Source organism: Trichosurus vulpecula, chromosome 1 (genome assembly GCF_011100635.1).
Source record: "Trichosurus vulpecula isolate mTriVul1 chromosome 1, mTriVul1.pri, whole genome shotgun sequence".
In the NCBI taxonomy this organism is placed as follows: Eukaryota; Metazoa; Chordata; class Mammalia; order Diprotodontia; family Phalangeridae; genus Trichosurus; species Trichosurus vulpecula.
This window is the reverse complement of record NC_050573.1, coordinates 115,891,926-115,964,014: the sequence shown is the minus strand read 5'-3', so window position 1 is coordinate 115,964,014 and position 72,089 is coordinate 115,891,926. Positions and strand designations below refer to the sequence as shown.

General features: G+C 44.1%; 1 protein-coding gene and 1 non-coding gene across 2 annotated transcripts; one reads left to right on the top strand and one right to left on the bottom strand.

The window, feature by feature from the left end:
* Nucleotides 1–15,882: 15,882 nt before the first annotated feature.
* TRNAM-CAU lies at nucleotides 15,883–15,955 on the bottom strand. Its single transcript has one exon. It is a non-coding gene; the product is annotated as a tRNA-Met (tRNA).
* Nucleotides 15,956–44,473: 28,518 nt separating this feature from the next.
* On the top strand, nucleotides 44,474–67,542 carry FAM83A (family with sequence similarity 83 member A). The gene is made up of 4 exons (XM_036742408.1): nucleotides 44,474–44,953; nucleotides 55,206–55,373; nucleotides 57,471–57,595; nucleotides 66,984–67,542. The coding sequence occupies exons 1-4, from the start codon at nucleotides 44,474–44,476 to the stop codon at nucleotides 67,540–67,542; spliced, it is 1,332 nt and encodes a 443-aa protein (XP_036598303.1).
* The last annotated feature ends 4,547 nt before the right edge of the window (nucleotides 67,543–72,089 follow it).

Genomic DNA, 72,089 nt, shown 5'->3' with positions numbered 1-72,089 from the left:
CTCAAGACTATCAGAGAAAAAGGAAAAAAATATATATGTTTTAAAATATTTATAACAGCTCTCTTTATGATGCCAAAGAACTGGAAATTGAGAGAATGCCTGTCAATTGGGGAATGGCTGAACGAGTTGTGGTACATGATTGTGATGGAATACTGTGCTGTAAGAAATGATGAGCAGGCTGATATTAGAAAAACATGGAAAGTTGCATGAAATAACTAAGAGTGAAATGAGCAGAACCAAGGGAACATGGTATACAGTAACAGCAATATTGTTTAAAGAATAAAGGTGAACAACTAAGTTATTCTAAGTATTATAAATACTCAAATCAATGACAAAGGACCTATGAAGGAAGATGCTATCCACTTCCAGAGAAAGAACTGATAAATAGAGGTATGCATAGTATGGTTTTATGTATGTATGTGTGTGTGTGTGTGTGTGTGTGTGTGTGAAATATTGGCCTTCTCTAATATGGGGTGGGGAGGGAGGGAGACAGTTCAGAACTTACAATGTAACCCCAAAAAATAAAATTTTTAAAAAATAATCATCAGACTACCTGAATATCATGACCACAAAAGAGCCTAGACATTGTTTTTCAAGAAATCTTAAAAGAAAACTGCCTAGATCTCTTAGACCCAAAGAGCAAAGTGGAAATAGAATCTACTGGGTACCTCCTGAAAGAAACCCCAAAATGAAAACTCCCAGGAACATCATAGCCAAAATTCAGAGCTTCATTTTTTTCAAAGAAGGGATACTGCAAGCAGTCAGAAAGAAAGAATTCAAGTATCGAGGAGCCACAGTCTGGATCACACACAATTCAGCAGCCACCACTATAAAGGAGCAGAGAGCTCGGAGTACAATATTCTAGAAGACAAAGGATATGGGCTTATAATCAAGAATAATTTACCCAGCAAAACTGAGTATAATGTTACAGGGGGGAAATGGATCTTTAATGAAATAGAAGACTTCTAAGCATTTCTGATTAAAAAAAAAGACCGGATCTGTGGAGAAACTCTGAAGTTCCAACACAGCAGTGAGGACAAAGGTAAATATGAATGAACAATGATAAAGGACTAAGTAAGAATAAACTACTTACATTCAGATACAGGGAGATGATATATGTGTCCCTTCTGCACCCCATCATCAGGGTTCATAGTGGGAACCCAACTAGAAAAGATCTAGGAGTGGTTCTGTTATGTTTTGATCTTAAGTAAAGAATGGAAAAAGAAAGGAAGAGGAATACACTGAGAGAGGGAAGGAGAAGGGAAAGGAAGTTTAGGGAAAATTATCTGACATAATAGGAGTTTAGAAGTAGATATCTGTACAAACAAGGAGGAGGTGGGACTGAATGGCTGACACTTGAACCTCCCTTTCATCCAAACTGGTCAAAAGAAGGAAGAATACACACAGACACACACACACACACAGACACACACACACACACACACACACACACGGAGTTGGGTACAAAAATCCATTTCACTCAACAGGACTTTATGGCACTAATTGGTATCTTAAAAAAATTAACCGACTTCTGTGAGACCCCCTTGAGCCCTTCATCACCTGAAGAAGACAGAAAACCTGGACTAGCCAATCTAGAGGACAATTTGAGCTCTTCTAGACTGACATCAGTAATATTTTGTGACGCTCTCTGAGTGACCCAAAATCATCCTGCTGTATCAACAACCACAAGAGCAGATTAAGCTTGCATAGGCATCCTGAGTCGGGGAGCTTTCTTGCTTATTGGAAACTGTAATCTTGGCTGATAAAAGGTCAGATATCCTGAGTCAGGTCGATTCCTTACTTCATGTCTTTATAATCTGTGCAGTCTAACCCGAAAGCGAGCTCAGGTCTGACTGCAGCTGCACTTTGAGAGAAATAAACACTCAAACAGCCTAATTCTGTTTGTCTTTCTGAGACCAAACTTTGGAGGTTGATACAAGGGAGAGCATCTTACTTTCAAAATGAATTTGACCTCCCTGACTCATCATCAGAGTAAAGTGAAAGAAATCCATTTCACTCAAAAGGAAAATAGGAAAGGGGAGAAAGGAGAGGTTGGAATTGAGAGAGTGAGTAGATTAAGGGAGGGATTGGTCCTAAGAAACAAACCCAAGGCTGCATAACAACATTTATAGCTCTTTTTGAGGTGACAAAGAATAGGATTCTGAAGGAATGCTCATAAATTGAGGGATGGATGAACAAGTTATGGTATATAAAGGTGATGGGATATTATAGTATTGAGATCTTTATCAGCATAATGACCAATGAGGATTCCACAGGACTAAAAATGAACCATGCTATCTACTTCTGAAAATGCAAAAGGAGACAAATAATTTTTTGACGCATAATGCAAAAAGGGACAAATACTTTTTTGGACATGGCCAATGTGGAAATTAATTTTGATTGACTATATACATATATATATATATAGATATATTTGTAATAGGTTTTGTTTTTTTCGTGTTCTGAATTGGGGAGAGGGGGATGGTAAGATTGGAGTAGGAGGGTAAGAAGGTGGGTCTTGGTTGATTAAAATGTGTGTGTGTGTGTGTGTGTGTGTGTGTGTGTGTGTGTGTGTGTGTGTGTGTGTATTTTAAATCGATTCTCTGCCCCTGCAGTTTCAGTTCATCTTTTCAGTTCTGTCTTTGAAATGGTCAATACGTTCCTTTTCCTAACTTACTATACTTGACTACAGTTGTGTTGCTCATCAGTTAGCCTTTCTCCTCGAACAAGGAAGGATTCTTAACCTGTGGTCCTCGATTGGATTTTGGGGAGGTGGGGTCTGTGAACTTAGGTAGAAAAAAAATAACCTCTTTATTTTCACTAACCTTTAACTAAAATGTAACATCTCCTTCAATAATGAATCTAGGCAATAAAGTATTGTTCTGTGAAGGGGTCCACAGACCACCAGACTGCCAAAGATCTTTTCAGCACACAAAAAAGTTAAGAGTAATCGCCATCCTAGACTAATTTCTTTTAATATCCTTAACTTGGTTTTATTCCTCATCTCCCATCCTTTGGGGATCTTGTTGCTATTCTCTAGACTTTGTCTTGTTTCAGAATCACAGGCTCTGAGTCCATTAAATGAGTCCATTTAAAGCCAACCCCACCTGAACAATCATCTTCCCCTCTACAGTCATGCTTGACAAGTTATTAGCATCAAGTCACTGCTAGAAGCCCTCCAGTGAGGAGGAAGCAGCTGTCTTCTAAGGCAGCCCTTTGGGACAGCTCTCCTTGTTAGGACGGACTTTTTTCTTCTATTGAGGTCAAATGTCTACAAATTCCACCCACTGTTCCTAGTTCCATCCTCTAGGGCCCAGCAGAATGAGTTTAATCCCTCTTTCATTTGACAGCCCTTCAAATACTTGAAGACATCTAGTTACACTTTTTTTTTTTTGCTTCTCTTTGCTCTGCCAAGAAGAATGGCCTTTTGAATTGGAATGGATAGGACAAAAATGACTTATAGGGAATTGATACCCAAATATGTAAGGAGAAAGAGAGGATTAGTTACTCTCACCACTTTCCATCAGTGTTTCCACTCCAGGGAACATCCTGCCTTCTCCAGGATGAGCTGGTCACCTGAAAGCCCATCACTATGGTGACTAAGTCAGTTTTCAATACTCGGCACCTCAACTGACCCTTAGCTGTCTCTCCCCTCTGGAGGGAGGCCTGGGAGCATTAAACTCCTCCCAAAGATTTCCATGTAACTTAACTCTCCGTTTACTCTCAGCATCTTGGCTTGTTCTCCACTCCACTGAACATCATACCCCTTCCCCCTCCCAAGGACCCTCTCTCTGGTGATTCCAACTTTGTGAATTGCCTTCCTCCATTAGATTATAAGCTCCTTGAGGGCAGAGACTGCCTTTCTTCTTATTTGTGGCACAGCACCTGGCACACAGTGGCCACTTTATAAATGTTTATTGAATTGAATCTTGATTAGTTCAGGTCACGAGACCCAGATGAACTATATTGTTGGGAGCTCAAAGAACTGGGAGATACAATTAGTCATTGTCATTTGGTGGAGAGAAGAGCAGACACCATTCATTGGGTTCTGTTTGTCTTGTTTTGTTTTTGGTTTTTTGCTGGAGAATTCAGTCTGACAGTCTTTAGTGAAGAGAACAAAAATGAATACCGGTCTCCGCTGAGACAGTCTATCTTGACTTCAGGGAAACAATTTCTTTTATATCTCAAGCTTCTGTGGCTATAACTCTGCTTCATGTGCTTTTTGAACAACTGCATGACATCCCTGGCTTATCTTAAGTGTGATTTCCTCAGACTTCCAGGAGCATCAGCTGGTGGTTTTGCTTGCCTAGTTTAGAGCTAGAAGGGAACCTAGAAGCTTTTGCTCATCTCAGTAATGGGGTATTTCTGAATGTCCTTACTGAGCTGTTTTTTTTTAAATTATGAAAGGTCTCTTTAACAGAGACAAGATTTTGATGCTTAATAATAACCAGGAATTACATAGTTTGAGCCTCCGGACAACCCTATGAGGCAGATACAGCAGGTCTTATTATTCTCATTTGGTAGATGCAGAAATGGGAAGGAAATCTTTAGAGGAAATCTCTAAAGAGATTAAGTGCTTTGCCCAAGGTCACAGATAGCAACTGAGTTTTGATCAATCATAGTGACAATTGAAGGGAGTAGTTGAGGGCACCACCATCCTTCCAAGTCACCAGTAACTCAAAGATTACTTATAATCTCTAGGAGTCACTCTCGACTCTCCTCTTCCTCATTCCCTTCAAATCCAAAAGCTAGCAAGGTTTGTTGATTCTACCTCTACCACACAGCCAGGCCCTCCTTTCCCCTCCCCTGGGTGATTTCAGCATCTTCCTCATTGGTCTCCCTGTCGCCTCTAGGATAAAACAGAAAGGCCTGTTTGGCCGATCAAGCCCTTCACAATCTGGCTCCAGCCAGCCTACCTTTGCAGGCTTATTATATGTTACTCTCTCCCATTCTGTATTCCAGAGAAACTGGTCAACTTGCTGTTCCTTGTACTTGATATTGCATCTTCCAGGATGTTGTGGCTGTTGTTGGTCCTTCGTTCTCCCATCTTGATCTATATCTGGCCGCTGGACCCAGATGGCTCTGGAGGAGAAAGTGAGGCTGGTGACTTTGCACAACCCTCCCCCATTTAATCCATTTCCAGGATGTATGAGGTGTTCAGGGAGGACTAGAACCTCTGGTGTGAGGGTTTACTAAGCCCTTTTTGGGGCTGCTCATCCAGCTTTGGCATCTACCTTCACCTAATTCTCACCTGTAGCTCCAAGAAGCTTTAGTATGTGCAGCAGCCACACCCTGGTAAAAACCATCTCAGCAGATGGGTCAACCTCAAACCCATTGGCGAGGTAGAGGGGTGTCTACCCCAAGTATGTGAAGGCTTCCCCTGGTGGAATGAGGGGATGAGAACAATTTGTTCCAATGGCCATGAAGCAGGCACTGTGGAGTGCTTAGATCTTGGTCAGACATCAGAGACGCCAAGGTCATCCACTGCATCCTGGACCATCACCAGTCATCCTGACCTTTGTCATGCCACTGGATTTCAATGACTCTGGAAGGAGAGAGTGAGGCCGATGACTTTGTGCAACTCTGCCTCACTAAAATCCAGTTCACACAGCAGTCAGGACAACACTCACGATGTCATCGGTCCTTTTCGAAAATGAAAGATGTATAACAACAATTCTATTTTCCATCTCCATGCCTTCTTTCCCACCCCCACCCTTTCTCAGCTCCTTGCCCAGCCCATTGCATGGCACATAGCAAGCACTTAGTAAATGTTTATTGACTATTGACTACACCCATGAAGAAATTCCTAACAGAACTATCCCAATACGGAACAGGATAATAAAAATATCGTTTATATAGCACTTTAAGATTTGCAAAAATGCTTTACAAATGTGATCTCAATTGATCCTGACAATAACCTTGGGAGGGAGGTGCTATTATTATCTATATTTTATAGCTGAGGAAAAGGAGGCGAGAGACATTAAATGACTGGCGCTGAGTCACACAGCGATTCAATGTGTGCAGCAGAATTTAAACTCAAGTTCAATCCTCTATCCAGTCTCTATCCACCTAGGATGCCTCATGAGGTAACAACAGTTCACATTTGTATAGCACTTTCTCTTGTAAAAACCACTTTCCTCATAACTCCTGAAAGGTAGGCAGTATAAGTATTATTATTCGTGTTATTAAAGCTACTAGGTGGCCCAGAGGATAGAAGTGCTCAATGTAGAGTCAGAAAGACCTGAGTTCCAATCCAATGACATAAATGCTAGCTATTCTTATTGTTATCAATGAAGAGGGCTGCTGTCTTCTTGTTGTATTGACTACACGGGATGTACAATGGAGACAAACTTCCCAGAGCCTATGGAAGCTGATAAGTCCTCCAACTTCTGATGATTCATGTGGGCACAAATGCTATGAGAAGAAATCTAGAAAACTTTACTAAGGATAATGAAGTCTTCTAATAAAGTCAGTTAATGAAGAAACTAAAAAATTAGTGGCACAGGTGGGACATTGTCATTACTATTCCCAGTCAAAGTAAGGAACTTTTAAGAAAAGAAAGGCAATTTGGGGAAATACCTAATATGTAGCACAGTTGTTGGTCAGTGGCGTCTGACTCCTCGTGACCTCCATTTGGGGTTTTCTTGGCAAAGATACTGGAGTGGTTTGCCATTTCCTTCTCCAGCTCATTTTACAGATGAAGAAACTGAGGCAGACAGGATTAAGTGACTTGCCCAAGGTCACACAGCTAGTAAGCATCTGAGACCAGATTTTAACTAAGTCTTCCTGTCTCTAAGCCCAGTGCTCTATCCACTTGTTCAGTTAAGCTCAGTTAGGTTCGGATTCAGATTCTTGCTGGCAATAAAGCACACTCCCGACAGAACATAGTTTTATTGAAAGACAAGGGAAATACTCTAACAAACACAGTTAACACAACAATGACAAAGACACAAACAACATAGATTCATCACCTCTCAGGAAACTCCAGCACTTGATCCTCTCAAAGCTGAGGGGAGTCTCGGTTTACACAGCCCAGCTCGATCAAGGCCTGAGAGGGAAACTGATCCCCAGGTGAAGCATCCTTCCCATGGGTGAGATCCCATGTGCTTGTTCCACATGGAGACTTTTATAACGTCCTGAACAAGGAAGGCTTACTGCTAACTGTCCCGGATGTTCCCGGGCAGTGAGGGTAGCCACTGCCCTTGGGAAGGGAAGATGTTGTCAATCATTTTGTTTTCAAGAACTGGCTAGGTCCTCAAGAAGCAGTTTCAGAATTTCCTGTCCTTTGTTCAAGACCTATCTCCTAGTGGAAGTGTATTCAACTCTTTGTTTGGGCCTATCAGCCAAAAAGGAATGTCTGAGAGGTTCATTCTTGTTGAAGGTTTATCAGTTGGAGAGGAATGTCTGATTCTTTATTCCAAACAGGAAAGTCTAAAGATCTTGCAGGAGCTAGGAGATGTGGGGAAAGAAGAAAAGCCAGGCTTACACTATAATATGGAAGATCTTCTATAATGATTTATCATTCACCACTGCATCACAGTACTTGGCACACAGACAGCATTTGATAAATGCTAGTTGACTGGTCAATAAAGCGGTGGGTGAGAATGGCTTAAATGTAGGGACAATGGGATCTTGGCCAGGGAGGGACTGCACCTAAGAAGAGATGATTTTTTAAAAAATGTATCATCCTGGAGTTTTGCAAATTAATTAAAAGGTTTTTAAATTGAAAAGGAAGACAAACAGAGAAAACTGCAGAGGTATGTATATTTACTGCATTAGATGCCATTAATAATAATTAGAATGTAGGAAGAATAGCTGTAGAGGCCCCCAGAAAATCATAGGCAAAAATCCAAGGCCCCAGCGGTGAAACCTGTGGCTTCAGATCTCTGTATCCAAAGGTACCACATAGGGGTAGCAAGCATGGTGAATCAGATATCCTAATGAAATGAACTGAATTTATCTTCCTAGGTATCAACTTAGATTAGGCGGTCTAAGATCCAATATGGCTCTGGAAGAGTGTGCGTCAATCGGAAAGGTTGGTATCCACTGTTAGGTCTGTATCCCAAAGAAATCAAAGAAAAAGGAAGAAGACCCACATTTACAGCAGCTCTTTTTGTGGTGGCAAAGAATTGGAAATTGAAAGGATGCTCATCAATTGGGGAAAGGCTGAATAAGATGTGGTGTATAAACATAACAGAATACTATTGTGCTGTAAGAAATGATGAGCAGGCAGATTTCGGAAAAACCTAGAAAGACTTACATGAAATGATGCAAAGTGAAATAAGCAGAACCAGTAGAACATTGTACACAGTAACAGCAATATTGTTTGATGATCAAGTGTGAATGACTTAGCTCTTTGCAATGATACATTGACCCAAAACAATTCCAGAGAACTCATGATGGAAAATTCTATCCACATTCAGAGAAAGAACTATGGAATCTGAATGCAGATTGAAGCATACTATTTTTTCATTTTTTGGGTATTTTTTTCCTTTTGATCTGTTTCTTCTTTCACAACATGACTAATATGGAGATGTGTTTTACATGATTGTATATATATAATCTATATGTGAGGAGGAAGGGAGAAAAATTAGAGTGCAAAATTAAAAAAATGAATCTTAAAAATTGTCTTTGCATATAATTGGAAAAAATAAAATATTATTTTAAAGAAGAAAAGTATAGGTAAAAGGTAGGGGAAGGCAGCATTGTATATGAAGAGGGCCCTCTCTTTTTCACCATGTATTATATTTTATTTTTCCTAATTATATGTGAAAATAATTTTTAACATTTGTTTTTTTTAAATTTTGAATTCCAAATTCTCTCCCTCTTTCCCTCCCCTCTTCCCCTCCTCGAGAAGGCAAGAAATTTGATAAAGATTACAGATGTGCAGTCATGCAAAACATATTTCCATATCAGTCCTGTTGTAAAAGGAAGCACAAAAAAAAGACAAGAAAAATAAAGCACAAAAAAGTATGTTCAATCTGCATTCAGGGTATATCATTTTTCTCTAGAGGTAGATAGCATTTTTCATCATGAGTCCTTCAGAACTGTCTAGAATCATTGTATTGCTGAGAAGAGCTAAATCTTTCACAATTGATCATAGTACCATATTGCTGTACAATCTTTTCCTGGTTCTGCTCATGTCACTTTGCATCGGTTCATGTAAGTCTTTCAAGGTTTTTCTGAGAGCACCCAGCTTGTCATTTCTTTTTTTTTTTCCTTATTGAATTAATTTATACACTAGTCAAGTTGCGGAAAAGAATTATGACCAATGGAATGAATTATGAGGAAGAAGAAACAGAACCAAAAAAAAACAAAACAAAAACCCAAAAACAAAAACAAAAGAGAAGAGAAAAAGGCGAGCATGAAGTGTGCCTCAATCTGCATCCAAACTTCATAGTTCTTTCTCTGGATGTAGATAGCATTCTCCATCATGAGTCCTTTGGAGTTGTCCTTGCACCTTGTGTTGCTGAGAAGAGCGAAGTCTGTCAGGGTTGGTCCTCACGGAATCCACATATCTGTGGTTGTGTACAATGTTCTCCTGGCTCTGCTCCGCTCACTCAGCATTATGTCGTGTAGGTTTTTCCAGGTTGTTATGAAATCTGCATCATCCCCATTTCTTATGGCACAATAGTATTCCATTACTTTCATATACCACAGCTTGTTCAGCCATTCCCCAATTGATGGGCATTCCTTTGATTTCCAATTCTTGGCTACCACAAAAAGAGCCGCTATAAATATTTTTGAACATATGAGCCCTTTTCCTGCCTGTGTGATTTCTTTGGGTTACATCCCTAGAAGTGGTATTGCTGGGTCAAAGGGTATGAACATTCCTGTGGCCCTTTGGGCGTAGTCTCAAATTACTCTCCACAATGGCTGGATCATCTCACAACTCCACCAGCAATGTAACAGTGTTCCAATTTTCCCACATCCTCTCCAGCATTTATCATTTTCCTGTTTTGTTATTTTAGCCAATCTGACAGGAGAGATGTGGTATTTAAGAGTTGTTTTGATTTGCATTTCTCTAATCAGTAGTGATTTAGAGCATTTTTTCATATGCCTATAGATAGCTTTAATTTCTTCCTCTGAAAACTGCCTGTTCGTATCCTTTGACCATTTCTCAATTGGGGAATGGCTTGTATTCCTATATATTTGGCTCAGTTCCCTGTATATTTTAGAAATGAGGCCTTTATCAGAGATACTAGTTGTAAAGATTTTCTCCCAATTTTCTGCTTCCCTCCTAATTTTTGTTGCATTGGCTTTTTTTGTACAACAATCTTTCAATTTAACATAATCAAAATTATCCATTTTGCATTTTGTAATGCTCTCTATCTCTTGTTGGGTCATGAATTCTTTTCTTTTCCATAAATCTGATAAGTAAAGTATTCCTTGCTCTCCCAAATGACTTATAGTCATTTATAGTCACTTATAGTATCAGCCTTTACTCCTAAATCATGAACCTATTTTGACTTTATTTTGGTATATGGTGTAAGATATTGGTCTATGCCCAGTTTCTGCCCTACCATTTTCCAATTTTCCCAACAGTTTTTGTGAAATAGTGAATTATTAGCCCAGAAGCTGGCCTCTTTCGGTTTATCAAAGAGTAGATTGCTATATTTGTTGACTTCTCCGTCTTATATTCCTGTCCTATTCCACTGATCCACACCTCTGTTTCTTAGCCAGTACCAGGTAGTTTTGATGACTGCTGCTCTGTAGTACAGTTTAATATCTGGTATGGCTAGGTCACCTTCTCTAGCATTTCTTTTCATTAATACCCTAGATATTCTAGACCTCTTGTTTTTCCAGATGAATTTTGTTATAATTTTGTCCAGTTCAGTAAAATAATTTTTTGGTAGTTGATTGGTATGGCACTGAATAGATAGATTAATTTAGGTAAAATTGTCATTTTTATTATATTAGCTCGGTCTAACCATGAGCAACTGATATTTTTCCATTTATTTAGATCTGACTTTATTCACATGAAAAGTGTTTCATAGTTATGTTCATATAGGCCCTGGGTTTGTCTTGGCAAATAGACTCCCAAATATTTTATAGTGTCTACAGTAACTTTGAATGGAATTTCTCTTTCTATCTCTTGCTTTTGGGCTTTGTCAGTAATGTATAGGAATGCTGAGGATTTATGTGGGTTTATTTTATATCCTGCAACTTTGCTCAGCTTGTCATTTCTTATAGCACAATAATATTCTATCACAATCATATACCACATATACTACAATCATATACCACAACTTGTTCAACCATTCCCCAACTGATGGGCATTCCCTCATTTTCCAGTTCTTTGTCAAAAAGAGCTGCTATCAATGTTTTTGTGAAAATGGATCCTTTTCCCTTTTCTATAATCTCTTTGGGCTACAGACCTAGTAATGGTATTGCTGGGTCAAAGGGTATGTACAGTTTTATAGCCCTCTGGGCACAGTTCCAAATTGCTCTGCAGAATGGCTGGATCAGTTCTCAATAAGAAGGTCCACTCTTATATATTATAGAAAATATAAACACTTGAGGAGAGAAGGATGGTGGAGAACACTTGAGTGAAGCTCATAGTTCTTGAGGGATTTCAGTAATCATCCAGTCTGGCCTCCCATTTTACAGAGGAAGAAACTGAGGTTAAGCCACTTGCTCAAGGTTGCAGCAATAGTAAGTTTCAGAGGCATAACTGAAACTGTACTTCCTCTGATACCACAGCCAGCTGTACTCTGCTGCTGCTACTGGCTCTTTGCCTTACCAACCCCAGTCTGATAGTAGCATACCACAGACCAGCTGACAGAAAAATATAATAGGATAGTTATGAGGAATTTGAATTGTCAGGACTTTTACTAAGAGATCTCACTGCCAAAAGCAGAGGCACTAATAATTCAACTAAATTTTTGAAAATATTTATGAAGCACCTACTATGTGCAAGGCGCTCTGTCATGCGCTAGATATACAGACACCCCCCCCACCCTCCCCCACCCCGCTCCAAAAAAAATGTCCCTCCCCTTCAGGAGCTTACATTCTATTGGGAGGGGGATAAAACATAGATTTTTTAAAAATTATTGATGTGTTTTGTTTTTACATAACAGAGCTTGCAGATTGCTCCCACTTTGTGAGAGGGCTCTAGTAACAAAACAAGTAAGTAAAATTAATAATAAAAGGATCTCATCTGAAACTGCAGGCACCTTTGCACATCTGCAGGCAATTTTCCACATCTGTAGCTCCCCCCTCTATTTTTCTTAATGAACAGAAATCTTTTTTTTTCTCCCCCCCCCCCCGCCACTATAGGGAAAAAAGGAAAAAAATTCTTCGTAACACCTATGCAGTCAAGCATAACAAATTCCCTCAACAACTCTATACATACATATGTCTCATCCTGCCCCCTGTGTGCATCACCTCTTGCTTTATCACCAGTACTTCAGAATCGTGGATGGTCATTGTATTAATAATAGTTCTCACAGCTTTCAGAGAGGTAGGGTTTTTTTTCTTTTTACAGTGTTCTATAAATTCTTCTCCTTGTTTGCTTATTTTATTTTTTATTTACAAAAGTCCACAGATTTTTTTTTCATTTTTAATATTGATGTTAGAGCATAAATTGTTCTTATACTGCTCGCTTCACTCTGCAGCAGTTCATCCAAGTCTTTACATGGGATGATAGTGTTAGAGACATACTTAGTCTAGGAATAAACAATACTTGGAAGGCCAAGAAGGTTTTAATTATATCTTACATTTATTATACATTCATTATATTTATTACATTTAATTATATCATTATCCTCCTGAATAAATGGATACACCCCCTGGACAGAGTACAGGAGAAAGTACAAGGCCTCAGACCAATAGCAGTCCTTTTATTGGCTCCTAATTCGAATCTCCCTCCTGGCTCTTCATTGGCCAGATGCAACCCCCTGAACTGCCCAGTCATGTCTCCCTCAAACAGCTCCTTAAACATGCATACAAGCCTCTAGCCTTTCACCCGATCAGAAGCCTCCTCTCTGCTAGATTACAGCTCCGATTAGAACTGGTTCTAATCAATCACCTGACTTACATTCTGCTAAACGCTAGGTGGGGGGTGGGGTGTGGAATAGGGGATACTTTCGACTGGGTGGAAACAAAACTGCTCCCACCATTTCTCACAATAGTTAGTGGACATAGGTGGAACAAATGAGGATTTTTGGATGAAGGAGACAGGCATATTTGTAGAAGTAGGAAATGAGCCAGTAGAGAGGGAGAGACTGAAGATAAATGGGAGAATGGAGATGATTGGGGTGGGGTGGGGAGTAATCTCTTAGGGGAGAAGGGATGGAATGCGATCATTTGTGAGGTCAGAGGTAGGAAAAGGGCCACCTCTTCAAGCAAAACAGGGATGAAGGAGGAGAGAAGGGCAGAAGACATCATTGGTATGAGATAAGAAAGGAAGAGGGAAGTCACAGCGAATGTCCTCAATTTTTTTTTTGTAAAATGTAAGGCAAGCTTCTTGGTTGAAAGAATGGGGAGGGTTGAAGAGAGACCAAAAGTTTTGGAAGAAACCCTGTGGAGAGTGGGACAGTGAGTTGATAAAGGAGGAATGCCTGGCAGCAGTGAGGACCCAGTTAAAAAAATTATAGAGGACCATATAAGAATTTCTCCACCTTGGTTTTAACAGCAAGTGTGGTGGGAACAATCCAAGGCTGAGGCATGACCAGGCACAATTAGTGATATGATAAAGGGGCAAGGGACCCAAGAGAGGAGACGATGTAGAGATGAACAAAACTTGGAAACTGATTGGCTTGTAGGGGCTGAGGGAAAAGGATGAGCGATGGAGGACTCCTAGGTTGGGAACCTGGATGACTGGAGGGATGATGGCGGCGAGCTCAACAGAGATGAGGATGGAGTAAGGGTGGAAGGGAGGGGTAAAAAAATTACCATCATTTGAGGAGTGGCTGTATGTATGTAATGGAATACTGTTCCATAACAAATGATGAGCAGGCTGACCAGAAAAACCTGCAAAGACTTATATGAACCGATGCTGAGTGAAAGGAGCAGAACCAGGAGAGCATTGTACACAGTAACATTTACGTAACATAGTTGTTGTGATGATCCACTTTGTTAGACGTAGCTCTTCTCAGAGATACAATGATCCAAGACAATGCCGAAAGACTAGTGATGGAAAATGCCATCCCGCATCCAGAGGAAGAACTAAGGAGTCAGAATGCACAGTGAGGAAGACTATTTTCTCTTTTTTTTTCTTTCTCGTGGTTTTTCCCTTTTGTTCTGACTCTTCTTTCACAACATGACAAATGTGGAAATGTTTTTTAAAAAATTGGAATGACTTCTTTCGGGAGCATACTGAGTTCTGTTTGCTCCTCAGTTCGAAAATTGAGCAAGAGGCTTCCTTCCTTCCTTCCTTTCCTCGCAAACCATTACCACGGATTTAACCCGATTTAAGGCCTCCTCCTTGCCTAGAGAGCTCGCTGCTCGGATGGTGCCCCGCACTCTCCACCTCCCCTCTTCTAATCCCCTCCACCCAATCTGTTTCAGCCCCAGATTTATCTCCCTGCTAATGAGCTGTGAGCTAGTTCCTAGCTGTGGGACTGTTGACAAGTCGCTTAACTTGTCAGAGCCTGCGGCACTAACCTTACCAAAGGGTTGTAAGGGTCAAATGAGATGGGAAGGGAGGGAAGAGGGGGAGGGAGGGGGAAAGGGGAGGGAGGAGGGAAGGGGTCTCTGCTGACCCTTTGACTCTGACCTCGATCCTTTCGGCATATTAGCCACCCCCGCGGGCTGGTCCTGCCCCGGCGTGTTTGTGAACTTCGCCCATCTGCGCATTCAGCCCCAGCCTCTACCTGCTGCTCTCCCCCTTGGCACCCGATTTTATTTTGGGTTTAATTTGCATCTATACGGTTCTTTACTTCCCTGCAAACGTCTTTATCCCTGCACCCCTCCCTTCTCGGGGAATGGAAGCTCCCGGAGGCTAGGGACTGTTTTACTTAGTATACCCAGCGACTAACACGGTGCGCAGCACACAATGAATTTTCCCTCCCTTCCTTCTTTTCTTCCTCCCTTCCTTTCTTCTTCCCTCCTTCCATTCCTTTCCGCCCGCCTTCCTTTCTCTCTCCCTTTTCCTTCCCTTCTTTCCTCCCTCCCGTCTTTCCTCCCCCCATTCCTTCCTTTTTAACACTGTTTTTTATTCCAAATCTCCCCTTTCCCCCAGTCCCGTTAGGCGAGAGATACGACGATACACATTATGCATGCGAAGTCATGCAAAACATGTTTCTGTCTTAGCCATTTATGCAATCAACTCAATGAATCTCCTGCCTCCGTGCCTTTGGCTGGAATGCCTTCCCTCCTCACTTCCACCTGCTTGGACCCCTAGGAGGCCCTTCAGGAGATCGCTCCTGTTTCTTCCAGCTGCTCCTCGCCTTCTTCACATTTTATTTATTTTGCATATATTTCGTGTATATTCTTATGTGAAGTCCTGTTGTGATCCCCCTCCCCTCCGAATGTAAGCCTCTTGAAAGCAGCTCTGCTTCTTTTCTGGGTTACCGGCGCCTACTGCACAACCTTGCTCACGCTGGAGGAGCTTTAACGAATGCTTGCTGAAGGACTGAAACGTTTGATTGACTGGCTTCTTTAGGGCCAGTCTCCTCTGTAAAATGAGTGGGTGGTCTCGACAGCCTCATATCCAGCATTTTCTGGAGGGTGGAAGGCGATCAAGGAGATGCCCCGGTGGAGCGGAGGGGGCGAGACTGGATTCTCTTGGGCCAGTCCAGTGCCGTTGGCTCCTCGTCCACAGCAAAGCCAGGCCGGAATGTTCCCCTTTGGTTTGCAGGATCTACAAAGGAGGTAGAAGCGTAAAAACTACCCTCTTATTAAGCAGTCGGGACAGTTAACGTCCGGACAAAAGTATTGTGCCCCGTGTGAGGATCGAACTCACGACCTTCAGATTATGAGACTGACGCGCTACCTACTGCGCTAACGAGGCACCTGATGGCTCCTTCCGGCTTCAGGGTATTGAATGGAAACGACGGAACTTTGGCGCATGCTCAGTCAAGAAAAGACGCTTTGGTTTCTTTATTCTATCCGCTTTTCTCCCCGCCTCCGGGATTAGAAACTAACAGACTCAGCCCTGATTCGGGCCGGGCGCATGCGCGCACGCGGCCCGTGCGCGTGCCACCCTTGACTTCTCGAGGCTTATAGTCCAGGACCGGGATTGAAGAGTCCGACCCGGCGGAGAGACCCAGACAGAGCCTGGATCCGATAAGGGCGAGAGAGGCACGCAAATCGAGGGCCAGGGGGAAGGCCAATCCCGGAAGGCTTCCTGGAGGAGGAGATGTTTGAGTTGGGCTTTGAAGGATGGGGAAGCGGCTTAGAGAGTCCTGGTTGGCCGGAGCGCGCTTTGTAGCGGAGAAAACGATTTGTTAGGCAATAGGAAGGATTTTTTAAGGCTGGCAATGCCTTGGCCAGAGATGAAGATGATGATGATGGTGGTGGTGTAGCTCTTTAAGGTTTGCCAAGAGCTTTATAAATATTATTTCATTAGATCTTCACAACAGCCCTGGGGGGGGGGGGAGGCGGTACCACTGTTACCCCCATTTTCCAGATGAGCCACCCCAGGCAGAACCGGGTTAAGTAGTAATTCTGATAATAATAATAAACAATAACAACTGACATTTACGCCACTTTACAATGATTATCTCATTATATCCTCACAACAACCCTGGGCAGTGAAGGCTGCTATTACCTGAGGCAGACCTGTAGTGGTAGTAGTAGTAGTGGTGCTGGTAGTAGTGGTAGTAGTTGTGGCAGTGGGAGTAGTGGTAGTGGTTGGTGTTGGTGGTAGTAGTAGTAGTAGTAATAGGCAGCTAGGTAGATAGAGCCCTGGGCCTGGAGACAGGAAGACCTGCGTTCACACCTGACCTCAGACAATCAACTAGCTGTGTGACCCTGGGCAAGTCACTTAACCCTGTTTGCCTCAGTTTCCTCCTCTGTTGAATGAGCTGGAGAAGGAAATGATAAACCCCTCCAGTATCTCTGCTAAGAAAACCCCAGATGGGGTCATGAAGAGTCATACAGGACTGAATGACAACAAAAACACATGGTGCTTACTATGTGTCAGACACGTTACAATGATTATCTCATTTGATCCTGACAAGGACCCTGGCAGGCGAGTGCTGCGTCCACTGCCGCCCAGCTGCCCAAACGCCCTAAATGTTTCCTCCTCCGGCTGGTTCTTGCCCCACCGGTCACAGCCCTGGAGCATCTCGAATGCCGCTGAAATATACATAATGGACCAGTATGTACAAAAATATTCATAGCGGCTCTTTTTGTGGTGGCAAAGAACTGGAAATCAAGGGGATGCCCATCAATTGCGGAATGGCTGAACAAGCTGTGGTATATGAAGGTAATGGAATACTATTGTATACTATTGTGCCCAAAAGAAATGGGGAGCAGACGGACTTCGGAAAAACCTGGAAAGACTTATATGAACTGATGCTGAGTGAGGGGAGCAGAACCAGGAGAGCATCATACACGATTACAGACCCACGGTATCTGCGAGGACTAACTTTGATAGACTCAGCTCCTCTCATGAAAGCAACGTTCAAAGACAGCTCCGAAAGACTCATGATGGAAAAAGCTATGCACATCCGGAGAAAGACTTACGGAGTCTGAATGTAGAGTGAGGCAAACTATTTGCTTCCTTTTTTTTCCCTTTTTTTTTTTTGGTTTCATATCTTCTTTCTCATGATTCATTCCATTGGTTATAATTCTTCTTTACAACTTGACTATTATGTAAATGAGTTTAATGCGAAGGTACATGGAGAACCTATATCGGAGTCTTGGGAGGGAGAGGGAAGGAAAGGGAGGGGGAGAAAATTTGGAACTCAAAAACTTGTGGAACTGAGTGCTGTAAACTAAAAATGAAAAAGAAATAAAAAAAAATACACAGACACACACTGTCTAATCACTTAAACATTTTAATAGTTTTCAATAGAAAACAAAGAAGGGATAACAATATAATATAGTAGGAAAAGCCCTAGATTTAGAGTCAAGGGTCCTGGGTTGTTGGAGTACCATGGACAAGTCACTTTGACTCAGCCTCAGGTCTTTCTCCCTAAAATGAAAATAATTCGATTCAATTCGACAAAGACTTATTAAACCCCTACTGTATTCAAGGCACCAGGTATTGGGGAAAAGAAGGGGAGGAGGGGGGAGGGGAAGAGGAGAACTATTAAGTGAGTACTAGGTGCCAGGCACTGTGCTAAGTGTTTTTATAAATATTATCTCATTTGATCTTGGCAATTTACAGACAAAATTAAAACAGCCTATATCCTTGGGGAGCTTCCATTCTCCTGGGGTGGGGTACAGCATGTACACAGAGAAGAATAATAGAGGGGCCTTGAATGTCAAGGGATTTATATGTCGCTTTAAGGTTTATAAACATCCCCAGTTCTCTTTTCACTTTGCCAGCCGTGTCTTCTCCTTTTTCACCTCTGACCTCTGCCTGTTGTCCCATCCCACCCATGGCTCACTTCTCTGTACATATTTGCACATATTAAAACCAGATTTTTGATGTTCAAAAGTAGGACAGTGTGAGCAGGCCCCATCTGATCTGGCCACGATGTGCAACCCTGGCTGTTTCTAACAACAGTGCTCTCCAATCACCTCTCCAAATGGAAAAGAGACAGGGAGGGACTGGGCCTGTTAACATTCCTTTCCAGGACAGTTTGGGAATTTGCTTCAATATGGAAGGAAATTATTTTCCCCTTTCTTCTAAGGAAATTGAAAATTAAGATAACCACAGATCAAGAGCAAGAAGGGACCTCAGAGGCCTTTTCAAATGAGGAAACTGAGGCTCAGACAGGCTAAAATATTTCTCCAAGGCCATGAAACTAATAAGCCTCAGAGGTAGGATTTGAACCCAGATCCTCTAGTTCCAGTCATTGCTTTTTTCTAGGTTACTACCCATGAGTTTGGGGGTGGGGAGAACACAAACTCCAATTAGGTGACTTTAACCTTTTTTTTTTTGCATCATGGGCCCCTTTGCAGCCTGGCAAAGTTTATGAACTCCCCATAATAATCTTTTAAAATTCATAATCAAAGGAAATATTGTGGGGAAAAAACCTAGGGATTCAGGTATCCCAAAACTAAAGTTCCCAGGACTGGAGTTCCCAGTTGAGGGGGAGTGCCCCTCAAGGACCCGAGTACTGCAGAGGATCGGGCCCATCCAGAATGAATTCACAATCTCAAGCATTCTTTAAGTCAAGGTGGCAAAGATTTAATACGCTTTACAGCTGGCAAGAGTTCTTAGGGAACCTGCAACCTTAGAGGGGTGCAGGGAGAGCTTTTATAAGAGATGGAGGGGTAAAACATGTCAATTAAGTGTTTTGGGGTGGGATTAGGGAGTGGTTAAGGGGTGGTCAGTTCTTAAAGGAACATGCACTTTTTGTATCTACTGCCCAGGAGTATTACCCAGAGTTCACTGGGAAATAGCCCAAGGAGAGGTAACATGGAGGTGTGGTTTTTGGTCTGAAACATCACTAAATCAACTAAGTGTCAGGGCTGACTGGAAATATCTAGGCTGCTTCTATCAAATGTCTTGTTAGACAAGATGAATATAAAGGATTATACATATGTCTGGGTCTAGCATGCACATGATAGGCCAGTGAGTAGTAAATATCTTTATGATTCAGTACATGGCCTGGGGGTCTGGTTTTGACTCATCATTAAGTTAACTATCAGTCAGGGCTGACTGGGAATATCTAAGTGGCTTTCATCAAATGTCTTGTTAGACAAAATAAATGTAAGAGAGTATACATTTGACTGTATCTAAGATACATATCAGTAAGGTTGGTAAGTAGTAAATATGGTCACAACCCAGTGCATAGCCAACTATCAGTACAGAGAGAGTCAGCACAGCTGCCTACTGTGAAAGGAGTAGAGATAAGTGTGTTGCTGAGGCATGCTGCCCTTGAGTTAGAGAGACAGTATTTTGAGGCTAGGGAGAGATGTGATTTTAGAACTGGATGTGGTTTTGGAATTGGGCTTCAGGCACAGGCACCCAAGCAGAGGCTATTAGAATTAGGGTTCAAGCACAAGCACCCAAGCACCCCATCAGAAATGCTAAGTTTCATTAAGAAGTTAATGAAAATAAGTAATTTTTCCCATGAAAGTTCATGTACCCCTTAAAATCTATCCATGGGTCCCAGGTTAAGAACCTCTAGAATAGGGAAGAAAATTGGAGGCTGTGCAAAGCGTACTGGGATAGGAGTCGGAAGACCAGGTCTCCTATCCCAGATCTGCCATTAAAGTGCTGTATGGCCCTGGGAAGTCACTTTGCTAGCTTCTGGGTGTCCATGTCCCCTGTAAAATAAGGAGTGAGGCTAGGACTCAATGACCTGTTTCTTTGTCTGTCAAATGAGGGGCATTAAAGTAGCCTGACTTTAGGGTCTCTTGGAAAATGAGAAAGATAACTCAGAAAACTCAGACTTCCAAATATCCCCTCCAAGCCTGAACTGCTTCATTTTGCCTAGTGAGGGAGGAGAGGACTTTTGTCACAAGATTTAGAGCTCGAGGAAGTCTTTGAGATGTGCCAATCAGACCTCCTGGTTTTTTAGGGGAGGAATCCAAGGTCTTGAGAACGCATGACTTGATCAAGGTCACGTAGCAGTAAATGGGTAGCACAGCTGGAAACTGAACCCGGATCGGCTAATTCCCAATTCCAGCATTCTTTCTGCTTCATCACACTATCTGTCAAACAGATTTTCCCATTTCATGAATAAACATGTAAAAACTGGAGCATTTTTACCAGCCCTTGGTCTCAGAGGGGTTGGGAGGGGCCAAGGTGTCTAATGTCATTATTTCTGCCGTGAGGAGTCAGGGAAGGGAGCCCCTGGACGTTAGCAAAGAGGCCATGTTTATAGCATTAGCAACTCGAATTTGGCATCACGCTTCAGGGATACACTTCCTGTCCAAATCCCAGATCCCTGGGGGGCGTGGGGTGCCAGTCTCAGCCCAGTCCTGCAGGCCAGGACACTTGTTTGCCGCGATGTCTTATTTCTTCCTGGGCCCTGACCCCTGCAAAACACCTGTGGTGAGTGAGGGAGACCTACAGGACTCCAAGAGACACCCTCCCCTGGCTAATTTCTGACTCAGCAGGGCCTGCATGGCCATGAGTCAAATTGCTGTTCTTGGACTTAGCAAAGAATCCTTTGTGAGCAGTTGGCAAAGAGAGGGAAGACAGAGACAAAGAGCATTTTAACTCTTCAGTGACCCGCCCCTTCTTCTGCACTCAGATAGGAAGGAATTGAATCTTTAGCCTTTCTAGCTCAGAGGTCATGAAGTCTGACCCCCTCAATTTAGAAAGGAGGACCCTGGGCCTTAGAGACAGGAAGGTTCTTGTCCAAAGTCATACAGTGAATTAGCAACAGAATCAAAGCCCAGACAGATGCTGCTAAGTTTTAGTAGAAAGAGTCAGAGCCAGGGTTCAAATCCTGGCTTTTCTTTCTACCCATGTCTCCTTGGGCACATCACTTGGTTCCCTCCTTGGACCTTCATTCCTTTCTTTGCAAAAAGGGACTGGGTTGGGTTGATTCTGGGGTCTTTCCATCTCTGATGTTCTGTGATCTTGAGTCAGTCCTGAGTAGTTGTGAGAAAAGTATATTAATGGCTTTAGAAATGAGAGCCAAACTTATTAATGGTGAACCTCAGGTCTCCTGACCCCCACCCAGTGCTTGACAGGGGTGGGCTTGATTTCTTTCTATATCTTCTGGGGATATGGGACTCTGCTCCTATTTCACATACCCTAAACCGTTCTTTTTGGTCCCCTTTTTCTCCTCTCTCTTTTCCCAACACACACTCACACCCATACACACACACACACACACACACACACACACACACACACACGCACACGCACACCCACACCAACACACACACACAGGTCTCCACTAGCTCAAAAGAAATTGCATATCAAAAGGTTTTTAGCTGATTCATCAATCCCTCTGCACAGCTGGGTCACTGTAACCAAAGTAGGGTGTTAGCCTCAACTCTTCAGAGCCCTCTGGTACATGCTGGGTGGGAGGGAGGCATCCTACATCTCACAGTCAGACTGTGCATGTCAGTGCCTGTGCCCTCTGCCTCCCCCCTCCCCACCTGTGCAGCTGCTCTGTCCACCCCCCTTCTCCTGTCAGCACATGGGCATCAGCCAAATGCTGAGACAGTCAGCTGCTGCTCCTCCAAGTGGGGGCTGCTGGAATGTAAACGAACCAGCCCCACCCACCTACCCACCCCAGGCTTGGATGGAGACCAGGAAGGGACTTCAGAAACCATGCAGTCCAACTCCCTCGTTTTTCATACAAGAAAATGGCCAATTTCGCCTCCACTCCCAGTTCAGTCTTAGAGAAAATTTTTCTGGAATTCATAGTTAGAAACTTTCTCTAGGTTTCACAAGTTAGAATGGAGTCTCAGCATCAGAAAATTTTATAGGAGGAAGGCAGCCTCGCTTAACCTCCTATCCTATGAAGCAATCCCCTCTACCACATTTTCTTTAAAAAAATTACTTATTTATTTTTAGTTTACAACATTCAGTTCCACCAGCTTTTGAGTTTTAAATTTTCTCCCCCTTCCTCCCCTCCCCCCAAAACAGCATAAAATCTGATATAGGCTCTACATATACATTCATATTAAACATATTTTCACATTAGTCATGTTGTAAAGAAGAATTAGAACCAATGGAATGAACCATGAGAAAGAAGAAGCAAAACAAAACAAAAGAGAGAGAGTAAATAGTGTGCTTCGATCTGCATTCAGACTCCATAGTTCTTTCTCTGGATGTGGACAGCATTTTCCATCATGAGCCTCTTGAAGCTGTCTTAGAACCTTTCATTGCGGAGAAGAGCCAAGTCTATCAAAGTTAGTCACCACCCAAGGTGGCCGTAACTGTTCTACCACATTTTTGACAGATGGTCATCCAGTGTTATCTTGGATACTTCCGATGACAGGGAGCACATTATCCCCATAAGGTAGCACTTCCTATTTCTAGATACCTCTGTTAGGAAGTTCTTTCTCCCCTTAAATTCCACCCTTTGGTCCTAGTTTTGCCATTTGGAATCACATATAAACTAGTCTAATCTCTCTTCTCTGGCTCTCCATTCCCACTGGATTTTAGTACCTTCATTCTGTTATTTCCTATTTATCCTGATTATAGCTTGTTTGTACATCTTTGTTTGCCTCTTGTCTCCTGCATTAGATTGTGAGCTCCTTGAGGGCAGGAACTGTCTTTTGCTTCTTTTTTTTTTTTTGTATCCACAGCACTTAGCACATTGCCTGCCACATAGTAGGCACTTACTAAATGTTTATTAAGTGACTCCTACTGGCCACCGACTTAGCTCAATGTCTGGTCACCTCATCCTTGGACTATTGTAATAGCCTCTTACTTGGCTTCCCTGACTCCGTTCTCTTCCTTTTCCAATACTTCTGTACATCTCAGTGATGGGGGTACTTCTTCCAACTGGACAGCTTTCCATCGGTGTCTGTCCTATCCATCTTCTCCTGTAACTTCTCCAAAGGGGTTGTACCCAAGGTGCTGGGGAGAGCCTCCCTCTGGCTCTCTTGATGTTGTACAGATACCAACAGAGCACACAAACTGTTAACGGATTAGTTCTCACTAGTTCTACAGGATTGACTGCTCTCCTTTTCATGGGAAAAATCTTTCTGATATATCTTAGGCCTTTTCTATGGCTCAGTCTTACACTCACCATACCGCTGCCATTTGGGTTACCTCTGAATTGCCGCTTCAGAGACTGATATTTCATAATCATACAGCATCCCTTAAGAATATTGATGCTGAAAAGATGGACTTTTGTTTCAGGGGAATATCTGAGGTCATTAAAAGCTTTGTTCAACTTCCCTGATACATTCCAACCCACTCTCCTCTGTATAGCCAATAATAATAATAATAATCTTCCTAAGAAACAGATCTAACCATATGACTCCTCTACTCAAAAATCTTCAGTGTCTTTCTTTTGTCACTTGGATAAATTCTGACCTCCTGAATTTGGCTTTTAAGAAACTCTCAAATCTTATCTTGTCTAATTTTCCATTCTCATTTCTTTTCACTTATTCAATATTCCACTCAAACTGGCTGATTGGTCATTCACTGAGCTTAACAGGCCTCTACACAATTCACAGACCACCCTGGAATGCACTCCCTCCTGGAGCTGTGTACTTGGGGTTAGAAAAAAGGAAGGGGGCAAGAAAATGAAAGGGTGCCTCTCACCCCAAATTAATTCATTTCTCCCTAATCAATCTCTCTAGTCCCTGTAACTAGGAAACCTTGCAGCAATGGGGAGCTCATTTCAGACATTCTCTAAAGCTTTTAAAAGGTGTTTCAGTGAGATTTCTACCACCTTCTTCTTCTCCCTAACCCATTGAAGCAGTCTCTACCTGTCGGAGCTGAGTTGATTTTATGTAAAATGGATTTATTGAGGTTGACAGGGAGCTATTTACCTGTCTAATTAATTTGGTCAATGAATTCTCAACTTAATTGCTCTTAGCAGGTTGCTGGATGTTTAATTTGTGCTTCTTTTGATTCCTTTACTAGAGGGAAAACTCATTTATAAAGGTCAAAAAGGTTCCTAGTTCAAATCATTGAACTCAGAGCTCAGGGAGGTCCTTGGAGGTCACGGAGAGCAGGGGTTCTGAACTTTTTTTTGTATCATGGACCCCTTTGGCACCCTCACGAAGCCTATGAACCTCTCTGTGAAGAAAGTTTCTAAATGCATAAAATAAAATACTCAGGATTAGAAAGGAAATTAATTATATTGAAATACAGTTTGTTGTTGAATCATTTCCAACTCTTAGTGAACTCAATTTTGGGGTTTTCTTGGCAAAGATACTGGAATGGTTTAGCCATTTTGTACTCCAGCTTATTTTTACAGATGAGGAAACTGAGGCAAACAGCGCTAGGTGACTTGCCCAGGGTTGCACAGCTAGTAAATGTCTGAGGCTGGGTTTGAACTCAGGCTCAGCGCTCTCTCCTCTCCACCACCGAGCTACGCTGCTATCAAAAACGTTAAAAGAACAAGTTGATGGATCCAGGTTAAGCTCTAAGCCAACTCCTCATTTTACAGAGAGGGAAACTAAGGCCCTTGGAGAGAAAATGACTTGCTCAAAGTCACCCAGGTAGGTATTGGAAGACAAGACAGCCTCAGGCATGAGGCCGCCTGAGCTTGGATTTCCCATTTTCTTGGATTTACTTATGGAACTGACCCAAATAGGGTGCCATTAGAACCATAGACTGAGGGCATCTCAGAGCAAAAAGAGACCTCTGAACTCATTGATTTCAATTTGTCCCTGAACAGGAATCCCCTCACCAACACCCCAGATAATGGCAACATCATTTTTCATATTTTATTTTTTCCAATTATACACAAAAAGAATTTTTAACATTTAAAAAAAATTTTAATTCCAAGTTCTCTCCTTCCCTCCATCCCCTCCTTCCCTGAGAAGACAAGCAATTTGATATAGGTTATACATGTGCAGTCATGCAAAACATTTCTATTTCATTTTATCTGGGAGGGAGGTGAAGAATTACCCCCACTCCGCAGGTGAGGAAACTGAAGCAAACAGGTTTAGTCGCTTGCCTAGGATCATGGAGCTAGGAAATGTCTGAGGCCTTATTTGAACTCACGCCTTTCTGACTCTGGGCGCCTGTTCTTTTTTGCAAAAAGTGTAAGAGTAAATCAATCAAATTACCTCACCTAAAGTAAGTGACAAAATGCCTCGCCTTGGTACTTTAACCAGCATTTCACTGAATAAAATCAACGCCCAGGCATTCTAACTAAGTGTGAAAAGGCCCGATCAATTCAGATGTCTCTGATGAGCCACTGGATGAACAGGAATGATGTTAACAAGAACAGTGTTTGGGCTGGCTGAAGCAATTTCGTCATGCTCTGTGGGTTATCTGTAAAATAGGAGAACACTGTGAAACAGAGATTTGGAGAGAGCATTCTGGCCAAGCCCTGTGAGAAGCAGTGATTTGGAGGGAGGGGAGCACTCTGGCTTTGGCCTTGGTCTCCTTCCCCCTTCCTACCCCCTGGCCAAAGGAAGAGCTTGTGAGATTCAAAGGGTTAAGATTTTGGATATTCCCTCAGCAGCCTAGTGTTGTTCTCCCCTTCCCCTGCTCCCATAGCAGTGGTTAGCAAGAGTGTCTGCATTGGGAACAAAAGACAGACTGCTCGTGGCTTTACAGATCTATGAAGAGCCTGGCAAAGAAGCATCAGCATGCCTTAAAGATCCTTCTTAAATGCACCACAAAGAAAAGAAAAAGGCTCTCAACAATTAAGATATGACAGTTTTCTCTTTGCTACATATGCCTTCTAAGCTTGAGCCGTGCTATTGAGGCAAAGATTCAAATTGACTACAGGCATCTAATAGGTTAAATATTCCTATGCTTACACTTTTCTAAGCACAGGGGAGAGGTGGAGGAAGAGTAGGGAAAGGAGGGGAAGTTTGGTAGCCTGGACTCCAGACCAGCCTGGGTGTGGTCCTGCCTGTGCAATCGGGAGAGACCCACAGAGCACTCTGGGCATTATCCTAGGAGGTTTTGTCTTTACAAAATAAATGCCCTTTCTGCCTCCCCACTTTGAGCAAATAGGGACACTGAATTTCCAGGCTTCTGGCTTACCTGGTCCTGGGGAGATTTTCGAGAGTGCTGAAGGAAGCTCACGGCCTGTAAAACTCAGGGAGTGGGGTCATTTAAGATTTTTTCAAATTAAATTTTATTTTTTTTAACTAATAAAAATCTATTTTCTCTCCCTCCTAACCTACCCTGTGGAGAAAAAACAAAGAAAGAAAGAAAAACAAAACAAATATATAGAGTCAAGAAAAACAAATTCTGCTATTGGCTATGTCCAAACAATATAGGTCTCATTCTGGATGCACTGATTTTTAACTTGCTTTAATTTTTGATATTCTGATTAAAGTCTATATAAGAGCATCTCCTGGTAAGAACCAGTAGTTCTTCTTTTAGATTTTATTTTATTTTTTAAAATTAATAAAAATCTATTTCCTTTCCCTCTCACTTCTCCCCCACCTTTTAAAAAAGCCAGCTAGCCGTCTTAGTGAATAGAGAGCTGGACCTAGAGGCAGAAAGACCTGAGTTCAAATCCAGCCACAGACATTTGCTAGATGTGTGACCTTGGGCAAGTCACTAAACCTCCGTTTCCTCATCTATAAAATGAGGATAACAAAAGCACCTAGCTCACAGGGTTGTTGGGAGGGTTCAATGAGAGAACATTCGCAAGTCCTTTGCAGACCTTAAAGTGCTTATATAGCTTAGTTATACAGTTATATATGTAACTATATATATCACATGACTATAGCTCATCAGCTATACTTATATAGCTTATATAACCCATAAATGTTAGTTTGTTATTTTTTTTTCCTAAAGAAAAACCCAGCCCTTGTAACAAATAGATGCAGTCAAGCAAAACGGATTCCTGCAGGGCACCCGCCGTCCTCCAGCTTGTTCTGCTCCGGGCACAGGGTCCTGTGTTTGAGGAATCACAACAAGCCATCCACTGGCTGCTTTTACCGAAGGTCAGGAGTTGCTGAACAAACACTCCCCAGTCAACTCACAGCGAGAGCAGGATTTACAAGGTCTCTGCTTCTTGCCGCACCCTCCACGGCGTGAGGCTGTAGTCCCCCAGATACGAGGCAATCTTCTTTCTTCTCCAAGAAGCACACTGTTAAGGCAGCAGGTGGTGGACAGAGAGCCGGGGTCTGGAGGCAGGAATATGGCCTCTCACACTGCCTAGCTGGGTGACCCTGGGCAAGTCACTTAACCCTGTTTGCCTCAGTTTCCTCATCTGCAAAATGAGCTGGAGAAGGAAATGGCAAACCGCTCCAGGATATTGGCCAAGAAAGCCCCAAGTGGGATGACGGGGAGTCGGACATGGCTGAAACGAGACTGGACGACAGTAACAACACGGTGAAAGCAATAACAGCACCCACTTCTCAGAGCTGTTAGAGGATCAAATGAGATAATAAACTCTTAGCTAATATTACTAATAATATGTTAGTTATGATTGTTGTCCTCATTATAACCCTCCCTTTGGAGAGTCCGATCAGGGCAACGAGCACTTACTGAGTTCTTACCACACTCTAGGTGGTGTGCTAAGAGATAGAGACGTATCTAGCTTCTATCTAATAAACGCAAAGATGGTCCCTGCCCTCAAGCGGCTCACATTTTAATGGGGGAAATCATGCATAAAAGGAAGCTAAAAAGGGAAGGGGGGAGGGGAGAAAGTGCCTGGTGCAAGGACATGGCAAAGAAGGTGTAGAGACTCAGGAGCGGAGCCCAGAGAAGCATGAAGATAAGGCTGGTGGTCTGGACGTCTCTGGTGCCCTGAATGTTCCCGTAAGGAGACTTTTTTGTTATTTTATTTTGTCATGTGTAAGGAGGGCTAAGGAAGATTGGATTTGGTCTCTATGGATTACATTGGGTTCTATGTCTTCTTGTGCAAATGTAACTAGACTTCCCTCCAAGCCTGGGGTGTTTTGCATGCTGTCGTTGTATGTGGAAGGAGACATGAATATAGATTGGCAAAACAATACGCATAATATGCAGCTTTACACCTGCGTGAGGGATGCCATCGATGCCAATGCTTCTGGAGAAAGATACATAAAAACACAAGTGGTTCTAGGAACTCTTTGGATGAGAAACTTGGAGAATGAAGAAGACCCGTAGAGGAAGCCGGTTCTTCAATATGTTCCTGGTTTCCTCCTTGCCTCTCTATAGACTGCCAAAATGGACTCTCTGGGTTAGATTGTTTTGAGCTGAGAAGTCATCTCCCTCCCAGCCAAAGACCTTGCTTTTGTGCATTTTCAAGCATATTCTAATTTATATGGCTTCTCCGATTTCCTGTTTGCTGAAGGCTGGGACAAACAGGTTTATGCTCTATTCATTATTTGTGATGTTCTTTTGTGTAATTTGGTTGGAAGAAGCTAAGCTGGCAAGTATGAGCTAAGGGCTTCTCCCCCTTGAGTGCCCAGAGAAGTGGCTTTTGTTTTGAAACTTTCCTATTCCTAGACCAGCAACATTGGGGTGGGGGGAAGCAGATGGTTATAATTCTAGTCAGATACCAACTCTTGGAGATAGGTGAGGAAAGGGAAGGAAAGAGAAAGGATGAGAAGGGAAGGGAAAGGAAGAAAAAGGGAAAGGGAAGAGGAAGGGGAGAGGGAAGGGGAAAGGGAAAAGGAAAGGGAAAAAAGGTAAAGCAGACGTTTTCTTCAAGGCATAAATCACTGTCTTTCTTGGAGAGGGGTGAGCCAGATTTCAGAAGTGCCTCTCCATACCACCTGAAAGCCATTTCTACACATTTAGACAACCCATGTTGCCCCACCTTACATGGTGACACTCATATCTTACATAAAGAGGAGGATAGATTGCCTAGCCTTGTGTGCAGAGATTAGAGGAGGTGGCTTCCAAAGGAAACTGAAGCGTAGGAAGGCGGCTGGCAATCTACCCTGTAGCACTTTCAATCAAGGACCACAATTTCAGTGGGGAAACAAAGAATCTGGGTGGTGATGGAGAAGCATGGATCCTCAGGGTGACCCTTTCCCTCCTTGTCTTGCCATATTTATTATGTTGGATTCACATTGTGTCTGGGGGTTAATGATTGGGTTGAGTACTAAATCATTATCTCTGTTCTTCCTCTTTCTCCCTCTTCTTCCTTGGCCTGCTTAAAACATATTGGGTTGTGGCGCCACAGTTCTATTGTTCTGTGAGACTGATCTTTGTCCTCCTACTTTAGCCCCAAGGGGTCTATCTCCTTTATCCTGTTAGCCCAGCTCGGTAAGATTCTATTGTTCCCACCACTGCTTTTCCTCTCCGCCTCAGATGCTGCACAGTTACCAGGTGGTTTGTATGCTAAACCCATTATACATATATACATATACACATACCATATGTATGTATATATGTATATGTGTATATATATAATATGTATCTATAGAGGGAAAGCAAGCAAGCAAGATCACAGGGAGAAGAAGCTAACCAATGCAGACATTGAAGTATATGAGCCAGAGGCTTTCTGACTTCCAGAAAAGGAGAGATTACTTCTCAGATAGACTGTGTGGCAGTCTGGTGGGAGAAGTGATTGTATCTTGCTCAGTTAGGCAGAGTTTGACATTTTGGGACATAGCATCCATTCTGCTAGCTATGGTTCTTATAGTCTTTCTGGAGGCAGGGGCTGGGGGACTTGTCAGAGGTATGGATACAACCTACAAGTCCCCTTCTCAAGATGAACATTCAAACTCCACACATCCTTCTCCAGTTTCTTCCCAGAAATCTCTGTGAACCAATCCCAGAGCTGCACACCTATGGGCAGGCAGCCTGTGAAGTCTGCCCCTAAAACATCTAGGGCTATGCATTCTAGAAAATCTGAGCTTTCGAAAGCAGAGGCTGTGCTCCAACTGAGGGACTCTTAAATTCAAGAGAATCCAAAAGATAAGTGATGCAAAGTGAAAGGAGCAGAACCAGGAGAACATTGTCTGCAGTAACAGCAATATTGTAAGGATGACCAGCTGTGAAAAATTTAGCTATTCTTAGCAATACAATGATCTAAGACAATTCTGAAAGAGTCATGATGAAAAAAATGCTATCCACCTCCAGAGAAAGAACTGATGGAGTCTGAATGCAGATAGAAGCATATTTTTCTAATTTTATTTTTTGTGGGTTTTCTTGGTCTGTTTTCTTTCACAACATGACTAATATAGAAATATGGTTTGCATGATTGCACATGTATAACCTATATCAAATTGCTTATCATTTCAGCGACGGGGTAGGTATGGTGCTAATGTGAGCTAGGTGGAGCTAGTTAAGGGAAGCTTGATTAGGAGAGGCTTGCTTGTAGGCAGGCCCACCCTTTAGCTATTATATGCTAAGGCCCAGGCCTATACAGAGCATATATGCCCTGTGGGTAGCCATTAAGTTCAGACCTAGTCTAGAGAGCTGCAAAGAAGACAGAACTGCGAGGAGGAGAAGAGAGAGAACTGGAAAGGCTCTGAGAATTGCAATGCCTTTCAGAACTGTGGGAGGAGAGGTCTCAGGCAAGCAGACAGTTAAGATTCATGAGTGAGTGTTTATGGGAAGGCCCCAGCAGAAGGGAAGGTTACAGGATGACTTGGTTCTTTGTTATAATACTGTGTTATAATTTCCTTGTTGTTACATTGAGGTGGACTTACTGGCTTTGGAATACAACTGTTGCTATGTCAGGTTGGAGTTATTGGTCTTGGGGTTTGATCCTCTGGTGTCTAAATAAATGTTATACTTTCTCTGTCTTCTACCTAGGGAATCTCTTATACTTTGCAATTCCAAATTGTAGAGGCATATTCATGGTCATTGTCAAGGTCATGAATGTTGCCTTACTAATACATTAGGGAAGGAGGAAGAGTATTTGGAGCTCAAAATCGAAAAAAAAAAGTGTTAAAAATTGTTTTTACATGTAATTGGGCAAAAAATAAAATTTTACTAAAGAAAAAGAGAATCCAAAAGATAACCCTCTAGGAGTGGGAACATCCTTTCAAAGGAACTCTAGTCTCTGACCTGTACTTAGAAAAGGAAAAGAAAAATTAGAAAATAGCCAGGAACTCAAAGTCTATAAAGTCTCCTTTGCAGACATCTAGATCGACATAGGCCATCCTTTGCTTCTTCTTCTGAGTCACCCATACTGTTCCTTGTGAGGGTGGTCATGGGAATAACAAAGCCTTCCTCATGTTCCCCTCGCTCTCTTCCATTCTGTAAGTCAAAGGGAAAAAACATGCGCAAAAAGAGCCTATAATCCCCATTTTGTAGATGAGGAAATTGAAGCTCATAGAAGTCATGGGCAGCCAGATGGTACAATGGATAGAGTACCAGGCCTGGAGTCAGGAAGACCCATCTTCCTAAGTTCAAATCTGGCCTCAGACATTTACTAGCTGCATGACTGCGGGCGAGTCACTTCACCCTGTTTGCCTCAGTTTCCTCCTCTGTAAAATAATGTGGAGAAGGAAATGGCAAATCACTCCAGTTTCTTTCCCAAGAAAACCCCAAATGGGATCACAATGAGTCAGACATGACTGAAATGACTAAACAACAAAAACAACAAAAAGGCCATACAGCTAGCTATTGGGTCAGAATAACTTCTCTCCTAACTGGAAGCCAACACTTTATTCACTCTTCATGGCCTCAGATAAATGAAATCTTGAGAAAGCCAAAAATTCCATCTTACTTATTTTATTTGTAACACTTTAAAAATAATAGTTAGCTCATCTTAAGGTTGAAAGGCAACGTAATGGTCCCTAAGTCCACTTGGAGCGTTTGTATAGCACACACTATGTGCCAGGCACTGTGCTGAGCTCTTTACAAATATCTCATTTGGTCCTCCAAACCACCATGCCAGGCAGATGCTATTATCCCATAGACCTAGCTGGCTTCTTCCTAGGCTTCCTGGAACAGGAAGTGCAATTCCGGGGGATTGCAAGTCACTTAACTTCTGTTTGCCTCAGTTTCTCATCTGTAAAAGGCGGATAATAGCATCTACCTTGCATGTTAGTTTTGAGGACCAAATGAAAAATACGTAAAGAGCTTAGCACAGGGACCATCCCTTGGCTCACTTCTTAAACAGGCTTATTCACTGAATGGGCCTTGCCTCACTCAAAGGGAGACCTGGGAAAGACCTGAGCTTAAAAAGGCCCAGGTCTCCCACTGCATCCTGAGCAATGTCCAGTCATTCTGATCTATATGTGGCCACTGGACCCAGGTGGCTCTGGAGGTGAAAGTGAGACTGGTGACTTTGAATAGCCCTCCCTCACTTAAATCCAATTCACTTATATGTCATGGCATCACCCTCCTGATGTCATGGTCCTCTTGAGAATGAAGGACGAACCACACAAAGCACATAGTAGGTGCTATATAAATGTCCCAAGCTGACCTAGGTGGTGGCTGTGACAAGAACAAGGAGGCCTTGCAGGCATGCAGCCAAGGCTGAGGTTGTAGATGGATAGAGAGAAGGGATAAAACCACTGGGAATTCCTATAGGAGCCAGGAGAGAGGCCAGGAGAGGGCTGTCCTCCCTTACATTCAGGTGATGCCCATAGCTCCAGCTTCTAAGCACTGCCCCTAACCTGCAGATGGAGAGGGGGAATGGCTTGTCATTAGAGTATTCTATGGCCCTGCAGTCCTCTGTCAAGTCGTGAACCCTTCTGAGTCTCTGCATATACAATGTGTTCCTTCATTCTTCTTGGAATGGGAGCCATACATTTTGTGCATATCATACATGAGTCAGTGGAGAATCCCACACCCAGGAAGTTCATCCTATATCCAGGAAAATTTTGTGGCATGATAAATAAAATACTAGACTCAAAGCGGGGAGGGTCTGGCTTCAAATCTGCCTTCAATCACTCAGTAACTGTGTGACTCAAGGCAAGTCACTCTAAACCAAGGCAATTCTCTCACACTTACAAGGTGCAGAGAAGGTGCCAACCACAGCTGGTACACACAAAGGAACGCGCACACACACAAGAGGAAAATGCCGGATTCTGTTATTCAAGGCCCTCCACAATCTGGCATCAATTTACTTTCCTGGCCTCATTTCCTTCTACTCTATAATAAATACACACACACACACACATACACACGTTTCAACCAAACTAGATTATGGTGGTCTCTAATTTTGTATTGGGGCAGCTAGATGGCAAAGAAGATAGAGTGCCAGGCCTAGAGTCAGGAAGACTCATCTTCCTGAGTTCAAATCTGGCCTCAGACACTTACTAGCTGGGTGACCGTGGTCAAGTCACTTAACCCTGTTTGCCTCAGTTTCCTCATCTGTAAAATGAGCTGGAGAAGGAAATGGCAAACCATTCCAGTATCTTTGCCAAGAAAACACCAAATGCGGTCACAAAGAGTCATACACAAAAAATGACTGAAATTTTGTATTGCCTTCTACCAGCTCTGGACTTTTGTATAGGCCATCCCCCCTGCCTACAATGACCTTCCACTTTCCATCCCCATTGGTGGCTCTTCCCTGAGATCTGCTTCTGCGGGCATGGCTCCAGTGCCAGCTTATCCATTCAGTTTTTCCTCATCGATTATTGTTGCCCTTCATCCTCAGATCTCAGGCTTCTTTCATCCCTCCCGTTCACTTGATTATATTCTAACTCGGTATGGTCATTATTTGCACAGATATTTTAGCTCTCTACTAAACTGTAAGTTCCTTGAGGACAAGAACTAACTTTTTTTTTTTTGTCTTTGTATTTCTCCACCCACCCCACCCCCACCACTTCGTATTGTATATTACACCTAGTGGGTGCATAAATGGTATTAGATAGACAGATGGATGGATGTAGATAGACAGAGGGGAGATGAAGTCTTGCTCCAGGATCAGAGACTCATCTTTGAGGGTGAAAGTTGGGATAAGGATCCTCAAAACTTATACTTGATACACAAGCAACACAGGCTCTGCCTTCAGGGTGTGGGGTAGATGGTTGTTCTTTTGTTTTTGTCCTTCATAAATAAAAACAATGCCGTTAAATTTAGAAAGGAGACTGTTAACCCTGGGGAAAAAATCTTTGCAGCAAGTCTGATAAAATTCTTATTTCCAATATATATATGACAATTGTTTCAAATATATGTAAATAAAACATTTCCAAAAATGGTGAAAAAATATGAACAAGCAGCTTTCAAAAGGAAGACTATCTGGCGGCAGCTAGGTGGAGCAGTGTGTGGAGCAGCCGCCCTGGAGTCAAGAGGACCTGAGTTGAAATCTGGACTCAGACACTTGACTGTGTGACCTTGGGCAAGTCACTGAAACCCAATTGCCCTACCTTCTCCCTCCAAAAAAAAAACAAAAACATGTAACATATCAACAGTCATAAGAAAAAAAATGCTACAAATCACTAAAAGTTAGTGAAATTCATATTAAAGCATCTTTGAGATTCCAGTTCATATCCCTCAGATTGGCAAGGAAGACAAAAAAGGAAAGTGACGAATGTTGGAGGGAGTGTAGGAAACAGGCACATTGACAGACTGTTGGTGAAGCTGTGTATCAGTCCAGTCATTCTGGAAAACAATTCAGAACTATTCCCAAAAAAGTCACCAAACTGTGCAGACCTTTTGACCCACAATACCTCTAGTAGGCCCATATGTACAAAATTATTTATAGCACCTCCTGTAGTGGCAAAGAACTGGAAGCCAAAGGGGTGCCCATCAGTTGGGGAAGGGCCAAACAAATTATGATATACTGGTGTAATGGAATACTGTTGTGTAAGAAATAATGAAAGGGACAGTTTCAGAGAAACCTGAACTGATGCAGAATAAAATAAGCAGAACCAGGATAACAATTAATACAAAAACAACATTAAAAAAACAAATAATTTTGAAAGATTTCAGAACTCTGATAAAGGCTATTCCAGAGAGGTAATGGACTCAAGGTCCAGGGCAAAATAGACGTTTTTAAACATGGCCACTGTGGGAATTTGACTCACTTGATATGGTATGCATATTTTTAAATGGTTTTTTTTTTCTTTTAAATTGGGTAGAGATGAGAGGGAGAGGAAAAAATGGAATAAAATGGAAAAAAATATCCAAAAATTGACCTGGAGTTGGGGAGGCGACCAGAAATATTTTCTTGAACTGCCTGCAAGGTATTTCCTTCAGTGTCTGGCTGTGGAAGGGGAATTATATTTTATAACCTTTTTATTCTTTTATTATATACTTTAAAGTTTAAATTAGTAAAGTAGTTTTTTGAAAATAGTGTTCTAATAGGGGGAGACAGCATGTAAAGTAGTTCTGGTTATGGCTAGAGATATCCTGGAGATGTGGAATTGTGTTTTATATCCTTTTTTATCCTAAAACCCAGGGTGGTTCCAAGGGTGGAGTCAGTGGAGAAGGAAAGATATTACACTGAGTGGAGGGAACATGGCTAGAGATGCCCAGGATAAATATTTATTGAATTAAAGTGAATTAACACAATCAATTGACTGAGAGCTGAATTATAGATCCACCTTCAACTCTAACTAGCTATGTGACCTTTTGTTGCTCTTATTCAGTCTCATCAAACTCTTCACAACCCCATTTAGGGTTTTCTTGGCAAAGATAATGCAGTGGTTTGCCATTTCCTTTTCCAGCTTATTTTACAGATGAGGAAACTGAGGCAAACAGGGTGAAGTGACTTGCCCAGAGTCACCCAGCTAGTAAGTGTCTGGGGCCAGATTTGAACTCAGGTTTCTAACCACTGTGCCACCTAGCTGCTGACATTGTGTGACTTATCAACTGTCCAGCCCTGTGCGAGATGCTGTAGGAAACACAAGATGCGATTGGATCCCTGCCCTTAAGCAGTTTGCTCTCTGGTTCAGGGAACAAGCCATACACATTCATCAAACAATTTGGAAACAATATATGGCAGTGGGTAACTATAGGCTAAATCACATTCATATAGGGATTCAGAGAAGAGAGAGATTAGGGTGGGCCAGAACAACTTCATGGATGGAGCATGAGGGGCTGGAACTTAAATGGGTGGGAAGGCGAAACAGACAAAAGATGTGGATTCAAGTACAGCCTCCTTCTTCCTTCCTTTAGGGAACCAGAGACATCATGGGTGATGTCTTGACACCTTCACGAATTGGATTTAAGTGAGGCACAGTTGAACAAAGTCAGCAGCCCCATTCTCTCTTCCAGATTCATCAAAATCCAGTGGCAGGACAAAAATCAGGACAACTTGCGATGGCCTGGGATGAAGTGGATGATGTTGGCAACTCTGAAGTCTGATCGATGATGGCCTGGGATGCAGTAGATGACCTTGGTGTCTTTGATGTCTGATCAGTGATGGCCTGGGATGCAGTAGATGACCTTGGTATCTTTGATGTCTGGTCAGTGATGGCCTGGAATGCAGTGGATGACCTTGGTGTCTTTGATGTCTGATCAATGATGGCCTGGGATGCAGTGGATGACCCTGGCATCTTTGATGTCTGTTCAGTGATGGCCTGGGATGCAGTGGATGACCTTGGCATCTTTGATGTCTGAACAGTGATGGCCTGGGATGCAGTGGATGACCTTGGCATCTTTGATGTCTGACCAAGATCTAATGCTCCACAGTGCCTGCTTCAGCCACCTTTATGAACAATGGAACAAATTGTTCTCATCTACCCATTCTGCCAGGGGAAGTCTTGAAATGATTGGGGCAGACACCGCCCCCCCCCCACCCCCAGTGAGGCCCTCGACCTAGTTTAGCCCGTCTGCAGAGATGGTTTACTAGGGTGTGGTTGCTGCAACACTATACCTTGGAGTCACAGGTGAGAGATGGGTGACAGGTGGACACCAAATGTGGATAAGCAGCCCTGAAAAGGGCTTAACGAGCCCTCATACCAGAGGTGCTAGTTCTCCCTGAACGCCCCCACACACCTCCTGAATTAGAACAAAACTACAGCCCTAAATAAGTGACTATTAAGGCAGCCATGAGCTTTAGTCTGATGTGTGATATAACTGCAAGTGAGCTTACCCCTGGACGAGAAACCTCAAGTATAGACAGAAATGTTATTGCACTATAGAACAGAAAAAAATGCACAGGATTGATCTTAGGCAAAAGACTCAACAGCTTCTTTTAGTCTCAGTTTCCTTATCCGTGAGATGGGGACAGTAGTACCTGGATTGACTTCTTCCTAAGATTTTTGTTAGGATTACATGAGATGACAGTAGGTAGAAGGATGGAGCCGCTAGGCAGTACAGTGGATAGAGCACCAGGCCTAGAGGCAAGAAGAACCATCTTCCTGAGTTCAAATCCGGCCTCAGACACTTCCTAGCCATGTGACCCTGGGCGAGTCACTTCACCCTGTTTGCCTCAGTTTCCTCATCTGTAAAATGCATTGGAGAAGGAAGTGGCAAATCACTCCAGTATCTTTGCCAAGAAAATTGCAAGCAGGGCCATGGAGAGTTGAACACAACTGGACACCAAGAAGGATGGGGACTTAATCTGTGATTATACTGGCATAGAAAACTCCCTCTACTAATACATGGTGACAACTCTGCAATTCATCTTCTTAGAAAGTTACCTAGAGCGCTGAGAGGTTATGATTTATATCCAGGGTTACAGAGGTAGTGTGTGTCTGAGGTTGGATTTGAACTTAGGTCTTCCTGGCTTTGGGGCCAACTCTCCCTCAACTACAGCATGCTGCCTCTCCTTTAATGTAGGCAAAACACTATATAAACATTAAAATACCATAAAAGCTAATGACAGTATCTAAATATCAAGAGACGGTATGTTGTCGTGGATAGGGACTTGGCTTCAAAATCAGGAAGATTTGAGTTCACATATCACCCCTACCACATGCTGACTATGTGACTCAGGACAAAATATTTAGCTTTTCAGTGCCTCTGACAACTCGGTAAGATTTTTAAGTTTCAGAGAGAGTGCCAAGCTGTATTAGTTAAAGATATTTCACTTTTGGAGCTCCTTACGCTGATGAAATCAGATCTGGGGGGGGGGGGAGAGAGAGAGAGAGAGAGAGAGAGAGAGAGAGAGAGAGAGAGAGAGAGAGAGAGAGAGAATAAATTAGGGCATGTGTGGGGGACAAAGAGGAGTGAGGGGTGGGGAGCAGTAGGAGAGATTGTTGGAGGTTACCTCCCACGGGCCTAGGGAGAACACTCCCCTCACATATTAGCTCTTGACATTCCACCCTCTCTCCTGACACTCTGCCCTGGAGACTTCCCCACCCTGCAACTCCTGAATCTGCGAAAACTTGCACAGAATACTAAGTTATGGCACTGTATTTTCAGATTTACTGCACTTCTGCAGTACCTTCAGAAGGGTCTCTCAAGGGATTGTGAAACCCTGAGGTTCAGGTAATTCATTTCACAGTTCAGGGAGATTAAAATATGAGATGAAAGAAAAGGCTTAATATAATTACACGGAAAGCAGCATAGCAGAGACACAGACAAACTCCACGTATAGTTTTCCACACTCCCTAATTGTCCTGAATCCCAGATTTGCTGGGGTTGGTGGCCCTTCCATCTTTGCTGCTTTTATTTCCTCCTGGCCTCCAGAGGAGCCAGTGTTACCACAATCAGGGTGGCAGAGCAGTTAATTTGTGGAGAAGACAGCTGGTGCTGCCAATATTGCTAATGAAGGCACCAGCCTTTTAGCCTCCCTTCTCATCTCTGCTTCTCAGAATCCCTCTTTTCCATCATCCATGTATAGCTTAGGTCCCACTTCCTCTCTCCTCAGTTATTACTATAATGTGGGGTAAACTGGCAAGTGAGCACAGATGTTCCCCACCTGATTTCAGCTCAAGCATTCATGTGGAAACGGGCAGGAGGGAGCCAAGTTCCATCCATGGTGAGTCAGGGGTACTTCCTATGCGATGATGAAAGGTTTCCTAATTGGCTGTGAAGCTGAAAGAACTGATGACTCAGGAATTGCTGGTCAGAAACTAAGCGGACATACAAAAGAGGAAATTTGCTCATCTCTCACTCTCCTTTGAAGCAGTGAGAAAGCAGGACTGTTAAGCTGTATGGAAAGTCTCATGGAGTGTGACCTTTCCTCTACTTTGCCACAAGATTTGAGGACATGGCAATTCCTATTTCTTCCTTTTTCTTCTTTCTTTCTTCTCCTCTTTCTTCTTCTTCTTCTCCTCCTCCTCCTTCTTCTTCTTCTTCTTCTTCTTCTTCTTCTTCTTCTTCTTCTTCTTCTTCTTCTTCTTCTTCTTCTTCTTCTTCTTCAACTTCTCTTCCTCCTCCTCCTCCTTCTTTTTCCTCTTCTTCTAAGTACCAACTACTGAGTTCAGGAGATTCAGATTTCCCATAAAGGGTTCCACTGGTGACCAGAGGTGGTAGTGGATAGTGTCACAATTCTCTCAGCTCCTTGGCCTCATGACTAAAGTCATCTCCTTCACCTCTCATAACTATCTAAGCAGTTGCCAGGTTCTATTGATTCTTCCAGGGTGATGTGTCTTGCATCTGTCCCCTCCTCTTGATCAGGTCTTCTCGTGGACATTATGAGAGACTCCAGACTAGGTCTTCTTGCCTCCAGTCTATCCCCTTTCCAACACGTTCTTCCCACCACTGTCCATGGACTCCTCCTAATGCACCACACTGATCTCATTACTTCCTTACTCAAAGAACTTTATTGACTTACCATTGCCTATAAAATACAATATATACTCCTGATCCTGGCATTTAAGGTCATCTACAATCTGTTTCCATCTTACCCTTCCAGCCTGATCTCATAGTACTCTTCTTTGTGTACACTATGTTCTGGTCAAGACAGATTGCTCTTTGCCCCTCATCCTTATTCTGCCTTCTTGTCGTTCAGTCACGTATGACCCTTTATGACTTTGTTTTGGGTTTTCTTGGCAAAGATACTGCAAGTGGTTTGCCATTTCCTTCTCCAGATCATTTTACAGATGAGGAAACTGAGGCAAATAGGGTTAAGTGACTTGCCCAGGGTCACACAGTGTCTGTGAAGCCAGATTTGAACTCAGGAACATGTCTTCCTGACTCCAAGCCCAGCACTCTATCCACCGTACCACCTAGTTTCCCCGTTCTGCCATCTGCCATTCCTTTGTTCATGTGGTTCCCCCATGCCTGGACATTTCTCCTGTAGTTATCTCACACTCCTTTGTACTTATATTACTCTCTTTTCTATCATGTGATTTGTGTATATACAGTTCCTTGTACTTGAGGACAGGGTTTGTGTTGTATCTACCTTTGTATCTCCAGCACCTAGCTGAAAATAGGTCTTCAATTAATATTTGTTGAGCCAATAAATGAGTGGATCTCTAGGCTGGCTGGTTTTATAGACAAGCACACTATAGTTGGCTGGGAAGGAGGGAGAGGTGAGATTTCCATGTGGTAGAACCCGAGTGATTTTCCCTTTGCATCTCACTGCTTCCTATGCTGTTTGTGTTATTGGGGGAATGTGATATTCTAGGCTATGCTTAGAGCTGCCTGAGGTCTTTGGTACAATGAATACAAAAAGGCTGAGTGATGACGATTTTATGTTACAAGATCAGTAAATGCACCTGATGCTATCTGAGCTTTCCCTTTTCTCTTAGTCATCCTTATATCAAAGATCATTGGAAAATGTGACATTCTACAGGCACTTTACTTCACAACGGGCACCAAGCAGTTGGATCCTCTGCGTGTGACCTATTTTCAGTAATGCCCCAGACACGCTTATGGGGATTGGGGGGTTGGAAAATTTTCTCCAGTGCCAGTTCTAGGCTACTCTCTCTCTCCCCACTTTAAGGTATTGGTTAACATTAGTTGCATCGTTAGATGTTTGTGGTTTCTTTCCTCTATAGTGACAATGTATTTTGCTGAGAATTTATTATATCTTATATAGGCACACATCATCTAATGTAATTCATGGCTTCCACAAAAACATGGCATTAGATGAAACAACATCACAGGGGAGCAGTTGATAGCATAAGAATGCTAAAATGGGAGATATATTTCTAGGCAGCTAGGTGGTACCCTGGTGCAGAGTGCTGGGGCTGGAGTCAGGGAGACTTGAGTTCAAATCTGGCCTCAGACACTTACTAGCTGGGTGACCCTGGGCAAGTCACTTCACCCTATTGCCTCAGTTTCCTCATCTGTAAAATGATCTGGAGAAGGAAATGGCAAACCACTTGCAGTATCTTTGCCAAGAAAACCCCAAATGGGGTCACAAAGAGCCAGACATAATAACAACCTATCACTGCTAGTTATAAGCTATTATAGGCAGGGGAGGAGGTTGATAGATGGGCCAGGCTGGCCAATGTTCTTCAGCAAAACAAGGCCAATTGGAGCAGGAAGGGCTGCGGTGTCAGAGATTTTAAGAGCATACATGAGAACTGGCAGGAATCTTGGTGGTCATCTAGTCCAATCCCAATATGGAGAGTGGGGATATTTTACTTCCCTTCCCCCAACTACATGGTCTAGATAAACTGGCCTTCTGTCTGTTCCTCACACGTGATACTTTGTCTCCCACCTCTGTCTGTGCCTTTCCACCAGTTGTCTCCTGTGCCTGGAATGCTCTTCCGACCACCTTTGCCTCATAGAAGTCTTCACTTCCTTCAAGATGCAGATCGGGTACCCCCTTCTTCTACATAAAACCTTTCCTGATCCACCCCCCCCCACAGCTAGTGCCCTCTCTCCCTAATTACCTTGTGTTTAACTATCATACATTTAATTTATATTTATTCTGTACTGATTTATCCTGAACCTATTTATACACAGAGGGTGTCCCGAAAGTTTTAATGCAGTTTGAAACTTAAATTGCTTAAGCTTATCTACAGCCATATGAAAAAATGCTTTAAATCACTATTACTTAGAAAACTACAAATCAAAATAACTCTCAGGTACCACATCACATCTACCAGATTGGCTAACATGACAAAACAGGAAAATGGTAAATGTTGGAGAAGATGTGGGAAAATTGGAACACTAATGCATTGTTAGTGGAGTTGTGAACTGATCCAACCATTCTGGAGAGCAATTTGGATCTATGCCCAAAGGGCTACAAAACTGTGCATACCCTTTGACCAGCAATATCGCTCCTAGGGCTGTATCCCAAAGAGATCATAAAAATGGGGAAAGGATCCACATGTACAAAAACATTTATAGCAGCTCTTTTTGTGGTGGCTAAGAATTGAAAATTGAGAGGATGCCCATCAGTTGGGGAATGGCTGAACAAGTTGTGGTATATGAATATAATGGAATGCTATTTGTTCCATAAGAAATGATGAGCAGACAGACTTCAGAAAAACCTGGAAAGAATCATATGAACTGATGCTGAGCAGAACCAGGAGAACATTGTACACAGTTACAGCCACATTGTTTGATGACTAACTTTGATACACTTGGGTCTTCTCAGCAATGCAAGGTTCTAAGACATCTCCAAAAGGCTCATGATGGAAAATGCTTTTCACATCCAAAGAATTACGGAGTCTGAATGCAGACTGAAGCAAACTATTTGCTCTCTCTTTTTTTGTTTCTTCTTTCTTGTGCTTTCTCTCATTAGTTCTAATTCTTCTTTACAACATGAGTAATGTGAAAATATGTTTAATATGAATGTATATATGGGGCCTATATCAGATTGCACATCATCTTGGGGAGGGGGAATGGGAGGGAGTGAGAGAAAATTTAGAACTCAAAATCTGATGGAAATGAATGTTGAAAACTAAAAATAAATTTTTTAAAAAGCTTAAGCTTTAATGGCTTAAATCTGCACTAAGACGTTTGGGACACCCTGTGTGTACACGTTCTCTTCCTCTTCCTCCCTCTCCCTCCCCACCAAAAAACCTTGTAAGTTCCTTAAGAGTAAGGATTAATTTTTGTCTTTGTTTTATTGGCACCTACCCCAATGCCTGGCACATAGTAGATGCTTAAGGACTGTTTGTTGATTGATTTTTATGACTCCAATTTCCCTTACTAGGGTGTAAGCTTCTTGAGGGGAAGGATGAAGCTTCCTTTATTATTATTGTTGTTTGTCCTTCATTCCCAAAGAGGACCATGACATCAGGGAAGTGATGCCATGACGTGCAAGTGAATTGGATTTAAGTGAAGAAGGGCTGTGCAAAGTCAGCAGCCTCACTTTTCCTCCAGAGCCATCTGGATCCGGCGGCAAGATAGAGATCAGGATGACTGGAGATGGCCATCATTTATCATTATACCTTCCCCCAGAACACTAGAATGAGGGAAGCAGAAGGGGTCTTAGATCAGCCAGTCCAAACCACCTGGGTAAGAAAACAGACTCAGAGAGGTGATCTCATTTATCAGAGGGGTGATTTCATTTATCCAAGGCTTCACCTAGTAACTGGCAAAGTTGGAATTTGAACCCAGGTCTTTCAACTACCAAATCCAGTGTTCTTTCCACTCTAATGAGATGCTTCCCAGGGCTCTAAACATGAGTATTCAATAAACATCTACTGACTGTCCAATGAATCAGGCCATTCAGCGGCCCAATAATACCTGTGAGTGACAGCTGGCTTTGTAACAAAGGCCCCAGGGGCTCAGGACTCAGAAATCTTCAGGCAAGTTGTGCAATAGAGTTTGAAAGCAGGACTTGCCGCAACTTTGGAGGAATGAGAGGGAGGAGAGGAAATCATTCCATTACTAACTCTGACAGAGAAATGAAGACAGATTCACCCCTGTGCCCGCTGGGTAGGGTGTATGCCCTTTATTTGCAGATAAGGAAATCACTTGGCTCCAGATTTATGATCTATCTGGAGCATTGTTTAAACGCATTGCTAAATTCACTTCCTGGACGTGTGTGTGAGAGGATTGTGTACACTCACCTACAAGCCCTGGGGAGGGTGTCTGCTCCCAGGGCACACAAACATGCTAATTTTCAGCCCCTCCTTTTCTTCCTCCTCTCCTGCCTGATCCTGCCTGGCCCCCATAGTGAACTCCAGAACTCTTTTTGCATGGGACCAGGTTGGAGAGGTTCAGTCTCCTTTGTCAAACCTCCTCCAGGTTAGAAGAATGCATAGGTCAAGACCCATGGGTAAGATCAAGAAACGCCTTCAAGAGATCAAGAACCAATGGAGCCGGCTGGCCAAAGTTGATTTCAGTCACAATGAAAGTGCCAGGTTGGCCATGGATGCCCTTCTGGACGGCGGCCCAGAGTCATACCAGAATGCCTTGAGCAAAGAAGGGGAGGTGGACTTCCTGTCCTCTGTGGAAGCTCAGTATATTCAGGAAAATGCCAAGGAACCCTATTACGCCAAGGAACCCCCTGTGGAGGGAGAGCTGGGCCTGAAGGTGAATGACTGCAGCTCTCTCCAGTCTGGCACCTATTTCCCCATATTGTCTGAGGGCAGTGAGCCAGCCCTGCTGCAGAGCTGGAGTGAGGCTGAGAAGCCTTACCTGAAGGAGAAGTCCAGCGCGACCGTGTACTTCCAGACAGACAAGCACAACAATATTAGGGACCTCATCCGCCGCTGCATCAGCAAGACCAGTCAGGTAGAGAGGGGCCCAAGGGGGTCAGGCCCCTGTTCCTTCAGGGATATATGTGGGGGGGGCAGGGAGGCCAGGGGCTGGGTATGGAGCTGGGGCTTAGGTGTCCAGGTATATTTCACACTGATCCCTGCTGATCCCTGTAGCTTCAGCCTCTTTCTATCAGCTCAGCTTGGTCTCTGACTACTGGGGCTTCTCATGGTGAGCTGATTTCCTGACCTAATAAAGTATAAACTCCTTGAGGGCAGGAACAGTTTCATTTTCATTTTATTTTTTTAACCTCTGTGCCTGGCACACAGTAGGCACTTGTTTAATTGCTTAGTAGGGCAGCAGTAAAAGAATATCACTACAAATCAAGTCTATGTAGTACTTCTGATGCTCATAAAGTACTTTACGCATATTATACCATGTGACCTTCACGGCAGCCCTTTGAAGGTGCTGCTGTGAATGGAAGAGACCTTGGCGGTAAGAGAGTCCAGGTGGGAGCTAATGCCCCAGGGGAAGTGACAGAAGCAGGATTCTAACTCAGGTCCTCTGATGCCAAAACCAATGTTTGTTCCATTGTGTGACAGGAAGCCAAGGCCCCCTGATTGACAGCTCACAGGATTTGAAACAGGGGAGGACCTTAGAGATCATTATTACAACCCTCCTGTTTTACAGATGAGCAAACTAAGCCCTAGAGAAATTAAGGTCATATGCCTAGTAAGTACCAGAACCTGCACTTAGACCCAGGTCCTCTGATTCTTTTTCAGGACAACACACTAGGGACTCAGATTAGAAAGATTATCATCATTTTATGTCACCTCCAACCAAACCAGTCCAGAGCCACATTCCCACAGATTGTTGCTGGGCTGTAAGAATGGGTCTTGGACCCCAGAAGACCTGGGTTCCAGTCTCACCTCTGTCGCAGAATGGCTGTGTGACCCTGGGCAATTCACTGAACTTCTCTGGACCTCAGTTTCCCCATCTGTAGAACGGGCCTAATGATAGCATCTGTTTCCCAGCATTGTTGGGAGGATCAAATTAGAGAGTATTTGTAAAGGGCTTTGCAAACCCTAAAGTGTGATAGAAATGCTGGCTATTAGTATCAGGAGGCATCCAAACTTGACCAAGTCACTTCACTTCCCTAGCCCCAGTTTCCTTCAAAATAGGGATATTAACGCTTGTGATACCTCACAGTGTCCTCGTGAGGGTGAAAAGAGATGATTGAGAGTACTTTGTCCGCCTTACAGAAACATTAGCTATTATTTCACACACACACACACACACACATTGTATTATACACACATACACATATGTGTGCATATCCATATACATACAGACACACGCATGCATATGTCTGTAACATATACACATATATAGACATAGACATATAGACACATATGCATATACACATAATACATGCATACACACATATACACATTAATACCCATCTATACCTATACAGACACACGCATATGTGTACATATGTACATACATGTGTGTAGATATACACATCTGCATGTACACAAAAGCAATATGCATATATACATACATATACACATACATACACACATATATACATACACATATGCACATACATATGCATACATGCATATAAACATATACATATATGTACATATACATACATATACGTGTGTGTGTGTGTGTGTACACACAACCCTTTGAAGACTCAAAAGAATAACTTCTCTGATGGTGGCATTTCAGACACCATGGCAGGCAGTGGGGAAAATCACTTGAGAAAAGTCATCCCTCTCTAATCATAGGACATCAGCAGCTGCCTGCTGCTGGGGCCAGCGGTGCTCCTTGCCCAGTGCCCTGACATCCTAGCTGTGGAGATAGTGATGTCAAGACTGTAAGCTCCTTGAGGGCAGGGACTGTCTTTTGTCTCTTTTGTATCCCCAGCGCCTTGGCACAGTGCCTGACACATACATAGTAGGTGCTTAATGTTTATTGATTGTTGTCCTTCCACATAAAGCTACACCAAATATGATTCTGGAGAGGATGCAAAGGACAATCATTTCACTGTGTGTGTCCATTCATGAAATATGTCTGTCCTCTTTAGAGGATGGGCTATTCTGCTTGTCTTTCTTTGCCTTCCCTCTTGCCTTTGTCCTTTATCTGTGTGTCTCTGCTAAAACTGGCATACAAATTGGGTTTTAGAGCTGGAAGGAGCCTTAGAAATCAGCTGGTCTGAGCCCCATCTTTTAAATGATTGAAGGTGGTTTAGAGTAACTCATGGGAGGAGAGCATGCTGCTTTGTCCCTTACACAGGTCTTTGCAGATCGACTTCTCTGCTGAGGCCAGTCTTAGGCCTAAGCTCGCTCTCAGGGCAAATATTTGAAACCATTAAGGTCCTTCAGTTTTCTCATCTGTAAAATGAGGCTAATACCTTTAGCAGCCACATCAGAAGGTCGCTGTGAGGCTCAAGTGAGATCAAGTTGGGCTTTGCAAACCTTCAAGTGCTATGTAAAACTGTCTGTTTATTACCACAAACAGGGCGGGGGTGGGGGCGGAATGGTAATGGTGGGTGGCTCTTTGGCTTGTCAAGGCACCACAGTTTATCTCAGCTGTTTTTATGTTTCTGTGACCACATGATTTGGTGCTGACAGACGAACACAACGAGAATGCTTTACTTGGGAGAGTCTGGACCTGGGAGTCAAGAGCCTGGCCTGAGGTTTGAGCTCTGGCTCTGTCACTAACTTTCTTCTATGACCTTGACCAAGTGCTTTAACCTCCAGGGGCTCAGTTTCCTCATCTGTGATATGGGGACAAAAAAATCTTGCGGCACTGTGGGTGGTGATGAGAGATGTACCTTAAGGAGACTTAGGCTCAGCAGAAGGATTTAGCAGACTGGATCTGGAGGCCGAGGACCTGGCTTTGAACACAGGCTCTGCTAATGAATAATCACACTGTAAGGCTTGCAAATCATCTTACACAAATGACGTCATTGGATCCTAGATTCCAGGCAAGGCCTCACTTTGCAGTAAGCTTTTCCTGGTTTCTCTCCTCTGCAGCCCCCAACCTCCAGCTAACGTCTTCCCCAATAAGCTTGTTTTCCATCTACTCTATTCAGCATGTATCTTATTTATATAGATTGCTTATAAATTATAAATTTATATAAATTAAGGATTGCTTTTGTTCTATCCCTGGCTCTTTCTTCTTCTTGTTCAGCCTTTTCAGCCATGTCTAACTCTTTGTGACCCCATTTGGGGTTTTCTTAACAAAGATACTGGAGATGAGGAAACTGAGGCAAACAGGGTTGTGACTTGCCCAGGGTCGCACAGCCAGTAAGTGTCTGAGGCCACATTTGGACTCAGGAAGAGGAGTCTCTACCCACTGTGCACCTCGCTGCTCCATCCCCAGCTCTTGGGTTTTGATAAATGCTTATTGATCCATTGATAAGGTGCTATTATTTATTCCCATTTCACAGACGAGGAAATTGAGGCTCCAAGAAATTAGCTTGTTTTCGCAGGGTGCAGAGTTAGTGCCTCAGGCAGAATTTGAACCCATGCCTTCCTGCCTCCAAGTGAAGTGCTCCCTCCGCTACATTACCCTAGGCAAGTCTCTTTACCTATCTAGGTCTCAGTTTCCTGGTCTGTAGACGAGAAGATTAGACAACCTTCCAGCTCTAAATCTCTGCAGTGGCCCATCACTGCAGGTGTTCACATGGAGACTGGCTGGCCACTTTGGGAGAATGTGGTAAAGGTAGTTTTCATTCAGGTTAGACCCCATGGCCTTCGAGGTCCTCCCAAATCTTCAATTCTGGGAACAGAGGCAAGGAATAGGGGCTAGGGATCTGTGACTTCATCAGTGTAGGAAACTCCCAGGTGAGGAATCACCCTCCACCAATGTACCTTCTCTACAGCTCACAGCCTTACAGAGCTGCCGAGGGCCCCTGTTATGTGCTTGGCCCCAGGGGGAGTCCTGGGGATACAAAAAGTTAGTCCCTGCCCTCCAGGAGCTCATAGTCTAACCGGGGGCGATGACATACAAACCACTATGTACATTCAAGGGATATACAGGATAAATTGGGGACAGTCACCCAAGGAAGGATCAGAAGAGGGGATTTTAGCTGAGATGTGAAGGAAGTCAGGGAAACTGAAAGGAAGAGATGAGGAGGGGGAACATCCCAGTAACAAGGGGCAGCCACATAAAATGCCCAGAGTCAAGAGTTGGAATGTGACTTGCCCCGGGTCACAGAACCAGAGGCCACACTTGAACATAGGTCATCCTGATTCCCAGGCTGGCTCTTTCCACTCTTCCACGGCCATGATCCTAAAATGGTCTAGAAATGTAAGTCATCCTTATTGTTGTGCCCCCAGTAAAGCCCTTAACCCAGGTCTTCAGGCAGAACCCCCCCTTTCCCCACTCTAACAAAAGGGAACTGTCTGCCACCTGGGGAGCCCTCTGAGGCGGTACCTGTGGGCAGCAGGACCTCTCCCTGCAGAAAGGGCCCCTCTCCGACCCAAAGGCCAGTCGGGATTGCCCCCATGATTTTGCCCCTGAACTTGCCCAGGATAACACTACCCCTAACACGGACCCTTCTGTTCTTCCAGTCTTCTTACACAGTCCTCCTAGCCTGGACCCTGCACAGACTCTTAACACGGAGGCACTGACTGACTGGTCTGGCTATTCCTCCATTTTCCGACTCTGGGAGTTTTCCCCGGCTGTCCCCCCACGCCCGGAACGCTCTTCCTCCCCATTTCTGGGCCTCCTTCCAGCCGCAGCTGAAGCCCCACCTTCTGCAGCCAGCCTTTCCCAGGGTGCCTTAATCTCAATGCCTCCCCTTTGGGATTACCCCCAATTCAACCCAGAGGTATCTTATTTCTACAGAGTTGCTTGCATGCTGGGTTCTCCCTTAAGACCGGGAGCTCCTGGTCAGCAGGGTCTGCCTTGTTGCCTTTCTTTGTATCCCCAGCCCTTAGCAGATTGCCAGGCTCACAGCAGGCACTTAATGCTTGTTGACTTGACAGGAAGCAAGACCTCTGGGAGGGCAGAATCAGAGGGCACAGTCATGATCGGAAAAAATGTCCTGGAACCAGCCTTTTCCTATCATAGCCACTGAGCACTGCTGAGCTGGCATCAGGCCCCGTGCCAACTGCCCAAGGGCAGCTTAGCCAGGAGGGTTACAAAATGCTTCAGAGTGAACTGATGGAATCTTTTGAATAATCTGTTAAACCCCTAAGGAACGACCGTATCTGCCACCCACACCAGCGATCAGATGTCTACATGCCACGCCTACAGAACAAGGGGCTCCCCAAAGTGCTCTTGGGGCAAGGGGTTAAGTGACTTGGGGGCCTGTAGTTAGGAAGAGTTCAAATCCAGCCTCAAACCCTTTTACAAGCTGTGTGAGCCTCTTTGCCCCAGTTTCCTCGTCTGTAAAATGAGTTGAAGAAATGGCAAACAACTCCAGTATCTTGGCCGAGAGAAGCCCAGCGGGGGTCACAGAGAGCTGTACGTGACTGAAATGACTGAACAACAAAAGAACACACACTGTGTACCTTTTAATGTCCTTCACAATCTAGCCCTAACCTACCTTTTCTAAGGTTCCCAAAGTCTTGGTACCGTTTTAACCCTTAATAGGTTAAAGATTTTTAGGTCACCCTGTATGTTAACTCCCCTTCCCTCACTCCTCAGTCCAGCCAAAATGGCTCTCTTGCTGTTCCTTACCTGTCTTTGCCGGAGAATTCCCCAAGTTTGAAATACCCTCCTGACTCGTCTCTGCCTTTTAGAATCAACACCTTATTCAAGAGGCCTTTCCTGATCCCTCTGGCTGGCAGTGCCATCCTCCCCTCTCTACCCACCCTACTTACCAAGTATTAGTTTTTATCTATTTGTCTCTCATATTTGAACCTATCATCTCCATAGAATGTAAACTTGAGGTCACACAGATTTCCATTTTCGTCTTTGTGCCCCCAACACCTGGCACAACAGGTGGCACAAAAGTGGGTGCTAAATCATTGCTCGTTGACTGAAATCCTGCATTCTTTCCCACTGCCCAGAATGGCCTGTCCTGAAAGGCATGAGCTCTCTCCATCAGGGGCATTAGACAGGGGCCTCTGAGGAGGGAGTAGCAAGTTAGAAGATGAGATCTCAGGGAGCAGCGTCCACAGATGAGGTGTTTTCCTGACCTCTCTTTGGTCTCTGGAAATATGCAGCCCCCTTTCTAATGTCTATCTGGGTGTATGTGTATCCTTTCATAGCTCTATGTGTGTGTGTCTATTCATAGCTCTGTGTATGTGTGTGTGTCCATTCATAGCTCTATGTCTGTGTATCCATTCATAGCTCTGTGTATGAACATTGTACAGTTATGTGTGTGTGTCCATTCATAGCTCTGTGTATGTGTGTGTGTCCATTCATAGCTCTATGTCTGTGTATCCATTCATAGCTCTGTGTATGAACATTGTACAGTTATGTGTGTGTGTCCATTCATAGCTCTATGTCTGTGTGTATGTCCATTCATAGCTCTGTGTCTGTGTGTGTGTCCATTCATAGCTCTATGTCTGTGTGTGTGTCCATTCATAGCTCTATGTCTGTGTGTATGTGTTCATTCATAGCTCTATGTCTGTGTGTGTGTGTCCATTCATAGCTCTGTGTCTGTGTGTGTGTGTCCATTCATAGCTCTGTGTATCTGTGTGTGTGTGTCCATTCATAGCTCTATGTCTGTGTACCCATTCATAGCTCTGTGTCTGTGTGTGTGTGTCCATTCATAGCTCTGTGTATGCACACTGTACAGTTATCTATTTCATTCCTCTGTCTGTATCACAGGATCCTAGAACTGCTGAAAAGGACTTCACATCATCTAGTCTAACCCATCCCTGAAGAAGAATTTCCCTTTCGATACCACCAAAAAGTGGTCATCCAATCTTTCCTTGGATAGTTCCAGTAAGGGGGAACTCCCTCTCTACCTCCTAAGGCTGCCCATCACACTTCTGGATAGCAACATTGGTTAGGAAGCCTTTTCCTAGCATCAAGCCTAAATTCATCTCTTCTCCACTTCAACCCATTACTCTTACTTCTTTCCTCTAGTACCCACCAAACAGAACATGTCTAGCACCTTTTCTGAATGCCATCAAGCATTGATTAAATTACCTACTAGGTGCCAGGCACTGTGCTAAGTGCTAGGGATGCAAATACAGAAACAAACCTATTCTAATAGCGGAAGACAACACATAAAAGAGAGCTAAAAAGTGGGAGGGGGATGGAGGGGGGAGGTGTGAAGTACAGAGCACAAAGGATGGCTGTCCTGGGCCCTTCCTCAAAATGGAGGCCCTGGGAATAACTCACCAATGGGAAAAGAGGACCGCAGGGATGGAGAGAGAAGGCAAGTTGTCAGGGTGGTGATTTCTGTATGAGTCCTTCAGATACTTGTGCGTCTGTCTCATCTCTCTGTGTCCCTTTGTCTGTATATTAACCCATATAGATTGTATCTTGATGTCAGTCTATGTATGCCTACCAATGTGTCCTTGCCTGTGATTGGTTGTCATTTCCCACTAAGTGAGTTCTGCCCCTTTGCCCCTACCTGTACGTTTGGTCTATGCAGGAATGGGGAACCTGTGGCCTTGAGGCCTTATGTGGCCCTCTGGGTCCTCAAGTGTGGCCCTTTGACTGATTCCAAACTTCACAGAACAAATCTCCTTAATAAAAGGATTTGTTCTGTAAATTGAACTCAGTCAAAAGGCTTTGCTTGAGGATCTAGAAGGCCACATGTGGCCTCGAGGCTGCCGGTTCCCCAGTCCTCTATTCTATATCCCTGCCCTTTGACAAGCTTTTCCCTTTTGACACTGACACCTACAGAGACATCAGAGCAGTTTTGGTGAAAGACATGCCCCAAAACAAGAGGAAGAAAATTGGAGGAGAAGCAAAAGTAATAAGGGGAGAAGGGAAAGGGAGCAAAGGAGGAGCTCCAAGAGGGGCTGGAGAGGGGAGTGGTAGAGGGACATCAGCAATTGCCCCAAGTGGCATTTGGTAGCGCCCGTTCAGACTTAAACTAACCCAGCCACTTCTGGTCCCTCCAGAAACAGCCAGTGAATCCATTTCCAACATAGCAAGCTCCTTGAGGACAGGGATTGTCTTTTGCTTTTTTTTTTTATCCCCACCCCTGCCCTGTCTCAGCACAGTGCCTGACGCATAGTAGGGTCTTAATAAGTGCTTACTGATGACAGACTGGTTCTGAAGAGCCTTCTTCTCCTGGGATAGAGAGGCAGTGGGTTGTCACAGAAAAAGCAGCGCCCTTGGAGTCAGAAGATGCAGGTTCAAGTCCTGATGGTCATTTGTTTCCCCACTGCGTGACCTTGGGCCCGTGACTTAGCTTCTCTGGGCTTCAGTCTCACCTGTAAAATAGAAGTAATTCACAATGATAATAATAACTGCTCTGCCTCCCAGTACTGGGTGAGAATTATACACAATCGTGTATTTGAATAAATTCTGGCAAGCTTTGTAGCACAAACCTAAGAGCGAGGTGTCGTCCAGCTTGGAGAGCCTCTCAGAGACCATGGCCCCCAAGGGCCCCCCTCCCTCTAGGCCCAGAGAACTGAAGCTCCCAGCAGAGCTGAGTCCAGCACCCAAGGCTCCCGACTCCCGTTTCCCTGCTCTCTCTTCTATATCTCACTGCGCCTCCCTCCACTTAAGGCTCCTGTTCCCGTCTTGGCCTTTGTAGGCTTGCAGCTTCCTCCTTGCCCCAAGAGGAGTCCTATAGATTTAGAGCTGGAGGCAATCTCGGAGGTCCTCTAGTACAGCCACTCCATTTTACAGATGGGTAAACTGAGGCCCAGAGAGGCTAAGGGAGTTCCTTAGAGTCATACAGCTGCTAGGTATCTGAGGCAGAATTAGAAGCCAGATTTTTTGACTCCAAGTCCAGTATTCCATCTACTGTCCCACCAGCATCTCCCCAAATTTAAAGCATAAACCCCTTAGAAAAGGGTTAGGCCCAGGAAGGGAGAGACTCAAGGAGTCCCCGATGGCCTAGGATCTAAACATCCAATAACCAAGTGTGAGACCACAAGCCAAAGGCAAAGGGCATAACCCCATTTGTGTTCCCAGCTCTCTCTCTGGGCTCATGGGGCCTGGGGTCAGAAAATACTTCTGCACAGACCAAAACAGATCCTGTTTGGTTCCAGCAGAATTTTCCAGGATCAATTTGGGACCATTTTGGCCCTGGGCTCCTCGAGATATACCATAATTCAAGACCATCGGGGCTATTTAGTGCAACTCCCTGTTTTACAGATGAAAAAAACTGACTGCCAACACAATGGAAAAGCCTGGAAGTGTGAGGCCTGTGTCCTGGTCAGGAATGTGGGTGTGGGTGGAGAAAAGGGATGGTCCAGAGGGGAAGGAGTCCCGTTAGCTTTGTAAACCTTCATGTGCCTATAAATGTGGGCTATCATTCGGCTCTTATTCTCACCTTGAAATCTTCCTTGAGTTACATTTATCTGGGAAAATTGGAGGGAAATCCCAATAACCTGGAAACCCATCTGGATGGGCCCCATGGCACCTGGTGGCTCCATGGTCCCATTTTCTGGGACACTCCAAATCTGTCATGATTCTAACAGGTCCCCACGGGCTATAGCCATCATTCCAGCCTGGTCTCTGAGCAAATCCTAGCTTGATTTGCAAGGCACTATCATTTTTCCAAGGAAGAGCCACTTTCTTCGTCCAGTATTCTCCTAGAAGCCCTTCCCTTCCTCCCTCCCTTCTTCACTCCCTCCCTTCATTCCCTTCCTTCTTCCCTCCCTCCCTTTTTCTTCCTCCCTCCCCTGTCTCCTCCCTTCCTTCCTTCCTTACTCCCTCCCTCCCTCCTTTCCTTCCTTCCTTTCTTCCTTCCTTCACTTTCTGTCACTTTTGTCATCTGTAAAATGAAAGGAAATTGGACTAATGACCTCCAAGGTACTTTCTTGCTCTAAATTTATGATCCTATAACCCCATCTATCTCCCAGGTATTGTCAGCTTAGGTGTGGCTGTTTGTTTTTTGTTTTTTTTTTTTTTTCATCTTTGCAGTCCCAGCCTCTACTGCAAGGGTTTGCACAATAGTTGCTGTTTACTAAATGGCTGTTGAATTAAATTAAGTCAAACACTGCTGTTGGGGGGAGGAATCTCTTTGGTCCTCTCTGCCTTGGGACCCCCGTTAGACCAGGCCTACCCCAAACCCAACAAGCTTGGCTAAAACTAGAACCAGCTCTGAAGTGTAATAAGGTGTTTGCCTTATTGTATTCTACCCTGAGGCCTCTGGTGAGTGGTCTTGTCTGCCCTGGCCCAGGTCCTGGTCATCCTAATGGATGTATTCACGGATACGGAGATCTTCTGTGACGTGCTAGAGGCTGCCAACAAGAGGGGTGTGTTTGTCTGTGTGCTCCTCGACCAATGTGGCGTGAAGCTCTTTCGGGAGATGTGTGACAAGGCTGAAATCCTGGATAGTCACCTGAAGGTAGGAATGGCCTCAAAGCGGCTTGTTGGCTCTGAGCCTTCAGTCCTCTGTTCCCCAAAAGGGAGGATTCCAGGGTCAGACATGGGTTCCAAAAAAAAAAAAAGAAAAAAAAATACTAAAAGAAACGAGATGTGCAGCAACTATTCAGATAGCCTTGCACTGAAGGCTCCTCTCCCTGAATAAAACAGGACCTCCCTCCGCTAAAGATTTATTTTTGTAGCCAACAGTCAGTATTCAAATTTACATTCCCAGTAGAAACAGTCTAGTACACTACACATAGGTGCTCAACGAATGTTTCTTGAATATATGGCCAAATGCCATCAATGAATGTTACAGAAGTATTTGTTGAATATTTAGAGGAGTCCTCAAAAGGTGGATAAACCACAGAGATACACCCCTCTTCTCCAAGGGAACCTGCTTGGTAAAATGTCTTGGTGACTTCACGAGCCAAGCAAATTCTGGTATACTCATCATCTCGATACAGTGAATGGTCATTCAACAAACCATCCATCCATTCATCCACCAAGCATCTATGAAAATACCATTCCGTACAAGGAATCATGATCCCCATACCCAGCATAGAGTCTATAGATGTGGAACCATTTCCCCGAAATTTCTCTTCCCTACACCCTCAGATCTTGACTTCATACCAGTTATTTAGAAGCCATACAGGGCATTAAAGGAACCACACAATGTGATGTCTGGAAGAACTTGGGATATAAACTGAGGTCTCCTGACTCCTCCAGCAGGGCTCTTTCCATTGTATCGAGTTTCCTTGACAAATGGGATCCTAATCTTAGAAATTTTATAGAAGGATTACAGAAAAAAAAAAAAACACCTGGCAGGGGCTTTATCGATAATTAAGTCCGACTCCCTCACTTTACAAATGAGGAAAGTGAGGCCTAAAGCCATATAGTGGCTTGCCGTTAGTTATTGGTAGTTACTCTCTTACCCTTTCTAGTGCTTCAAGGACACTGCCAGGAAATAGCAGGCCATTAGAGCTGGACAGAGGTCTCACTCAGGACATGAAGTCATCTGGGGTGTGTTTGTTTTTTCAAATTCTTCCTGGGGCACAGCTAAAGCACAGTCCTATCTTGTATCCAGGCCATTTTTCCCCACTACACACGGACCAGTGTGGTTCGCAGGTTCAGCCCCTTTTCAGCGCTAACACTGGACCCAGATTAGTCACAGTGATAACAGGTAGCACTTCTAAGCACTTTAAGGCTTGCAAAGCACTTTCCCAATATTCTCTCTTTTGGTCCTCGCAACGTCCTAGGGAGGTGGGTGCGATTATTCCCATTGTTCAGATGAAAAAACTGAGGCAGACAGGTTATAAGTAGCCCACCCAGGATAATATAGCTAATAAGCATCCGAAGCAGGATTTGAACTCAGGTCTACATTGACTCCAGGTCTAGCATTCTATCTGTACTACCTGGCTACCTGCTTCATTGTATGATCTCTAATGCCCTTTAAATTTGGATTTTATTAATATCAGAAGGAATAAGCAGTCATCCAGCCTTTGCTTGAAGACCTCCAGGGACAGTGAACTCACTACCCTAGGAGGAAGCCCATTTCATCTTTGGACAGCTCTGACATCAAGCCTAAATCTAATTCTATCCATTGTTCCTACTTCTGTTCTCAGGGGCCAATCAGTACAAATTTAATTCCTCTGCCTATAAGACAGGCTTTAAATTCTTGAAGATAGCTATCATGTGCCCCCCCACAAGTTTCCTTGGGCCAAAATTTAGCCTGAAGCTTCTTCTCCAGGCTAAATATCCCCAATCCCTTCATTCAATCCTTACCTAGCATGAGCTCGAGGCCCCTCCTGGTTGCTGTGTGGACATTCTCCAGGTGACCAATGTTCTTTATAAGATGCCACAGCCAAAACTGAACACTAAAAGAAACTGAGGCCCCGGGGACGTGAAGCCATTTGCTCAAACTCAAATAGGCAGTAAAAGGGAGAGCTTGTTTCAGACCCACCCCCTCTAATTTCACTTCTGGAGTTCTTTCCGCTACATCATTTGGTTGCTTTAAGATTTGAGATGTCCATGAGAACTAAGGGATCATTCAATTATATCTTGAAATTCCTTCCAACAGAACATCTCAGTCCGGAGTGTGGAAGGAGAAACCTACTGTGCCAAGTCTGGAAAGAAGTTCTCAGGCCAAATCCAGGAAAAGTTCATCATCTCTGACTGGAGATATGTCCTCACTGGATCATACAGGTGAGACCTATTACCTAACATCCTCATCTTCTGTTGGGGAATGAGCCAGTGATGAGCCCATCCCCAAAGCCAAGGGGAAGAGCATTCCTGGCATGGATGGCAAGTCGTGTACTGGGAACATAAAGTAAACCAGTTTGGCTGGGACAGGGAGTGCACGAGGGGAAGTGAGGTGAAGTCAGTCTGGAAAGCTTAACCAGAGCCAGGTTGTAAAGGACTTTGAAATGCTGAACAGAAGAGTTTGTATTTGATCCTAGGGGCAATAGGAATCCATTGGACCTTCTAGAGCAGGGGGGTGTCATGGTCAGACTTGTGCTTTAGGAATCGGCAGCTTTATGGAGGCTGGATGAAAGAACAATTAGGGGGCTATTGCAGTAGTCTAGGTGAGGGCCTGAACTAGGGTGGAAGCATGCCCCTTTAATCACTTCCTCTCTCCCCCTAGTTTTCAAAAATCTCCTTATTTATTGGCTCCTTGCCTGCTCTCTACAAGCATGCCCAGATTATCCCCTTCACTTGGCTCTCCTCAAACTATTGTTCCAACTCTCTCTTCCCTTTCATAGCCAAACTCCTAGAAAAAGCTTTCTACAGTCTTTGGGACAACTGCCCTAATTCCTACTCTTTTTATCCAATCTTTGTAATATCAGGCTTCCAACTCCACCATTCAACGGATACAGCTCCATCCAAGGTCTCTAACATCCTCTCCTTGGTCCTCCATCCTTTTTGACTTCCCTGTAGTACTTCACTCTGCTGGCTACTCCTTCCTCTATATTCTCCCTCATTTCATGCTCCAAGGAAACAAAACAAAATAATTCTGAGTCACGGCCACTTCTTAGGGTTGGCTCTACCCCTTGGTCAATTGCCCATAATTGTGACTGACTTACCCAAAGTGAAATATATATTAAGCATTCATTGTATGCCCAGACTCATGGAAATTAAAAAAAAAAACAACCATATGACCTAGTCCTTGTTCTCAAGGAGCTTACTATCTAGCGACCCATGGCACATACAGGACATAACTAGAAAGAAAAACGCTACAAAGCAATAAGTAATCAAGCATCAGACTGTGAGAGACAGACTAGAATTTTAGTGAATGGACAATCATTGTGGGTCAGGGTTAGACAGGAAAGGAGGAGGATCTTGAAAAGAAGAAGGAACAGGAACCTAACTTTGAGATCTCCAGATCTGTATCAGCTTGGCTTGGATCAACCAGAGATGTTCCATTTTCCTCCTTGAGCCCTTTTATTTGCCCCACCTGTAAACCACCCGTTGAGGTGGGATCTTTGATAAGAAGGTCCTGGGACTATAGACATATCAGGGCCTTATGGCAGAGGCCAGTGCTCATTTTCTCCAAGCTGGACCCATACAGAAGACTGCCAACAGACTCCTCAAGATGGTGGGAGGGGGGCCCCAAATAACCCCCAGGGCATCATAGCTCAGGCCAGGTAGGCTGCCAGGTCCCTAGATCTGCCAGGTTGATGAAGAGACAACATCGCAAGCAGGGCCAGCCTCTACAAGTAGTGGCTGTTGTTACAAATCAAATGACAATCATTTTCATGTGTTTTGCATAGAGAAGACTGGAAATACACCACATCTCATGTTAAAAAAAAAAAAAACCACAAACCCAGTTGGGGGCGTCAGTCAACCAGTATTTCCTGGGCCCCTTCTGTAGGTCCAGGTCTATGCTGGGCTTGGTAGGGGCTGTTCTATAAAACAGAGACCCCACTCTGCCAGGCTACAAGTACCAAACTGGATGGTGAGACTTGTAAGTGTGGAAGGAGTCCCAACACGGTGCTTGTTTGTTGTTGTTCAGTCATTTCAGTTGTGTCTGACTCTCTGTGACCCCATTTGGGGTTTTCTTGGCAAAGATACTGGAGTGGTTTGTCATTTCCTTCCCCAGCTTATTTTATATATGAGGAAACTGAGGCAAAGAGGGGTAAGTGACTTGCCCAAGATCACACAGCTAGTGAGGCCAGATTTGAACTCAGGAAGATGAGTCTTTCTGGCTCCAGGCTTTCAGGCTCCAACACTCTATCCACAGCACCACCTAACTGCCCTATGCAACCCTGGGAGGGAAGTGCTATTATGATCCCCATTTGAGAGGTTAAGTGATCTGCCCAGTCATATTGCTAGTACTTCTAGTGTCTGAGGTCACATCTGAACTCAGGTCTTCCTGACTCCAGGTCCAGCGCTCTAGCTATGGTGCCACCTAGTTACAAAAGACCACCATTTTGCTCAAGGCCAGCCTGGGTTAAAGAAATACCATCACAGAAAATATCGAAAGCTGAAGAGGAGACATCAAGAAAACACAGGAGACCAAGTCATGAGCAGCTTCTGCTCAGCAACTCCCCCCTCCCTTCCCCACAGAGACCCTATTCCAACTGCCACATGCAGCTCAAACTAACAGTTGGAATTGGAATTTGATTCTGTTGGCTGGTCCTAACTGGGCTGGAATTCTCAGGTTTGAAGCTGTTCTTTGTGAGTCTGGGCCAGAGTCCTTGCTGCTCAGTGACCAAAGGGGACCCATTTTGCCATTTCAAGCATTTTGGCTTCATTGAGATCTAAAAGGCATTTTGCCCTGGGTTTATTTTCTCTTCATTTTCACTATCCTTGATACATTTTAAGGGGAAATGGAATCCACATGTTTCTAATTTATAGGCACTTCACTCATCCCAAGTGCAGTTTGGGAAGGGCTGTAACCAAAGGGCCCTTATGTGGTGGTCTGTCTACCTTTTTTTGCCTTTTGTTCATTTAGTGGAGATCAAGAAACAGTGACAGGTGACTGAAGCCTCACCTTAAAAGGTGGCAGCTCCAAGTAGAAGCCTGCAAACTGGGAGATTTGCACTCAACCGAAAACTTGATCCAAGCATTTCCTGGGCCCATATTTCTAAGTAAGATCTAAGGGAATGAGCCTGTCTCTAGAGGTTGTAAGATTGAACCCAGGTGAGCTCTGAACAGCTAATTATGAAGTGAGCTTAAGAGCACAAAGAAACATGGAACAAAGAAAATTTTCCTCTCAGCAGATTCTCTTTCCAAATCCTTCTTTCTATACAAATGTTTTCCTCTTGGGACTCCAAGCTTCCCTTTTGGCTGGAGAGGAGAGAGCGAGTCTGGGTCCAGCTGGAAAAATTTGACATTTATTGTGACTCAGGAAAGAAATAAACAATCAAGTGCTCTTTCCTTCTCTCCTCCTCCCCTCCTCAGGAATTCTTACATCCCAAAAACATGACATGAGGATCAAATCTAGAATGCTTTACCCTTCACTAGACCCAAGTTGCTGAATTCTTTTTAAAAATTACTGTTTCCCTGCCCAATATTTCTTAATACCAGAGCTTTACCTCAAAGTTAGCAATTAGGCAAATGCTTTCAAGAAACTTTTGCAAGTTCCTGAGACAATCTAAGGGCTGTTGCATGAAAGTCTAGGGTGAAGTGATCCTAATGGAAAGAACTACACATTCACAAACCCAGCCCACCGAGATGGGGTGAGAGGTTTCCCCTGAGGCCTGGGAACACTAAGATTTGGAAATGCACTAATGAAATGATGTAGAGATAAAAGGCTAACTACAAGTTCCCACTATCATCACGCATAATGAAGGGCAGCCATCCGAGGTGATTTCAGCATGAGGGAGCCAAGCTGAGCCCAGCTGCAGCCCCAGCTTCGTATGGATTTATGATTGTAACCGTCTTCGTCGCCTGTGGGCTCCCTCTCCTTGCCTCCCCTCCTTTCACGTCCCACCCAGAGCTGTTTATAAAAGACCTAGGGCCAAGGGACTGCTTCATGGGAATTCAAGTTGGGTCCACTCTGCCAGATCTGCTTCTCACACAGCCGGCGGAATCTTTCAAAGGCTTTGCTCTGTGTGGGCTCCACTCAAGTGGAGACGCATTTTAGACTGATTTCCGCCCCCTCCCCACCTTTTGGGGTAACCGACAGGCCTCAAACCCGTGGGTGAGATAGGGGGATGCCCAGCCCAAACGTGTGAAGACTTCCCCAGGCAGAACGGGTAGATGAGAACGATTTGTGCCAAGGGTCAAGAAGGCAGCCGAGGGAGGCGCCGTGGAGCACTAAGAGCTTCGTCAGACATTGAAGATGCTAAGGTCAACCGCTGCACCCTGGGCCATCACCGATTGTCCTGCCTTTTGTCTTCCCCTCGGACTTCGATGACTCTGGAGGAAAGTGAGGCTGACAACTTTGTGCAACCCTGCCTCACTTAAATCAAGACAGTACCTCTTGGAAAGATAAGGATGAACAACAGCTTAGGCCTGCGGGGCTTCTTCAGGGAAGGTGAATCTTGAACTCCCTTTACATTAAACTCATCAAAATGTTCATTTCCCTCCCTCCCCACAAGGACAAGGGGTCAGCCTTTTCCTCTGAGCCCTCAAGTGACCCTTGTTCCAAAGAGAGCCGTGGTGGGAATCTTTGTCTTTGTTGATTTGTTTTGAAATTCACAACGGGAGATCCAGCGGCACCATCTTTACAAGAACAAGAAGCGCGCTGGATGTCATCAGGCTGCGAATCACCAGCGGGGTAATGTTTGCTGTGGTTCTAACCCTCAACAGCAACAAGAACACCAGCTCTTTGGAATAAGACAATGAATCCAGCTGACCAACGCCATCAGCCCCACAACGGCCCGCCCGCTTCACCCACTAAGGGGAACCAGAGTTGTTCCCGCGGCAGCAATATTACTTTAGATGCACAGACCAGATATTCGTTTCCAGTCTGGCCGTGGCCGAATTATCCTTCACCACCCGAGCGTCCTTGTCTTTAGCTTTAGGGTGACCTTCGCAAAGTCGACTGCATCCTTGAGACATCTAAGCAGGGTCAGCAGCTAGTGGAAACACTTGGGAGCTGGGAAGACCTGAGTTCAAATCCTACTGGTCACTTATCAGCAGTGTGACCCTGGCCAAGGCACTCGGCCACTCTCTGACTGTTTTCTCATCTGTAAAACTGGGATGATAACGGCACCCAGAGATTGGCTGTGAGAATCCAATGAGGTCATGTGTGTCCATTTCCTTTATATGATCTATAAATGCCGCCTCTTATTACTGTTATTAGGTGGCGGGTGATGAAGTGGATAGAGGATTCAGAATCAGGAAGTTCAAGTTCAACTCCAGACAAGTCACTTCATCTGTTTGTCTCGGTTTCTTTATCTGTAAAATGGGGATAATACGAGCACCCACCTCCGAGGTTTTTTGGAAGATAAAAGGAGATATTGTGAAGTCTTTTACTAATCTTAAAACGCCATATAAATGCTAGCAATTATTATTAGAAAATCCCTAAAATGAAGCACTTCATTAAAACAAAAATCACGGATATGATCATGTAGCAAGTCAAGACAACCCCATTCTCTGCACTCCCTTTCCACTCTCTCTCCCCCGACACACACCAATGAAAATGCGAGGTTCTGACTCAGTACACCCACCCTACACAAAGAAGCCCAAAAAGCTGCAGATGTAAGACTGGACTCCAAGATCGTGGCAAGAATGCCTTTTCTGGCTAGACACTGGGGAATGGGGACTGAAGGCATCTTTACCTAAGGAGGGGTGAAGATACATAGATAGGGGTTTGGAAGTGGGATGAAAAACACTTGAAATCTTATTTTTATTATCATGATTAAGGACTCTCTCAATAAACTCCTAAAGAACCAAAGAACATAAATAATATCACTGATGGCTGCATCACCAACACAATATTCACTGGGCCAATGGCCACGATGAATATGCTGGCATAGTTCTGAATCACAAAATATAACAGACTCTCTACATGGAAGACAGAACCAAAACATTTATTCAAATGCCAGAGAGCCAACTCCCAACACCAGAAAGCCAAATCCATCACAGGCAACAAAGAAACCCATATACAATAACAATGCAGGGGGAACCGCCATCCCAAAGCCTTCTTTCCTGCCTGGGCCTTCCCACAAACACTCACTGCCCAGCTAGCTGCCTTTCTCCCTCAGCTCTAACTGCGCCTAACAACTTCTTCCCAGCTCCTTTCCTGCTCCACCCATTCAGCAAGCTCTTCCCATCACAGGCTTCATGTAACTTAGGCTTCCAAGTGACCTAAGCAGATCACATGGGCCTATTAATGGATGGGAAGATCTTCGAATTAACATTACCATTACAATGGCCCACCCACTAGTCTTTCTCTGACAGTGGTAGCAAAGTATGGTTCCCAAAGACTGGGGATGACCCCTATCCACATACAAGTCTCTTGAAAGGTCTCAGAGTTAACTTCAAACGAACTGTGTAGACACCATAGTCTTCCCTGTAGAATATAAGCTCCTGGAGGCCAGGAATTGTGTCATTTTCCATCTTTGTATCCCTAGCACCCGGGACACAATACCTTGCACATTGTAGGCATTGAATTTTGCTTCAACATCTTTTGGCAAGACACTAGCTGTCTAGGCTGTGGTGCTTCCTCAACTTTTTAAGAGGAGAATATTTAAGATGTTCTCTCTCCTAAGCCCTGAGGGCATGAGAAACCCCCTTCATTACACACACACACACACACATATACACATATAAATATACTGAGAAGGTTGGCTAGATCAGCCATCAGAGGCATCTGTCCTGACTTGTTAAATGGAATAAGGCCATGGAATAACCTGATCTACTCTGGCAGGCTTTAAACATACCTAGTTCAATAGTGGAGTGTAGGTCAAGAACTGAATGTTCCAAATGGCCTGGGATTTTTAAATTTAAAATACAAGAAAGAGTATTAGAATTCTAGTGCTGGGTCTTGTTTTTTTTTTTAAACTTTCTACCATATAGACAACCTTCTTCATATTCCTTTTCATAGATTTAGAGCTTAAAGAGACATTAAAGGTCAGTTATTACAACCTCTCACTTTTTTGGGGGTACATTTTAATTTAACACAATAACAACCAAACTGCCCTGCTGGTCTTGGTCCCCTTCTGAACTTTGTTCTGTTCTTTTCTGGATATTTTTCTTAAAGTGTTATTCACGCTCTTAATTTTCTTCCTTTTTTTGAGGCAGGGGGAGAGGGAGCATCTCTATCACTACCCACAAACCCCTGCCACCCAAATAGAAGACTGTGACAAACATAGCTAGGCAAAACAAATGGACACTTTGGTTGCATCTAAAAATGTGTCTTATTCTCTACTCCATCACCTTTCTGCCAAGAGCTGGGAAACATGCTGCATCACCAGCCTCCCAGAGTGCTAACCAGCCACCGCATTGATCAGAGTTCTGAAGTCCTTCACGGTTTTCAGCTTCCATATTAGAGTCATCCAAACCGTCCTGGTTCTGCTCCCTCAGCTCTGCTCTCATGCTCGCACACGCCTTTCCAGGGTTCTCTGAAACAGACTCTTTTGTACTTTCTTATGGCATAATACTATTCCATTACATTCTTATACCATAATTTGTTCAGCCATTCCAGCCCTTTCACTTTAAACATGAGGAGACTGGGGCTCAAACGACCTGTCCACAGTCAACGGTGGAGATCGTAAGCAGGAACTGAACCTAGGTGCTCTGACTCCACGATAGCACCGCTACTCGGTCAGGACATAAGCAGCCAGTCACGCATGTCTCATGGATTTCTAGGGAGAGGCTAACTAGTCATAGCTAACATTTATAGAGTGGTTTAAGGTTTGCAAAGTGCTTTACATATCTGATGTGATTTCCACAGCAGCCCCAAGAGCTAGGTGGTATTATTACCACCTCTTTAATAGCTGAAGAAATTGAGCCAGAGAGAGGATAGGTGACCTGCCCAGGTTGTGAGGCAGGGTCAAACTCAGTCCTTCCTGACTCCAAGCCCAGCGCCTTACCTGCAACATCATCCCAATAACAGCCTCAGCCTAGGGATCAGCACTGCACTGGGAGCCTGCTCCCCCTTTCCTCTGATCTTACCTGACAGGAGAACAGAGTGTGGCTCAAAACTGTGATGATGGTGAGGAGGGAAGTCTGGGAATGGCAAGAATGTAAATTCTGTTCACCCGACACTTTAAAGGTTTTTAAAGGCTCATATCCATCTTCCTCTAGCAAGCAGGCAGGGGGAAAAGAAAGAAGGGAAGGAGTGAGGGAGAAAGAAAGGGAAAAAAGAGAGAAAGCGAGAAAGAGAGGGAGAGGAGTAAAAAGGGAGGGGAAGGAAAGAAGGGATGGAGGGAAGAAGGGAGGAAGGAAGGAAGGGAAGAAGGAAGGGAGGGAGGGAGGAAGGAAGGGAGGGAGAAAGGAAGGGAGGAAGGAAGTGAGGAAGGAAAGAAGGGGGGAAGGAAGGGAGGGGAGAGAGGAAGGAAGGAAAGGAGGAAGACAAGGAAGAAAGGAAGGGGAAGGAAAGGAGGAAGGGAAGGGAGGAAGGAAAGAAGGGAGGGAGGAATGAAGGATGGGAAAAAGACAAGGAAGATAGGAAGGGGAAGGAAAGAAGGGAGGGAAGGAAGGGAAAAAGAGAGAAAGGGAGTGAGAGAAGAAAGGAGGGAAAGGAAAAAAGGGAGGGAAGGAAGGAGGAAGGAAGGAAGGAAAGAAGGAAGGAAGGAAGGAAGAAAGAAAGGAAAGGAGGGAGAGAGTCACTTTTGCTGGCCCCTAAAGTTTGAGTTGAAGACATCTCACATAATAGGAAGTTACAAAAAGTACTCTTGGGGTAAGGCACCTAGTAACCTCTGGACTTAAGAATAGCCTTTTAAAAAATATTACTGTAGAAATCTACAGCATTGAAATGGGAAGATGTGAACCTGTTCCCTTTTTAAACATAAGCACAAACAAGCTAACTTCTGCATGAGATCCTTCCTTTTCTTCCCAGCAAGTCTAGGGATGTTATCACCTCTTCACTTTGGAGGCCAAGAACCTTTCTTCCATAGACATTTTATAACATCCCAGGGAGAATGAGTATCTGCATTCTGGAAACACTTTGTTCCCCTCTCCCCCAGCCCCATCCTTTAAGTACTCTTATCTATTGTGTCTGTTGTCACCTGGTACTGTCCCTGGCAGGTGACAAAGTGAAGGGGGAGGGGGGACAGGTATTTACAGCAGATCAGGGGGGCAAAGACGTCCAGTAGGTCATCTAGGGGGTGACAAGGCTGGGTCTAGAGTCCCTGCCCAAAGCTGTGTTCAACATACGTCCCACGTGGTTACAATCTTGGATTGAAGAACAGGAAGCCAGAGAAGACAGGGCCAACACGTTTTTCTCTGATACTGTAACTGCCACAGCTGAAACTTGTTTTCTGAGGCCACCGGCCCTTGTGTAGGGTGGGACTGAACCTCCGGAAATGGGAGGGCCACTTCATAGAAGCGGTGACTGACAACACTCAAGCCTGGCCTCCTCCTTGCCAGTCTGTGAGTTTAGTTCTAAAATCCAGCAGCGTTTGCTGATTCAGAGCTGCCTCTCCCTGCCACTTGCACGTTATCTCATTTGCTTTCTCTGCTCTCTCTTAACTTCTAGTTTCTCGTGGCTCTGTGGCCAAGTCCACCGAAACTTCCTCTCCAAGTTCACGGGCCAGGCCGTGGAGCTGTTTGAGGAGGAGTTCCGCCACCTGTACTCTTCCTCTAAACCTGTGATGGGCCAGCGATCCCCTGGGCTGGTCAGGCCCCTCCAGCTGAGGGGAGGGTCCAAACTCCCTCAGGACAGCTTCACTGACAGCAGCTGTCCATCTAGTGACCACACCACCTCTGACCCCTTCAGCGACCCATCTACGAGCAGCAATCCCCACCACCAGTCTCATGCTGTATCTTCAGGGCCAAGTAGCCCCTCTGCTCCAAACCCCCCACTTCCCAGGGTCCATTCCTTCCAGAATGGAAGGAATTATGTCCCCTGGGCACCTCAGTCTCCCCAGACCAGCTACCAGCCAAGGCATTTTGTCGCTGACAGTCCTGTGGGCCTCTACAGCAATCTCAATGTCTACAGTAGGCCTGGGAGGCTGCGTCTAGAGGAGTTGGGCCTAGGGGCCAGGCTGGCTCCTGGATGGAGGCCCTTTTCCAAGCTTCACCTGGTGTCTGAATAGTCCCTTGAATACCAACCAGGGTGGTGATTGAGTCCTCCCTATTCCTGATAGAACATTCTTCTTTTGGCCCTACGTTCCTAGGCCTTGGACCCTATCTGAAAGGCTAACAGGACCTGAAGGGCTAATGGGATTTGATAATGCCTTCAATGGAGGTATTAACTTGGGAAAAAATTCCTGCAGAGATCTAATGACTCTGAGACGTTCACCTCCAACCCCCTTACCTTGCTTTGGCCCATGGTCCCTGGCATTGCCTGATAGCCCCAATTCAGATGTACTAAGCATATTCCAGGCCACAATTTGATTCAACAAAAATTTATTGAAAACCCCCAGACCGTGAACTTTGCACTGAGGTTGCAAAGACAAAAATAGTGAAAATCATCTCTGACCTCCCAGGGATTATGTTTCCTGGGACTTTTTTTTGGTGAATGCAAGGTGATATGCCACTTGATAATGGTGGAATTGTTCTCCTGCCCCCAGCTGCCCTATGATTGTCGAACCCTGAGCATTCAGAAAGAAAAATGCCCATGCCCAGAAATTCAAAGCAGCATGTAGGATTCTGGGAGATCTGAAATGGCCAACTTATTGCTGTCAAGAAACACGATTCAGGAGTATGAGGCTGGAGTACCCCCAAGAAACTAGGTTATAGGTGAGATAATTTAGGGTTCAGGTCCCAGAAATCGTATCCTTAAGCTCTCCTGAAATTCTTGGATAATATCAGGTACTAACCCTGGCAAAGCAGTATGTGGTCTAGACAAAGGTTTACCAAGGGGTCAGGAGGGTTTGGGGCTGATTCAGGTCAAAAGGTATATCAGCTTTGGAGAGGTTAACTAGGGACTGGAGTGGTTACTGGGGAACTGAGGTACCAGGGGATCCTGTTATGCTACCTTGATTCCTGTATAGACAATGCTATAATGAGAAACATGGGAAGGGAGTGGAGAGGGAAATGTCTCTACACATGAACTGCTGTAAGTATGTGAAAGCGAGCATCTATCCACATCCTCCAGCAATGAATTAGCCATGTGGAAACGTCACTTCTGGATGCTCAGCACCAACTCCTTGGAAATGACTTCCTTGCTTGCCAACCCTGCCCCAAACCCCAACCCCCTCTACTCAATCTGCTTTGGCCAGTTTCCTCTTAGCCAGCCACCAACAAAGAGATCCCACAACTCAGAGCCTGAAAGCACTTTGTGCTGAGGCCAAAGTGCCAAGGCCTTGCTGTCTTTTCTTAGAGACACCATCCCTGGGGGCATGAGCCACAACTTCCTATCAACGTTTACACAATGTTCCTGCCTCCATTTCGGGGAAGGCAGATGGTTGCCCTAACTCTCTTTTGTCCCGCACTTTCTTTGTCTCTCTTTTTTTTTTTTTTGCAGGGGGGAAGGCAGGGCAATTGGGGTTAAGCAACTTGCCCAAGAGCACACAGCTAGTAAGTGTGTCAAGTGTCTGAGGCCGCATTTGAACTCAGGTCCTGCTGACTCCAGGGCCGATGCTGTTTCTTCTCTTTTCTGACAGTGGTCATTCAAATGCTGCTGGGTCACTCAAATACGGATGTTTTTACCCCCACTGATGGAGTGAAAGGTGGATGTTGGATTTCACAAAGATCATCTTAATGGGTGTTGATCCCACTGTCTTTGACAACACGGACAGGAAATCAGTAAAGACCACACTGGGCATGAAGATTAGAAAAAGAGACCCTTAAGAATCACTAAATTTGATTCATCAAGCTCACTCCTGAGCATATAGCCTAACGTGGTCAAAGACATCAAAATATTCATAGCAACACTTGTGTGCGTGTGTGTGTGTGTGTGTGTGTGATAGCAAAGAAGGGGTGGGGTGGGGGAAATGCCCATGAGCTGGGATAATGATTGTACAAACTGTAGTATTTTAATATAATGGAATATTATTGTTCTACAAAAATAGACAAATATAAGGATCTCAGAGAAACAAGGGAAGACTTGTGTGAACTGATGCAGAGTAAAGTAAGAGCCAGAAAAACAATATACATGATGACTATAATACAAAATGAAAACACCACGAAAAGACAATCAAACTGAAGATTGATTGAGATGACCAATTGAGGTCTTGGAGAGCAAGCTTCCCTCTGTGCCTCAGGAGAGAGGTTCCGAGTGTTACCTGTGCCTTCAGAAGTGGTTATTCTGAAGGTCAGGACCCTCCTAACAGTTTTCCTTCATTTAAAGGGAGAGTTCAATAGTAGGAGTTGGAGGTATAGCAGGAAATTACTGGGGTATAAAAAACAAAAAGCATCAATACAATTTTTTAAAAAATAGATGTTTAATACAATCAACTTGACTGAGTTCAGTCCTTCTCTTACTGCCCGCCCCAAAACGTCCACTTTACACCCCAATCCTGGTTCCAGGCTATTTTTTCCTATGAAAACCTATTATTCGTCTGTTATTGACACGGACTTCACCTCCAGGCACCACAAACTCTCAATATTACTGAAGCCTTAGCAAGGCTGAATTCCTGAGGACCACACAAACCTAGCTGCCCAATCCTGTGGTGGTTATTGATGGATTGTAGAAAGTCTTATGTTACCAAGCCCATGCACAGCTTCCTTACTCTCAACTTGCTTCTTCAGAGTGGCAGGACTGTCACATATATAGCAGAGATGAGTCACATACAGAGGCTCTCTCCATTTTCCCTTGATCCTAGGAGCTGTTTGACATAGAGAAGCTGTCACTCACTTTCACAGCTTCCTTCTGAAGAGCATGTGTCAGAAAAACTGCAAGGAGAAACTGTAAATATTTCAGACACAAATTTAAGCTCAATACAAACTTTTGTCTATCTACAACACATGCTCAAGGAGACTTTCTAATAATGCTTTCTCAGGTGAGGATATGTAATAGAACAATGGTAAACCACGGCCAGGGTCCTGAAAAGAAGTGGGGAGGAAAATCTCTGTAAGTCCTTTCTTAATTTGGAGGGGAAGGACTTTGTGAAAGTCTATCCCAGGCCATTGAAGTAGTTAACAGAATTAAAAGGTTTCACGACTTTTCTTTTTCATCAGATTGACCAACGAATGAATGCTCCAGGCATTAAGTCTTTATTATGGGATGTTTTAACTCACACAAAGGAAGGTTTGGCTAATGGTGATAAAGGCAGAAACTCAGAGAAAGTGCTACAAGGGAAGGGTATAATCAGGAAGTCTCAGGCAGCTCCACGTTAGAGCCATGACTGACACCCCCAAAGCTCGCTAGCAGCCAGCACCTATAAACCAAGGCATAGAAGGGATATCACCAAGGTTTTCTAGGGAATGAGAGGGTCTCCCTTGGGTGCGTCTAATTGGTTTTCCATTTCTAATTTAACAAGAAGGGTGCTGCTGGGGACTGAATAGTATGTGGAATATTGCATGGTTGTGTTTCCAGAATGGGGGAGAAGATTCAGGAGGAGGGAGGAATGTTTCCTTGGAAGAGGGTGCATGGCATAGGACAGGCTAGGCCTCATAGCCCAGAGAGGAACCTTAGATTAGCAAATCCACCCACCGAAAAGCCGACTATACCTAGAGACAACTGAGTGCGCATGCCCTCATTGGCAGCAGGGTGGAATGAGATTTTAACATTCCAATAAAACAGGCCAGGGCGTGAATTCATGCTGAGCAGGAGTCTCACCACTCAAACACTGAGTCTTGGGGTGTGATGGCATGGCAGGGGAAATGGAAAAAAATTAAAGAATTAAAATATTCGGCTACTTGTAGGGACACTTTGGCACACTTCTTATCCAGCCTTTTCATCCCTTCCCTATACCTCTGCGCCATCAGAGATGTGTTCATAAAGGGACCTCTAATTTAGTTTATAATCAGCCTTCATGAGGAAGGTATCCCTCACACATACTTGGACCTCATCTTTGGTCAGTAATATCCTTCAACACTCCCTTCCGTGATTGAAGAGGAATGCTAGAGGGATAGAGTTTTCTTGGACCTTGTTCCCTTTCATCCTGTTTTGATATTGTAAATCCATGCAATATGTCTTCACAGTATTCAAAGAGTACAGGAGAGAATCCCGTGGTCAACCCAGTTGGGGGTGGACCAACACGAAAGCCATTGCTACTTGGTGCCTACTGCCTCCCTCCCCCGATGGAAACCAAATTGGATGGAGACTTCTAAATAGCATCCAGGGAATTTAATAGACCCCATTCCCTCACGATAAAGACAGAAGAGCAGAGCCACCAGAGATTCACCTATTTTGTGAATGGGTTTGCAAGAACTCTTGGAATTTCCCAAGACTAAAATCGCCTTGTTGAGTAGCGTCAGCAATCTTACTCCACTGTTGTGTGGTAGGTTTGACTGGTTGCTACTGAACCAAAAAGGAGAATTATCTCAGCAACCCTTAGGGAGGGTCAAAGGAAGAGTCCATGGAATTGGAACATAAATTGGGGTACTCATTCTCCAAAGAGTATGCATTTCAAATTTCTTGGGTCCCTGAGTCTAGTTGTCAGGGTCACACCTTGGCCATGAAAAAGGTTCCCTGCTAATTGCTGTTGCAATTTAAAAGTGGAACGAGCCTCTTTGGGAGATAATGGGTTCCCCT

What these genes read in the sequence shown, in the direction of transcription:
- FAM83A (XM_036742408.1), top strand. Translation starts at nt 44,474, where the DNA reads ATGCATAGGTCAAGACCCATGGGTAAGATCAAGAAACGCCTTCAAGAG. An exon ending in GCATCAGCAAGACCAGTCAG is followed by an intron (nt 44,954 to 55,205) that starts GTAGAGAGGGGC and finishes GCCCTGGCCCAG; the next exon opens with GTCCTGGTCATCCTAATGGA. An exon ending in TCCTGGATAGTCACCTGAAG is followed by an intron (nt 55,374 to 57,470) that starts GTAGGAATGGCC and finishes TCCTTCCAACAG; the next exon opens with AACATCTCAGTCCGGAGTGT.